The sequence below is a fragment of the Podarcis vaucheri genome, assembly GCF_965113315.1.
Source record: "Podarcis vaucheri genome assembly, chromosome: 13".
NCBI lineage: Eukaryota > Metazoa > Chordata > Lepidosauria > Squamata > Lacertidae > Podarcis > Podarcis vaucheri.
In genome coordinates, this window is record NC_138751.1 from 45,820,466 (window position 1) to 45,881,413 (window position 60,948).

General features: G+C 46.9%; 1 protein-coding gene across 1 annotated transcript; it reads left to right on the top strand.

Annotated features, from left to right (window-relative positions):
- Window positions 1-33,844: 33,844 nt before the first annotated feature.
- Window positions 33,845-56,865, top strand: EREG (epiregulin). Its single transcript, XM_082195126.1, has 5 exons — window positions 33,845-34,115; window positions 48,096-48,182; window positions 48,921-49,044; window positions 50,706-50,855; window positions 56,386-56,865. Exons 1-5 carry the CDS (start codon window positions 33,860-33,862, stop codon window positions 56,477-56,479), a joined length of 711 nt encoding a protein of 236 aa, XP_082051252.1. The 5' UTR covers window positions 33,845-33,859; the 3' UTR covers window positions 56,480-56,865.
- Window positions 56,866-60,948: the final 4,083 nt, after the last annotated feature.

A 60,948-nucleotide genomic window follows, 5' to 3' on the forward strand; every position in this document is an offset into this window, starting at 1 on the left:
CCACTGCCTCCCACAGTTTGGTCAAACTCATGCTGGTAGCTTCGAGAACACTGTCCAACCATCTCGTCCTCTGTCGTCCCCTTCTCCTTGTGCCCTCAGTCTTTCCCAACATCAGGGTCTTTTCCAGGGAGTCTTCTCTTCTCATGAGGTGGCCAAAGTATTGGAGCCTCAGTTTCAGGATCTGTCCTTCCAGTGAGCACTCAGGGCTGATTTCCTTCAGAATGGAGAGGTTTGATCTTCTTGCAGTCCATGGGACTCTCAAGAGTCTCCTCCAGCACCATAATTTTAATTTTGTGACTGCTGTCACCATCTGCAGTGATCATGGAATCGCTGTTAAAGGGACGGAAAGGAATTATCCTGCATTGGCAGGCTTTGCCTTCCCCGTAGCAAAACATCACAACTTTGGCGGTTTCAGGCCTTGGGTGGAATCCATTAGTCTTTCTTCCCTAAAAGGCTGTGTGTGTGAAGTGGTGACCCATGCCCCCCCTGGGGCAGCGTTCCCAGGGTTCCCTGTTAAAGGGGTTGTTTTGAGGGCAGTCATTGGCCATACGCCAAGAGGCTGTCATTGGTCTCCCCAGTGTTGCAGCGAATTGGGGGCGGGCTCTCTGCTTGAACAGATGTTCTCCAGAACCAGTCCAATCCCCACTCAGTCTGGATAACCTTGATGTTCCCCAGATGCCCAGCTGAAGACTGCGAGGAATAAACAGCCACGGCCTAAGCCAAGGTCTCCCTACATCTGAATCTTAAATAAAGTTGTGGCCAATTTTAATCCCATAACACAGTGTCGTGCGTCTTTATTCCACGCGGGAGCCAACCTGGGGTTGGGGGGGGGGTCTCCACCTGTCCATGCAATAATTGCCACACACAGGAAGAACAAGGATATAGTTTGAGTGCCTCACTTGTAGCTTTATAAATCATTGAATGTGTCAACACGAATATTGCAATTGTTGGAATGTAATGGAAATTAGTAAGATTTTGGAACATAGGAATAAAGCAAATAATCAAGCCATCAATTCTAGCATGTGGGGGCCAGCTTTATCTAAATTATATAATTTGGTATTTGAACGATTGGTATTGATAATTGTATTATAAATTGGTATTGTTACAATGAGGCTATTATAGGATTGCAATGGAAACTAATAAAAGTTATTATTATTTTAAAAAAAGAAGAGGATGAAGTGGAAGGAGCAGAAACAGGCAGTCTTTGCCTGCTTGCATGCAACTTGAATAGGGGAGATAGGTAAAGGTAAAGGACCCCTGGACGGTTAAGTCCAGTCAAAGGCAACTATGGGGTTGTGGCCCTCATCTTGCTTTCAGGCCAAGGGAGCCGGCGTTTGTCCACAGACAGCTTTCTGGGTCATGTGGCCAGCACAACTTCTGGCATAACGGGACACCGTGTCAGAAGCCAGAGTGCACAGAAATGCCATTTACCTTCCCACCACAATGGTACCTATTTTTCTACTTGCACTGGCGTGCTTTCGAACTACTAGGTTGGCAGGAGCAGGGACTGAGCAACAGGAGCTCACTCGGTCATGGGGATTCGAACAGCTGACCTTCCGATTGGCAAGCCCAAGAGGCTCAGTGGTTTAGAGCACAGCGCCATCCGCACCCAATATAGGGAAGATACATAAGCGAAGGTCAGGGACGGGGTTTCTCTGTTGCAGCAACTGCTTCATCAAGTACACACCTAGGGGCAACTGAGAGACGTGGAACTGATGGACATGCCTTCCCCTAATTTGTAAGTGCACGTTTGACAATAAAGAGTTAATTCATCCCTCAGAACATCCTGTACTCATCAATCACCCTGTATTGTCTGCTCTGGTTAACAGAGCTTTCCAGGATCTCAGGCTCAACTCTTGCATATCACTTGCTACCTGATCACTTTACTTGGAGATGCCAGGCACCGGATCTAGGATCTGGGATCATTTGCTTGCAAGACATGCACACTACCACTAGGGATGTAGTTTGTTGCCCTATACCTGTTCATCTTTTGAACATATTATCCTAACTCAGATTTGGTCCACTGGTGTTCACATTTTATGTTTGAATGATCTCAGCCTGGTATGGTGATTTTCAAAAATAGCATTATTGTATTCAATTCTCCTGATGGTGGCATGATCGCCTATTACATGACGGATGTCATAATCCTATATTTGTCGCTATTTACAGTGCTGCCATTGCTATTTGTCGCCCATCGTCAAAGCCGTCTGCCCCCAAGTAGTTTTACTTTAAGCCTTATCCGCTTGGGACAGGAAACAAAACAGAAGATGGAGGGATATGCCCAATGCTGGGGAAACCACTGTAACACAACAATGACAAATCCAGCCACCTCCACCCAGTCTTAATTACAATGTCCATCATTGATGGCCATTGGCTGTCTTTGCTAAGGCTGATGGGAGATGTGGTTCAGCAACATCTGCACTTGGCCTAAAGGAACTACATTCCTAGCTGGGACAAATCCTAAGAGAGCCAGTGTGGTGTAGTGGTTAAGAGTGGTAGTCTCGTAATCTGGGGAACCGGGTTCGCGTCTCCGCTCCTCCACATGCAGCTGCTGGGTGACCTTGGGCCAGTCACACTTCTCTGAAGTCTCTCAGCCCCACTCACCTCACAGAGTGTTTGTTGTGGAGGAGGAAGGGAAAGGAGAATGTTAGCCACTTTGAGACTCCTTCGGGTAGTGATAAAGCGGGATTACAAATCCAAACTCTTCTTCTTCTTCTTCTTCTTCTTCTTCTAACTACCTTGTGTGAACATTTGCTGTTTGTACTTCGCTGGTGAAATAAAAAATTTAAGGTCATATATACATAGCACATAGGGACGTACGTGGCACTGTGGGTTAAACCACAGAGCCTAGGACTTGCCGACCAGAAGGTCGGTGGTTCGAATCCCCGTGACGGGGTGAGCTCCCGTTTCTCGGTCCCTGCTCCTGCCCACCTAGCAGTTTGAAAGCACATCAAGGTGCAAGTAGATAAATAGGTACCACTCCGGCGGGAAGGTAAACGGCATTTCCGTGCACTGTTCTGGTTCGCCAGAAGCGGCTTAGTCATGCTGGCCACTTGACCCGGAAGCTGTACGCTGGCTCCCTCGGCCAATAAAGCGAAATGAGCACCACAACCTCAGATTCAGCCACAACTGGACCTAATGGTCAGGGGTCCCTTTACCTTTACCGTTATACATAGCACATACATAGATATATAAACCATATGTCTGAATCCCCACAGAGAAAGTCCTGAAACCATTTTGTCCCTCCCAAATTGACCTCAGATATTTCTCTGCAAGGTCGAAGGAAAATGGGAAAGCCTCCCCATTGTCTTTTCCTTCACAAATCCTGTCTTAAGGGTATGTCTGTGTATGAATAGGGTGAGCCTGTGACCTGGCTCAGGAACTAAGTATTTATCATTTAAAAAAACTGGCCAGGCTCCCCAGGTAATCCAATCAAGTGACCATTAACAGGTAACCTGCCAGACAGGAGATAAACAACGCACTCAGATTTCCGATGTAGACCGCCTTTTCTGTGATGTATGTATGATGTTTCTGGGGGTGGTCTTGGACTGCAGGGTGGGCAATTTAAAATGTCTATATAAGGGCAGGCACACCTTGGTTCTGGGTCCCACTTCTTTCCTGCGTGTGAGGGGAGCACCCTGTTGCAACAGTCAATAAAGATCAGGCTTACTAGCTGCTTTGCTTCTCAATAGTCTCTGCTTGGCCTCTGTTATTTTCTCCAACCAATGGAGAACATACAAAGGGCTCTATAAGGGCTCTTGTGTCCCCCATAAGGGAATAAGGGCAGATTTTTGTTTATTACGCTGGCATCCATTGAACGCATTTCTGAAACTCAGTCCATTTGATCCAGATTACAACCAGGTCTGTGCAGAGATAATGAAGGCGGAAGGGGCAATAGGAGAAGAACAATAGAAAGTGCAAAGGCGAAGAAAGGCTGCTCTCAGTCTCTCTCTCTCTCCTCTTCCCATTCTCTTATCAGGAATATACTTCCCCATCCCCCTCAACTTTCTGAAACCGAGGAGCAGAAAGCATGAAGATTGGCTAGCGTTTTCTGATAGCCAGCCTGTAAATACTTTTGTCGAAGGCAGTGAAAATGGCTCTTCTTTTCTCCAGTTCTGTCCTAACGCCAAAAATACCTCTGATTTTGACTTTAGGCACTGTCAGCATATAAATGATTAGCAATAATTGTAATAACATTAGGTGTGTCCAATTAGTAACGTGGAGAGGGTAATCCACTAACTGGCAAAACCTTTTCATTATCTAACTGCCTGTTACCAGGCAAAACAAACACTGCCTTTGGCTTGGGGCATCACCTGGGACCTACATACCTTGAGTGCCTTTCTCCATGTGATCCTGTCCCGTGAGGAGGCTAGATCACATGCTGGGCTTAGACCAAGTCCAGAATCCACAGTAAGATCCCAAGGGGATCATCCAAGTAACATCAGCCGCAGCAATTTTGTAGGACAAGGAAGGGGAACATGAGGCGTTTCTGAGCACAATTCAAAGTGTTGGTGCTGACCTTTAAAGCCCTAAATGCCCTCCATCCAGTATACCTGAAGGAGCGTCTCCATCCCCATCGTTCTACCTGGACACTGAGGTCCAGCGCCGAGGGGTTCCCTCACTGCGAGAAGCCAAATGACAGGGAACCAGGCAGAGGGCCTTCTTGGTAGTGGCACCCGCCCTGTGGAACACCCTCCCATCAGATGTCAAAGAGAAAAACAACTACCAGACTTTTAGAAGACATCTGAAGGCAGCCCTGTTCAGGGAAGCTTTTAATGTTTGATGCATTACTGTATTTTAATATTGTGTTGGAAGCCGCCCAGAGCGGCTGGGGAAGCCCAGCCAGATGGGTGGGGTATAAATAATAAATTATTATTATTATTATTAGTGCTTCTGGAGTCCCATCAGCTCCAGCCACATGGGCAGTGCTTGGGGCTGATGGGAGTTGTAGTCCAGCAACGTCAAGAAGGTCACAAGTTCCCCATTCCTGGTGTAGGGAGTTGCTAGATTGGCCAGCCTGGGCTGGGATTCTGTCATTGCCTGGTCAACAGGGTACCCAACTGCCCACTGCTCTTCAGGTCTGGGACACTGGGGTGGAGCGGAAAAACATTCCATTTCATATGACTTCTTTTCTGAGCAAAGATGATGAAGATAAAACAAGGATAAACAAACAGAAGTGCAATCACAGCCATATCACTTGTGTGAAGCAAGTACTGAATTTCCCTATGTCACTGCTAGCTTAACTCACAGGGAAATGAGGTCTGGGGGTCAGCTCCAGCTAACTAATGTCATAGAAGCCCAAAGGCCAGCTTGCTTTCCTTCTTTTATGCTTTATTTTCCATACTAGCATCAATACATCGAAGACACATCTTCCTTATTTTACATTTATTTTTTTTCGAAACACACTCCAACAAAAGAATATAGGTCTTCCTGCTATGCATTTGATACATATACTTGACCCCCCGCCCTTTCCCAATTTGTTTTCTACTCTAATAAACCTGTTGCCTCAACTTGACTATATATTGCCAATAAAAATATTTATATATTCCTATTTTCCTCTTTTAGTTTAAATTATTCACAGAGATTAGTCAAAGGCTATTACCGTATTCAGGTTACAACAATTATTCTTTAGGTAATTCATTAAAGGTTCCCGGTTTGAAATGAGCTCCTGCTTTGACTTATCTTTAATCCTTTCCGAGAGACTGTCTAATTCAGTGTATTGCACCAGTTTTCCAAAGGCCAGCTTTCAAGCAGGGTGACCGTACTGTATGTCCTACTTTACAAAGGACACGCTTCTGTTTGAAGAGCTGTCAGAGGACAATTCTCGGTTTGATGAGCTCTCTGGTCCAAACCTTCTAGACCAGTTGTTCTCAACCTGTGGGTCCCCAGATGTTGTTGGACTACAACTCCCATCATCCCTGAGCTCTGGCCTTGCTAGCTAGGGGTGATGGGAGTTGTAGTTCAACAACATCTGGGGACCCACAGGTTGAGAAAGGCTGTTCTAGACAGAGAAGCATAAAGGGAGAGCAGGAGCCAAGAAGTTAACATCTGAACAGCAAACTGAGCAAGCATGAAGTCTACTACAGTGAGATCTATTCTTTCCATTTGTTGTTGTTGTTGTGTTGTTTAGTCGTGTCCGACACTTCGTGACCCCATGGACCAGAGCACGCCAGGCACTCCTGTCTTCCTCTGCCTCCCGCAGTTTGGTCAAACTCATGCTGGTAGCTTCGAGAACACTGTCCAACCATCTCGTCCTCTGTCATCCCCTTCTCCTTGTGCCCTCCATCTTTCCCAACATCAGGGTCTTTTCCAGGGAGTCTTCTCTTCTCATGAGGTGGCCAAAGTATTGGAGCCTCAGCTTCAGGATGTGTCCTTCCAGTGAGCACTCAGGGCTGATTTCCTTAAGAATGGATAGGTTTGATCTCAGAGCAATTATCTTTATATTTGCCTCTAGACCTAGTCATTGTTAGCATGCGCCGGCTTTGAAGCAAATGTGTGTTCTCTTTGTGGGCAATGTTCCCCATTTCTTTGCTTTTTCGGACCACACTTCTTTGAAGAGGACCTGCTCTGCATCGCGAGAAAAGCCAAACAGAGCAAAACCGGAAGGTATTGTGGGACGCCACGGCAAGAGAGTTCTCCCAGTTGTGGCGAAAGCTAGAGCCAACAAACCGGTGAGGCCAGTTCCCAAGGAAAATTACCACTTAGTCATCCCAAATTCCTGACACTTCTTTCTCTTCACCCAGCCTGTCATCATCACTTTTCTGCGGGCAGAGAGGCTCCTTTGCTTCCCTTATATAATACGTATGTTTGTTTGGCATTTTGAAAAGCTCTCGACGATGAGACAAATCTCAACCTGCCTATCCAAGTCCTGCCTGAATGTTTCCAAGGGCCTAAAGGAGGCATCCCCATAGATGAAAGCTCACAGATTGGCCTCACTGTTGCACTCAACAAACTGGAGGGCAAAGGGTTCTGGGCCTCCCTCTAGCTGTAGATCTTGTCCAAGAGCTACCAGCTGTAGAAATGAGAGTCTCCTTCCATCGTAGAATTGTAGAGTTTGAAGGCGTCCTGAGGGTCATCTGGTCCAAACCCCTGCAAGGCAGGAATCTCAACTAAAGCATCTGTGATGGGTGGTCATCTAACCTCTGCTTCAAAACCTCCATGGAAGGAGAGTCCATTGCCTTTCAAGGTGGTCTGTTCCACTGTTGAGCAGCTCTTAGCACCTGAAAGTTCTTCCTGGTGTTTCATCAGAATCTCATTTCTTGGAGATAGGTTCAGTTCCTACCCTCCCGAGCAGGAGAAAACTGTCAGGAGTGTGTGCAGGAGCCAGGCCCTGTGACCAGTAGGACTTTGCAGGACTGGGGCCTTCCTAAGTTTGTTCTGAAGAGGCAAGGCGCGGCCGCACAGATGAGGCCGATTGGTAACTCACAGCACCTGGTGGCAGGAGCCGGGAAGGGATATAAGGTCAGCATTTCCATTCGGCTCTTTGCCACAGCAACATGTTTCCTGCCTTGCTGCATTTGGTTCCTTGACTCCTTGCTTCTTGATCCTCGGACCCTTGACTTTGTGACTCCTTGCTTCCTGACCCTCGGACCCTCAACTTCCTGACTCCTGGCTTCTGGACTCCCATTCCTGCTCCCACCCCGCCATCTTGCCCCCGGTCCCGACGTCCCCAGTGGACTTTGATCGCCTGTGAACCAGACCGTGACAAAAACAAGCTTGCTTCATCATCCATGGGACACCCCTTTAGATCTTTGAAGATGGCTATCATATCTCCGACAGGAAGCAGGGAACAGAGGAAACAGCCCTCTTCAAGTTGTTTGTCCCCAGATTCTGGTATTCAGAGGCATACTGCTGCATGTGGTGTAGAGGTTAAGAGCAGTGGACTCGTAATCTGGTGAACTGGGTTCGCTTCCCTGCTCCTCCACATGCAGCTGCTGGGTGACCTTGGTCTAGTCACACTTCTTTGAAGTCTCTCAGCCCCACTCACCTCACAGAGTGTTTGCTGTGGGGGAGGAAGGGAAAGGAGATTGTTAGCTGCTTTGAGACTCCTTAGGATAGTGATAAAGTGGGACATCAAATCCAAACTACTACTACTACTACTACTACTACTACTACTACTACTACTCTTCCTCCTCTTCTTCTTCTTCTTCTTCTTCTTCTTCTTCTTCTTCTTCTTCTTCCATATAACTATCATGGCTATTGAGAACTTCGTGAGTTTGTCTAAATTCTCTTTAAGTCAGACTTTCCCAATCTTCTGCCCTCCAGATACTATCAGATACCCACTAGCCCCAGCCAAGGAGTGATGATGGGAGCTGTAGTCTAGCAACACCCGGAAGATGATACTAGTTTAGGAAACCTTGCTTTTAACGCCATCCTTATCACAAGAAAGGGCTTGCTGGGGGACATCTGGAAGACAAAGAGTATCTGCATGCTCCATTGATACATCTAGGTATCAACTCATTCAAACATCTGAAAACCAGGACATACTCCTGCACACAGCTGGGCTTCTTAAATCTCATTGAGTTGATGGGATTTACGCTATGCATAGGATTCCAGATCCAGTTACCAACCAAAGCTTGACTTCAGGTCCTTAATAAACCAGACCGGACATCCAGAACAAAACACACCTCATCTTCACTGTTGAGTTTTAAACCTCCATGCAAAAGCAAAAACAACAATTGACTTTTTCTGAGAGAAGTGGCTAACTCCATTCAAAGCCTGTGATATCAGGGTTTTGCAAGGGGGGAAAGTGAAAAATTTCAGTGGGACAACAGCTACATTTGTTTCCTGTGGGATTAATTGAACTGAGCGAGGGTGATTGGTCTCTACGTTCAGTGCGTTGCAGTTGTGTGGAGATTTGAACCCAGATCTCGCAACACATGTCCAGCATGGTTGCTGCTGCATCACACTGACCAGTGTGATGTAGTAGATCTGATTTCAGTTGTTGCAACCAGGTGGTTCAGGATGCATGGTGCTTTTATCAGAAAATCTAATCTCCTCTGTTTCACGAGTTAAGTGAATGTGATGGATTGAGAGAGAGAGAGAGAGAGAGGAGGGTTGTTTGGGATGTCGTTGTGAATAAGTGGGGGTGTGTGGGAAGATGAAAGGGTCAATCAGAGTGATCAAGTGGGTCTGCAGGGGAGGAGATAAGGTCAATGGCTCTCTTCCTCAGGTGCCCTACTCTTCACAGATTGGGCACAGCCTGCTGCCCACATTTGATAGGAAATTTCAAGGCTGTTGGAGAGTCACAGCGCCTGCTGTGGCTGTAGAGACCCATTTGCATCACAGGTCCTTAGCCAGTGCTATTTTTCTAGAGAAAGAGGTGCTGGAATGCACCATGAACGTCTCCCTTGTTCTCTCATAATGGCAATAGCGCCCACCCAAGATGTGCCGGTACTGAGTTCCGGGGAATTCCTGCTGAAAATAATGCCCTGGTCCTTATGCCAATTTTTATGCATAGATGCAGTTATAGAAATAATTTAAACAGAAATACATCTCATTGGGGTTGGGATTGGGAAGACAACAGGGCACCTAGTAAGTGAATCCGTAGACTGAAACAACGTCGGCGTCTCTCCCTGACCCTCTCCACATTCCAAATAAACAAGAAAAATTAAAAAAAAATAATCTCTGAGGTCTGTTTGGTAGCCAAGTGCTTCATTCTACAGGTCGCGAATGGCCGGAACGTTTAGTGCCTTGCCAAAGATTACAGAATCAACCTTTTGGAGTGGGGGAGAACAGTAGACTGAAGTCTTTAAAAAAATTATCATCATTATCTTGAGCATCATTCTCATGTGAGACACTGTGTGGTTATGATTATTCTACCTTTTAGTTTTGGTAAAACCTGGAGTACAGGTTTCCTTCTGCTTCTGCATCTATTGCCTACATCCTTGTGGGGTTCCTGATTCCTGACCCAGGGCTCTTTAAATCCAGAGAAAACTCTCCCTATTCTTTTCATTCATTTTATTTCAATAAATAATCCAGTATCCCATAATCCAGTACCAGACCTGCCAGTGTGGTGTAGTGGTTAAGAGCGGTAGTCTCGTAATCTGGGGAACCGGGTTCGCGTCTCCGCTCCTCCACATGCAGCTGCTGGGTGACCTTGGGCTAGTCACACTTCTTTGAAGTCTCTCAGCCCCACTCACCTCACAGAGTGTTTGTTGTGGGGGAGGAAGGGAAAGGAGAATGTTAGCCGCTTTGAGACTCCTTAAAGGGAGTGAAAGGCGGGATATCAAATCCAAACTCTTCTCTTCTTCTTCTTCTTCTTCTTTGATATCCTTGGGGTCCCTTCCAATTCTACAATTTGATGATTCTCTGACTCTCTCTTTTGATTTGGCACACACCCTCTGTTTTTGTTTGATTAAACTGGAATGCCAAGATTAAGGGGCTTCATGAAACATGAGCTGGGATCTACAGGGTTGAGGTGAGTGATGCCTTCCTCTGTTATCTGGTGATTACCCAAGTATGTGTAAAAATAAACCCAAGGATGAAGATTTACCTCTCTGAATGTCCTGGTAGATCATGAGACAAAGCAGATCACTTGTAATTAATGCGTAGTTACAAGTTAAGCTAGTATTGATCCAGACAAAATGATGGGGTGTTTTAAACTAAAGTATAAAGTACATCTATACTTTTAAAAAAAATCTTTTAGATTTTATTGCTTTAAGATTATACAAGGTGTGACCGGAAAGTTCAGTGAATGGTCACAGAAATTGGACAGCGAGAAATATTCAAACATACATACCTTACAGGCCCTCAAAGTAGACCTCCTCTGATACAATGCACCGTTGACAACATTTGTAGAACAGTTGGAAACTTCTGGAGAAGTCCTCTTTTCGTACTGCTTTCGGTCATAGCTGTCAACTTATAGATTTGAAAATAAGGGACCAGCAGCCTTGAAAATAAGGGACCTGCAGCCTCACCGGTTCCAGGCACTCCAGTCTTCCTGTCCTCCTGCAGTCTGGTCAAACTCATGCTGGTAGCTCCGAGAACACTGTCCAACCAACTTTGTAACCAGAGGTTCAACTGAATAGAATCTGAATCACATGCACCACAAGGCCTATGCAGCCTCAACTTAGGATGGCTCCCCGGCCTGGCTTTGCACTGCAAAGTTTGCAGCAGCACGTGCAACAAAATGGCGTCCAGCATTCCAAAAACCCCTCAGCTTGCATTAACTAGCCACACACAAGGCATGCAAGCTCCACCCCCCCCAGTCGTTCTTAGACTTCTTATGGGGTGAGCAACACAGCCAAGCAACACAGTTGGAGCCTCCCTCCTCCCTGCCCAGCAGGGAGGGAGGGAGAGGAGCTGCTTCCTTTGAAATTTAAGGGACATCATTTAAGGGACATTTAAGGGACATCCATCAATAAGGGACAGCAGCGGGACATGGCGCTGGAATAAGGGACTGTCCCTTTAAATAAGGGACACTTGACAGCTATGCTTTCGGTTCTCTCATCGCAGCAGCTTGGACGTGTGAAATGATGGGAAGTCTGTGCCCTTTCAGGGCAGATTTCAGTTTTGGAAAAAGAAAGAAATCTGGTGGGGCCAGATCGGGAGAATATGGAGGGTGGGACAAGTCAGGAACCTCAGGAACGATTTCACACGGAATATGCAATTCTTCCGCCATCATTCGGACAGGCGGACGCCGATCCTGCATCAATAATTCACAAATTCTTTTGACATTTGCTGCTGTTCTGCCTGTCGACGGTCTGCCAGATGGAGGGTCATCTTCGATGGTTTGCCGCCCTTCACGGAAACGCTTAAACCACTCGTACACTGTCTTTTGAGTTACAGTGTCATCTCCATACACAATTGTGAGCATTTGTGGGTTTCCAATGCCGATTGTATGTTCGAATATTTCTCCCTGACTAATTTCTGTGACCATTCACCAAACTTTCCGGTCACACCTCATACAAACACCATACAACGCAGCTCTGCGGAAGAAGCTTGGTAACTTTTACTTCAGAGGAAGAATATCTTGCCTTTTGTTCTCTAAGGGTGACTAGGACTTTGACAGGGACATTAGCTATAGCTCAGCCAGTAGAGCATGAGACTCTGGATTCCAGGGTCATGGGTTCGAGCCCTGACTTGGGCAAAATAATCCTGCATCTCAGGGGGTTGGACTATATGACCCTCGTGGTCCCTTCCAACTCTTCGATTCAGTGTCAGCTGAGAAAATCCCTCAGAGCAGCAGTTCCAAACCCTCCCCTCCCTGACAAGTTGAGAACTGTTGAAGGTCTTGTTGTAGCAATTGTAGTGCCATGTACCAGATCCTGTATGTTTCATGATTGTATTTCAACAGACACGGAATGGAACTACAGTGGTACCTCAGGTTACATACGCTTCAGGTTACAGACTCCGCTGACCCAGAAACAGTGCTTCAGGTTAAGAACTTTGCTTCAGGATGAGAACAGAAATCGTGCTCCGGCGGTGCGGAGGCAGCAGGAGGCCCCATTAGCTAAAGTGGTGCTTCAGGTTAAGAACAGTTTCAGGTTAAGAACGGACCTCCAGAACGAATTAAGTACTTAACCCGAAGTACCACTGTACCTGAATGAAGCTTGTGGGCCACAGATCTGCCCCAGAGCATTCAGGAACCCCTTGGAATCCACAGGTCTCCAAGATGGACCATCTGAATGAAGGGGAGAACTGTTACCACCAATACAAATGTGACCAGTTCATTGGAGGTATTGAAGCAGAGGTTTTAGTTGAAATTCTCGTACTGCAGGGGGTTGGACAAGATTACCCTCAGGGTCCCTCCCAGTTCTACAATTCTAGGATGCTATGAGTGGTATAGAGGGACACAGGTGGCGCTGTGGGTTAAACCACGGAGCCTAGAACTTGCTGATCAGAAGGTTGGCGGTTCGAATCCCCGCAACTGGGTGAGCTCCCGTTGCTCGGCCCCTGCTCCTGCCAACCTAGCAGTTCGAAAGCATGTCAGAGTGCAAGTAGATAAACAGGTACCGCTCTGGCGGGAAGGTAAACGGCGTTTCCGTGCACTGCTCTGGTTCGTCAGAAGCAACTTAGTCATGCTGGCCACATGACCCGGAAGCTGTACGCCGGCTCCCTTGGCCAATAAACGAGATGAGCACCGCAACCCCAGAGTCGGTCACGACTGGACCTAATGGTCAGGGTCCCTTTACCTTTACCTTATGAGTGGTATAACAACAACAACAACGTCAACTTGAATGGAACATGTCAGCTAAGGGTTTTTAAGGAGGGTGCTTGGTAGGAATTCTCTGTCCCTCCAACTTCCTATGACTGGTACAAATGATCAGTCCAGGGCCCTTTTTTCCAGTCAGAACTCCCCAGAACTCAGTTCTGTCACCTCTCAGGTGAGCACCATCGCCACTGCAAGAGAACAAGGGAGGCGTTCATCGTGAGTTCTGACACCTCTTTTTCTGAAAAAAAGAGCACTGCTAGTAACGATCTGCTTGGGCAGCTCGTTACAAGGGAGTTTTGCCATTGATCGCTTCTGCCTTAGGACCCACTGTGATGGATTATTCATTAACAGAGAACTATAAAATACAGACATTTGTCTTCTTTGATCCAGGTGCCAGCTGGGACACAAGGGAAGCCCCACATAGACCGCCCATGTGCCTTATTTCGTCACAAAACGGGGAGCGGGGCCTCAACTCACAAAGCCTCTCCTCTTCCCCGAGGCAAGGTGTTGTGAGCAGGAATCACTTCCAGTGCTTGTGGTGTGTGTGTGTGTGTGTGTGTGTGTGTGTGACCGGTCGTGGTTCCTGTCTGATGCCCAGCTGGTGACTTGGGCCCTGGCACGAGGGGAAAGCTTCCAGTTGATTTGCATCAATAAGCTCCCCCTACAGGTTGTTAAGCCTTGTGTGACTCCCTGCAGAGCGGGCAGGAGTCAAGTATAAGCTGTTCAGATCCAATGCCTAAGCCAATACCAGTCACATTCTGTAACCCATAAAGTTGTGGCCTTTTTTTAGCCCATTAACCTAAAATGCTTGTGTCCATGTGTCTTATTTCATCACAAAGAGGGGAGCTGGGCCTCGACTCACAATAGAGAACTATAAAATACAGGCATTTGATCGGTCTGGGTGCCAGTTGGGACACAAGGGAAGCCCCACATAGACTGTTTGGAGTAATCTAGTCTTGAAGCAACCAATGCATGATCTGCTGTGGCCAAGCAATTCTGAGCCAGGAATTCTTGTAGCTGTTGTACCTGTAGCAGCTGGGAAAAGGTGCTGCAAGCCACGGAAGCCACCTGGGTTTCCATTGACCAAGTTGGATCCAGCAGCACTGCCAGACTGCTATTTCAGAGGAAGTGCAACTGACCAATTTCTCAGATATTCACCCCTTGTGCCTCCATCTTGCCAGTTTTCCTCCTCCATCTCACCACTGCATCCAGGCTCTAGCCCATGAACTACATGGCCTCTCTCGATTCAGATGGCCCTTTGCCCCAAAACTCCTAATTACTACTCCCAGCAGTTTCATATAGATATTAAATAGCCCTGGAGATAAGATAATGCCCTGTGGTGAGATGGTGATAATGGTTTTCAGTACACCACAATATGAAGGGGGGGGAAAGGATATTCCAATTAATTGTTCCAGTCATGTTAGCTTTAAATGGATACCAGTCTGTAATCAAAGTAAATCAATATTACCAGGCAGCAATCCAATGTTGCCCTAGCAACCATAAACAATAGTAAAGTCTATGAGATAAACTAGTTACAGGGTAAGAGGTCGGTGGAAGTATTTGGGTGAAACCTGCTGCAAGTGTGAAAAATCCCCTCAGGAACAATAGCAGCAATCATTTCATATTTCTCTCTTTTCTTTTACATGATGGGATACCTGACAAAATGTAGGAACCCCTTGCAATTAAGGTAAAGGACCCCTGGACGGTTAAGTCCAGTCAAAGGCGACTATGGGGTTGCGGCGCTCATCTCGCTTTCAGGCCGAGGGAGCCAGCGTTTGTCCACAGACAGTTTTCCAGGTCATGTGGCCAGCAGGACTAAACCACTTTTCTCACAACAGGACATCGTGATGGAAACCAGAGCGCATGGAAACACCGTTTACCTTCCTGCCAGGGCGGCAGCTTTTTATCTACTTGCACTGGCGTGCTTTCGAACTGCTAGGTTGACAGGAGCTGGGACCGAGCAACGGGGAGCTCACCCCATTGTGGGGATTCGAACCACTGACCTTCTGATCGGCAAGCCCAAGAGGCTCAGTGGTTTAGACCACAGCGCCACCCGCATCCTTGCAATTAGCACACAATGAACCCAGGGCAGAGAATTGTGGCGGAATGTCCCCTTTAATGGAAGTAAAGCAAGAATCTGCTCCAACACAGCCCAGAAATGACCCCAGTGTTGTTAAAATGTGGGGACATGGGGGAGAGGGAGAGAATCTCTATGAGAAATGTATGGGCTATTTAATATCCTGCAAACATGAACTGACAAGTATCCCTGCCTGCAGGCACCCGAACCCATCAGCTACAGTGATGATGTTTATCCAGGCAACATCTTCGGTGAATAATGCACAGTTTTGTTATGACTGGAGCATGTAGAAACACACACCACATACGGCCCACCACCGGGCCTCTTGACCTTCCTCAAAATGCAGAGGCGCCAAATGAATCACCAGCTAGTAAACTCCGCTTGGCCATCCTGCGTCAGATTCTTTAGCACGCAGAGTTGCTAGGGCTGCAGCCCACTCCAAAGCAGGCTTGCTCAGGAAGAAAGTCCCGCTGGGTGCTAGTAAGTGAACAGAGAATTGCAGCCCCGATTAATTGGCATAGATTTTGCTGACCTAAGTGGTTGCATTGCTCAACCCTAGAGATGCATCACAGAAACCTCCACGACAACAGCAGGGAATACGCGGCCTTTCAGATGCCTGGGATAGCTCAACAGGCAGAACTTGCGGTTCTTAATTTTAGGGTCATGGATTTGAGTCCCACATTGGGCAAAGGGTTTCTGCATTGTGGAGAGAGGTCACAAACCCAGTTATGGTTTCCCCAGAAGGCATTTCGACGAGCCACCACCGAGGGCTGCGGCGAAAAGTGCCCCTTCAGCTGTTCCATTATTGTTTTGTAAGGAACAGTAGCAACGTCTTCAGGCGCAAGGAGAGCCCGGGCGATTTTGAACGTCTCCTCTCTGCAGACGCTGAAGAATATCGCCCTCTTCTTGGCATCTTCTTTGTTGGTGACCCCTTTGGCTTCTAGGAGGAAGGTGAAAGGGGAGGCGTACACTTCCTAGTCTCCTGATGCTAGGTTGAACGGTGAGAAGCTGCTGTCGGTTGCCATTCTCAGTTCCTTGGGGGCCGGAGCTGAAGCCTGGATACATGGTGTGAGGCAGCGGTGCGGCAGGTGGCAGTGCTGCGGTGCTGTGTGTGGTGGTCAGCTCAGCAGGATCCTATCCTCGTCACCAGTGAAATATACTCAGAGTCGAGAGTAGATTTCATGCTCTTTATTCAGCTCATAGTGGTGAGGAGGAATGGAAGTTCTCCCAGAATGTCTGCCTTATATACATATTTACACAATGGGCCCCACGTGATTGGCTAATTCTGGGATTCTCCTGTAGGCCAATCAGGTTGTGGATTCCCTTCCACCTGGAGCTGGATTGGGTGGCTCCTGTGGACCAATTAGACTGCTGCCTTTTGGATCCTATTCAACTCAGTACATAACAACTAGGAATCCCTTCCAACTTTACAGTTCTGTGATTCTGTGTTTCTGGACCACCACTCCCATCATCCCTAACCATTGGCCTCTCTGGCTGGGACCAACGGGCAATGGAATCTAACAAAATCTGGATGATCCAAGATTCTTCATCCTTGCTCTATGGCCAAATGAGAAATCCTCCTCTCATAGTCCAAAGTGTAACAGTCTAGTTGAATGGTCTGGTTTTTGGTTGTCACACACACACACAGAGAGAGAGAGAGAGAGAGAGAGAGAGAGAGAGAGAGAGAGAGAGTTAGTTCATCCTTCTGTGGGTAGGATGGTTATTTCTACATCGGGTTTTGTTTTGTGCGTGAACATTTTTGTATGTTCGGTCATACCAATGGTTTTCAACACTGCTAAGAGGTTCAGCAGTCACGAAATTAAAATACGCTTGCTTCTTGGGAGAAAAGCGATGACAAATCTAGACAGCATCTTAAAAAGCAGAGACATCACCTCGCCGACAAAGGTCCATATAGTTAAAGCTATGGTTTTGCCAGTAGTGAAGTGTGGAAGTGAGAGCTGGACCATAAAGAAGGCTAATTGCCGAAGAATGGATGCTTTTAAATTCTGGTGCTGGAGGAGACTCTTGAGAGTCCCACGGACTGCAAGAAGATCAAACCTATCCATTCTTAAGAAAATCAGCCCTGAGTGGTCACTGGAAGGACAGATCCTGAAGCTGAGGCTCCAATACTTTGGCCACCTCATGAGAAGAGAAGACTCCCTGGAAAAGACCCTGATGTTGGAAAAGATGGAGGGCACAAGGAGAAGGGGACGACGGAGGACAAGATGGTTGGACAGTGTTCTCGAAGCTACCAGCATGAGTTTGACCAAACTGTGGGCGGCAGTGGAAGACAGGAGTGCCTGGCGTGCTCTGGTCCATGGGGTCACGAAGAGTTGGACACGACTAAACGACTTAACAAAAACAAGAGGTTCAGAAGTGTTAAGAGGGTTGACGCCTCCTGTCCTTCTTCCAATACATCCACCAATACAACCAAAGGATCTTCAGTACCAAATCTGAGTTGGGAATCCAACTAGGCAGAGGTGTACCTAGGCTTGGTTAGGTTGGCCCCCGCCAAGGGCTCGGGGGGGGGCACAAACATGTGTTCCCTGGCCGCCTTCTCCACTGCTCTGGGCAGCTGGGTGAGGTGCGCAGGCTCTTCTGGGTGCCTCAGCGGAGCTCCTTGCCAGGGGCGCAAGGGAGCCTAAGTACATCTCTAAATTGAGATCAGCATCATCCAAAATTCCTCACCCCCAAAGGGAATATTAAGGGATGTGGGTGGCGCTGTGGGTTAAACCACAGAGCCTAGCACTTGCCGATCAGAAGGTTGGCGGTTCGAGTCCCCGCAACGGGGTAGGCTACTGTTGCTCGGTCCCTGCTCCTGCCAACCTAGCAGTTCGAAAGCACATCAAAGTGCAAGTAGATAAATAGGTACCACTCCGGCGGGAAGGTAAACGGCGTTTCCGTGTGCTGCTCTGGTTTGCCAGAAGCGGCTCAGTCATGCTGGCCACATGACCCGGAAGCTGTACGCTGGCTCCCTAGGCCAGTAAAGCGAGATGAGTGCCACCACCCCAGAGTTGGTCACAACTGGACCTAATGGTCAGGGGTCCCTTTACCTGTAAAGGGAATATTTGCAATGGGCCAATAGCAGGAGCAATAGTCCATGTCTAGGGAAGGCTCCTCCTTTAGGAGCGGTTTCTCAAGACTGCTTCCTTCCAGGTGACTGAGATCCCTCTTCCCAATGAGACCGCACTCATCCTCTGAACTTCTTGTTTCTCTCCTTGGGCACTTGGTGCAGATGTGTCAGGGCATCCCTGCGTGGCAGTCTTCTCAGGACCAAGACTAGGAGCAGTTCTGACGCTGTTGTTCAGGGCAATGGGCTATCATGAGTTCTGCTGAGTAGACAGTGAACTAGGACAACTACTCAAATCCCTTGGCTGAGGGGTCTAAATGCCACAGGGTCAAATCCAAATTTAGTCATGCCTAGAGTAGACCCGTTGAAATAAATGGGATCATTGCTTTCAGTGGTTGGACTCAAAGAATGACTAAGTCTGGATCCCAGCAATATAAAGCAAAGTTGTGGAACTCTGCTGAGCTTCCAGAGGATGGTCATCATCTCCTCCCATGTCCTTTTGTCTCCTTGATTTCTTTAACGGCTAATTCGAGTATTAGGTTTGCCTGTGTATTTCATAGAATCATAGAGTTGGAGAGTTGGAAGGAAGCCCAGAGGACATCGCCCCCTGCAATGCAAGACACCAGCTCCACCATCAATAGCCCCCACCAACTGAATGCATCGAATTGAAGGAGAGTCTCCACCTCCATCGTTCTGCCCGGACACTGAGGTCCAGTGCCGAGGGCCTTCTGGCGGTTCCCTCGCTACGAGAAGCCAAGTTACAGGGAACCAGGCAGAGGGCCTTCTTGGTGGTGGCGCCTGCCCTGTGGAACACCCTCCCATCAGATGTCAAAGAGAAAAACAACCACCAGACTTTTAAAAGACATCTGAAGGCAGCCCTGTTTAAGGAAGCTTTTAATGTTTAATAGGTTATTATATTTTAGTGTTCTGTTGGAAGCTGCCCAGAGTGGCTGGGGAAACCATAAATAAATAAATAAATATTATTATTCAAGGTGTAAGATGCAAGGATATGTAATCTACAGCAGATTCCATGATCTATGGTGGTCGGAGACAATTATGAAAAATGCCACAGCTAACGCCCAGAAACAACAGAGTCACATGTTGCAATGTTGATATGGAATGAAGCCAGTATTAAACTTTATCCAGGTCTTTGCCTCGTTGGTCCAGCTCACTTTATTCTGACAGTGCTGAATAGAGTGTTCTTTGCAGTCTTAGAAGGGCTCCCCACCCCCTCAGACTGACAATTTAGCATTAAATGAGAGCTGACAGGGATCGAACCTTCTGTTTTCCATATGCAAAACAAGGACTTGGTCTATAGTCCATTTGATCTGCTCCAGAGCACAAGGCCTTACTGCCCACTTCTCAGCCATGTCAGAGGGACTCGATACTCCCAGAAGAGGTTGCTGGATCAGACCTATGGCCCATCTAACCTGCTGTCCTGTGTTCATAGCTGTCAACCAGATACCTATAGGAGAACACAAGTAGGACAGGAACACAGCAGAACTCTCCCCACATGTGTCCTCCAGCAACTGGTACTAGCAAGGGATGCAGGTGGCGCTGTGATCTAAACAACCGAGCCTCTTGGGCTTGCTGATCAGAAGGTTGGCGGTTCGAATCCCTACAATGGGGTGAGCTCCTGTTGCTCTATCCCAGCTCCTGCTAACCTAGCAGTTCGAAAGTACACCAGTGCAAGTAAATAGGTATCACTATGGCGGGAAGGTAAACAGTGTTTCCGTGCACTCTGGTTTCCATCACGGTGTCCCGTTGCGTCAGAAGTGGTTTAGTCATGCTGGCCACATGACCTGAAAAGCTGTCTGTGGACAAACGGTGGCTCCCTCAGCCTGACATGAGATGAGCGCCGCAAACCCATAATCGCCTTTGACTGGACTTAACCGTCCAGGGGTCCTTTACCTTTTTTACCTTTAGCATACCATCTCCAGAACTGAAGGTAGACTCCTGAACTTGGGATTTCTCTCTCAACAAATGCAAGAATCACACCTGTAGGCCAGCCTTTGCCAACATTACATTTGCTTGTGGTTAGTTTTGTGAATATATTGCAAGCCACGAGGAAGGAAGTATACGCAACTGTCAGGGGTTCAGGAGCAGAGACGCAGAAAAGGGAGGAGACAGAGAGCGAGGGGGAGGAATACGAAGGAAGGATGAGTGGGGATGACGACCCGAGATCCCTGAGCCTGTCCAGCGAGTCAGAGGATTCCCAGAAGGGAGCGCCAGCGGTCAGAGCAAGGGGGGAAAGAAGGGGGACACCCCAGGAAGAAGGGGACAGAGAGGAATCAGAGAGCAGCAGCTGGAAATCGGGACCTATGTGCCCAGCTGGGAGCAGCGGGGAGAAAGGGGACCAGGCATCAGGTTCCGGAGGCTTTCAGCAGGAGGGAGGGCATGAGTCAGGAGTAGTCACGCCCACATCAGGGAGCGAGGAAACGGTTAAGAGGAAAGTAGAAGGTTGGGCGCGCGCGCCAAGTTCAAATGCAGCGGAAGCTGGCGCAGTAAGCAGCCCGGAGAGTGAGCCAGGTCCCAAAGCCCGCCGCAAGGAAGCAGAAGGATCAGGGGGGTCAGCGTCAGAGGAAAGTAGGAGGGAGGAGACCCCGGGGGGCAGGAGGACCCAGAGACGGAAGGAAAGGCGCAGGAGGTGGAGCAAGGCTAGGGTACTAAGCTGGTGTGCAAGAGGCGGAGACTCAGACGGGTCTTCGCCGGTCTAACGCAGAAGACGTAGGGCTGCACATTGCAGTTCGGAAATGGAACCTGTAACCCAATAAAGACTCTTATAACGTGAACGCTGGCTAGCGTGGTCCTATGTGAGCTGGGACTGGGTAGCAGCCCTGACAGCAACAAATTGTGAAGCAAGGATGCTTCCTATACCGGTTCTCAAGAAATTAATTCTGTAGTTCGGGCTCCGCTGACACGATGATCTCCAGACATTGCCAGACTACAATTCACATAATCTCTGACCATTGGCTGCACTGTCTGGGACCAATGGGAGTTGTGTGGCGAGTTCCCGCCTCCCCCAGTAGAAATAAAGACACGTGACACCATTGATTAAGGTTAATAGGCTAAAATTGGCCACAACTTTATTGGTTACAGGTAAGAGCAGTATTGGCTTAGGCATTGGTCCTATTTGACTATCCGGCTTCAGCCTGTTAGCTTGAAGACCGGGAAGGGTTAACACCAGCAGGGGGAGCCCTGCTGATGCACATCAACTAGGGACTCCCCCAGGGTCACCGCTGGGGGGGGGCGCTTTAGGCCCTGGCCTCCATAGGCTTCCGACGAGGCCACGTCCCCCGGAATCCTTTACTGGACTACACTTCAATATTTGGGGGAGGTGATGGCGCTCCTCCCCCCCAACACATCTAAATAACAATACCCCTTTTTGTGACGCGGCAGCTAAAAAAGCCAATGCAATTCTGGGCTGCATCAATAGGAGTATAGCATCTAGATCAAGGGAAGTAATAGTGGCACTGTATTCTGCTCTGGTCAGACCTCACCTGGAGTACTGTGTCCAGTTCTGGGCACCACAATTCAAGAAGGACACTGACAAACTGGAACGTGTCCAGAGGAGGGCAACCAAAATGGTCAAAGGCCTGGAAATGATGCCTTATGAGGAACGGCTAAGGGAGCTGGGCATGTTTAGCCTGGAGAAGAGGAGGTTAAGGGGTGATATGATAGCCATGTTCAAATATATAAAAGGATGTCACATAGAGGAGGGAGAAAGGTTGTTTTCTGCTGCTCCAGAGAAGCGGACACGGAGCAATGGATCCAAACTACAAGAAAGAAGATTCCACCTAAACATTAGGAAGAACTTCCTGAGAGTAAGAGCTGTTCGACAGTGGAATTTGCTGCCAAGGAGTGTGGTGGAGTCTCCTACTTTGGAGGTCTTTAAGCAGAGGCTTGACAACCATATGTCAGGAGTGCTCTGATGGTGTTTCCTGCTTGGCAGGGGGTTGGACTCCATGGCCCTTGTGGTCTCTTCCAACTCTATGATTCTATGATTCTATGATTCTATGATTCTATGATTCTATGATTCTATGATTCTATGATTCTATGATTCTATGATTCTATGCCTAACCGCCAAGGCCAAAGGAGTTGTGACGATTTGCTATGAGGTAGGTGAGAAACCAAATGGCTGGTGCCAATTTGCCAAGTGGAAAAAATTCCTACCAGGCCCCTTAACGCCGACCAACCGAATGTCCATAGCAAGGTCAGATGGAAACCTTAAAGGGCGGGTGGGAAACAATAGCAAAGAGGGAGATCCCGGAGCCACACTTGCCTTAAATGAGGCAACCCATACACCCCAAGCCAGCCGATTGGCTGGCTCAGGGGATGACGCGGCCCAAGGAGTCCCCTGATCACGCGGTGGCTGGAAGCCAGCCTCCGCGCATGTGTTGGGGGCGTGAAGCCCACAAGAACACCACCTCCTCCTGATGTCGGAAGTGGCTTTGTAGTCAACCACAATCTTTGTGTACACAGTGGTACCTCAGGTTACAGACACTTCAGGTTACAGACGCTTCAGGTTACAGACTCCGCTAACTCAGAAATATTACCTCGGGTTAAGAACTTTTCTTCAGGATAAGAACAGAAATCGCATGGCAGAGGCGCGGCGGCAGCATGAGGCCCCATTAGCTAAAGTCTTACTTCAGGTTAAGAACAGTTAAGAAATTGTAATTGAGTAGATTGGAAGTCAAACACAAAGGTGGGGTGAGGGGTGGTGGATGGTGATGGGGAAAGCAATTATTTGTGGGATTGAATGTAAGTATGTTTGAACACTTTTAAGGATTGTATGAAATGTATGTTTGTATGCTTGTATATGTGTATTAATGATGAACTATTTTAACAATAAAAACTTATTTTTTAAAAAAAGAACAGTTTCAGGTTAAGAACGGACCTCTGGAACGAATTAAGTTCTTAACCTGAGGTACCACTGTATTTACTTTTCATATATATGGTATATACATTTCACTGATTTTACAGTCATTTTGACATTTTAAAATTTGACTTCCTTCCCCCTCTTTCTGCGGTTCCTTAAATTTACTTTTAATATCTCCTCCATATCCAAATTAACTTAACTTACTCATTTATTTATCTTCTTTAAATATATACAGTACTCTTACGTAGCTGCAGGTTATTACAGTAATCCTCCCAGTGTTTTTATCTGTTTACAATTTGTCTGTAAATATTCAATAAACCATTTCCGTTCTTTTATAAGTTTCTGCATACATTATTTTAAACATCCTTTTCATTTCATTGTATATCATTTTTCTAATTATTGCTTTTTTCTATGTTCTTAGCTGTTGTTGTTTTTATCTGTAAGCCACTTTGAGTCCCTGTCAGAAAAAAGGGCAGTGTATGTATGTATGTATGTATGTATGTATGTATGTACAGTGGTACCTTGGTTCTCAAACGTACAGTGGTACCTCGGGTTACATACGCTTCAGGTTACACATTCCACTAACCCAGAAATAGTGCTTCAGGTTAAGAACTTTGCTTCAGGATGAGAACAGAAATCGTGCTGCAGCGGCGCGGCGCCAGCAGGAGGCCCCATTAGCTAAAGTGGTGCTTCAGGTTAAGAACATTTTCACGAATTAAGTACTTAACCCGAGGTACCACTGTAATCCATTCCGGATGTCCGTTCAACTTCCGAAACGTTTGAAAACCAAGGTGCGGCTTCTGATTGGTGCAGGCACCCCAGAAACAATAGCTGACAACCGCATCAGACATTCAGCTTCTGAAAAACATTCAAAAACCGGAACACTTACTTCCGGGTTTTTAGTGTTCGGGAGCCGAAATGTTCGAGTACCAAGGCGTTTGAGAACCAAGTTGCCACTGAATGTATCTATGTAGGGCTGGGTTGAGGTTTGATGAGGCCCTAAGCTCCTGAAGGTAATGGGGCCCTTTATATGTCCAGCTGCCCTTTGTCAACAACAAATTGCCGCTGTTTTTGTGTTGAATATATGCTATATGGTAATTTATGGACCCAGCAGGTATCTAAAGCCATTTGCACATAACAAAATATGTATTTTATCAAAGGTATTGTTGAACTGAAATACAATAAAGAAGAAGTACGGTATATTAATGTTGTTGTTGTTGTTGTTTAGTCGTTTAGTTGTGTCCGACTCTTTGTGACCCCATGGACCAGAGCACACCAGGCACTCCTGTCTTCCACTGCCTCCCCCAGTTTAGTCAATCTCATGCTGGTAGCTTCCAGAACACTATCCAACTATCTCGTCCTCTGTCGTCCCCTTCTCCTTGCGCCCTCCATCTGTCCCAACATCAGGGTCTTTCCCAAGAAATCTTCTCTTCTCATGAAGGTGGCCAAAGTATTGGAGCCTCAGCTTCTATTTAATAGTGAAATACAATTAAGAAGAAGCATATTTGGGAGGCAGGCCAAGAGAGTAGGGCCCTAAGCTACAGCTTGTTTAGCTTATACGTAAATCCAGCACTGTACATACATACATACATACAGTGGTACCTCGGGTTAAGTACTTAATTCGTTCTGGAGGTCCGTTCTTAACCTGAAACTGTTCTTAACCTGAAGCACCACTTTAGCTAATGGGGCCTCCTGCTGCTGCTGGAGCATGATTTCTGTTCTCATCCTGAAGCAAAGTTCTTAACCCGAGGTACTATTTCTGGGTTAGCGGAGTCTGTAACCTGAAGCGTATGTAACCTGAAGCGTATGTAACCTGAGGTACCACTGTACATACATACATAAAGGTAAAGGGACCCCTGACCATTAGGTCCAGTCGTGGCCAACTCTGGGGTTGCGGCGCTCATCTCGCTTTATTGGCCAAGGGAGCTGGCGTCCAGCTTCCGGGTCATGTGGCCAGCATGACTAAGCCGCTTCTGGCGAACCAGAGCAGCGCACGGAAACGCCGTTTACCTTCCCACTGGAGCGGTACCTATTTATCTACTTTCACTTTGATGTGCTTTCGAACTGCTAGGTTGGCAGGAGCTGGGACCGAGCAACAGGAGCTCACCCTGTCACGGGGATTCAAACCGCCGAACTTCTGATCGGCAAGTCCTAGGCTCTGTGGTTTAACCCACACCACTACCCGCATCCCACATACATACATACAGTACATACATACAACAAGTCCTCTCTCAGGGTCCAATAAATACTCCTATCTCAACCAAACTACGGTTTGAGCACCCTTGCAGCTGTGGAATGTATTGCCTCCCATTCTGTTGATGCTGCTTAGATAAGAACGGTAGACCTGTCCTTGTGACCTCAGCACAATGCCTGCCGTGAGATACGACCCATTTGGCAACAAACTTGGCATTCTTTTCCGTACATGCAAGGTATTTCGCAGAAGGGTTTTGGCAAGGTACCCGTGTAATGCCACCTCCTACGCCCGGCTCCACGATAGGCCCTTTTAGCTGGGACAGGTGCTCGTGCCGTTCATTTCACAGCGGGTAAATTTAGCACAAATAAAAAGGGAGCCCTTTGCCCAGCCTGCAGTCACCCATCGAGATCTGCGGTTGGCGGAACAGCCCAAAGGCTGTGGCCAAATTCCTTCCAACGGATGGCTGGTTTTGTGACCGAGAACAATGTTTGAAATTACTCTTGCCAGAAACTCCTGGCTTTGGGCAGCAGACCAGCCACTACTAAGGGCAGCCGAGCCACACACAGTGTAGCAAGAAATCTGGCTTCACTGCTGATTTCTAAGGATAAGATGGAAGGATTGCAGCTCCTGAAGATACTATTGATAGTAATTTTATTATTTAAACCCCACCCATCTGGCTGGCTTGCCCCAGCCACTCTGGGCGGCTTCCAACACATATAGAAACAGTGCTTTTTTCTTTTAAAAAAATTGTTTGGGGTACAGTGGTACCTCAGGTTAAGTACTTAATTCGTTCCGGAGATCCGTACTTAACCTGAAACTGTTCTTAACCTGAAGCACCACTTTAGCCCGAATTCTGTTCTCATCCTGAAGCAAAGTTCTTAACCTGAAGCACTATTTCTGGGTTAGCGGAGTCTGTAACCTGAAGCGTTTGTAACCTGAATCGTATGTAACCTGAGGTACCACTGTACTCTCATTTTCCTACTGCTATTGAAATACTGCCCCTGAATGAGGCCAAACTTAGATTCACTAAATGTTTAGGGCAGCGATTCTCAACCTGTGGGTCCCCAGATGTTGTTGGACTACAACTCCCATCACCACTAGCTAGCAAGGCCAGAGCTCAGGGATGATGGGAGTTGTAGTCCAACAACATCTGGGCTCCCAAAGGTTGAGAACCGCTGGTTTAGGGGTATGCGTACCCCTGCGTCCCCCCCAGAAAAAAAACCCTGTATAGAAACATAATCAAACTTTTAAAACTTCCCTGAACAGGACTGTCTTCAGATATCTTCTAAAAGTCAGATAGTTGTTTATTTCTTTGACATCTGATGGGTTCCACAGGGCGGGTGCCACTACCGAGAAGGCCCTTTGCCTGGTTCCCTGTTACCTCACTTCTCGCAGTAAGGGAACCGCTAGAAGGTCCTCAGAGCTGGACCTCAGGGCTGAACGATGGGGGTGGAGACGCTCCTTCAGGTCGTTTCGGGATTTAAAGGTCAGCCCCAACACTTTGAATTCATAGAATCATAGAATCATAGAGTTGGAAGAGACCACAAGGGCCATCGAGTCCAACTCCCTTGCAAGCAGGAAACACCATCAGAGCACTCCTGACATATGGTTGTCAAGCCTCTGCTTAAAGACCTCCAAAGGAGGAGACTCCACCACACTCCTTGGCAGCAAATTCCACTGTCGAACAGCTCTTACTGTCAGGAAGTTCTTCCTAATGTTTAGGTGGAATCTTCTTTCTTGTAGTTTGGATCCATTGCTCCGTGTCCGCTTCTCTGGAGCAGCAGAAAACCACCTTTCTCCCTCCTCTGTGTGACATCCTTTTATATATTTGAACATGGCTATCATATCACCCCTTAACCTCCTCTTCTCCAGGCTAAACTGTTGGCTCGGAAACGTACTGGGATGCAGCGTAGATCTTTCAGGACCGGTGCGATATGGTGTTGAATACTCACAGTCACGCTGTGTGCCTCTGGCAGAGCTTGAACTTTAGAGCTTTTCTTCTAGAAAGCAAATGCATTTGCCTGAGCTACAAGCTCTTGGAAAGGGTCAAAGGGCAGTCTCCTGGAAGGGGAGGTCGTCAAGATCTTCTGCACCTGAAATAGAAGACCAACCAGCAGTGAACGGAATATTCCATGACTGCCTTGTTTCCACTTTACACTACCTGCGAAGCGTCCAGGAAAGGCTCAAAGCTATATGGACCATTCATTGCCTTGACCCAGAAGCATGGCTTTTTTAAGGCACATGACAAAGAGACAGAGCCTTTTTTCCAATTTTTAAAATTAACAAACAAAACAAACAAAAATCATAACCTTATTAAAAATTACACTTATTAACATTGTTAAGTGACTTCCTCGCTTCCCCTTGGTTGAATTTCAATGTATATCCTTTGAACGGTTTTCCAAATCACAGTTCTTATAAAATTTAACTTGAACATTAACATCCTTAAGTCTTTTCGTTTTGGAATTAAACATATTAATTCACCACTTAACTTATATATAATCCTTTGCCAATTAAGTATCTGCAAGCTGTTTCCAATTAATTTAACTTAACATGTTTAACTAGATAGCCATTAATTTTTTTTCCATTCTTCCTGATACTCCTCCTTCTTCTAGTCGCGGACTCTTCCGGTTTGGTCAGCTAGCTCCGTAAAATCCATCATCTTCATCTGCCATTCTTCCACCGTTGGTAATTCTTGCGTTTTCCACTTTTTAGCTAACAAAATACGAGCAGCAGTTGTGGCATACAAAAATAATTTAACATCTTTCTTGGGCAATTCCAAACCTGTTATTCCAAGAAGAAAGGCCTCTGGTTTCTTTATAAATGTATATTTCAACATTTTTTTCAGTTCATTATAAATCTTTTCCCAGAAGTCTTTCACCTTGGGCAGGTCCACCACATGTGGTAAAAAGTTCCTCCCTTTTCTTTGCATTTCCAGCATAGATTAACACTATTATTATATATCTTTGCTAATTTAACAGGAGTTAAATACCATCTGTACATCATTTTCCTTATATTTTCCTTTAACACAGTACATGCAGTGAACTTTACCCCTTTCTTCCACAGTCTTTCACAACCCTCAAACATTATATTATGTCCTACATCTCTTGCCCAATCTATCATCACAGATTTAACTTGTTCATCATTTAACTTGTTCACTGCCATTTTTTGCCATCTGATTATTAGGAGACTGCTCTTTCCCCCCAATATACTTTTTATTAGTTTTTCATTCCATATGTACAAACAAAATACAATGATATTTCATATCCGTCCGCTACTATCTTTCATTCCGCTCTTTCTTCATCAGGTTTTCTTATTTCAGTCTCCATTCCACAGTTCCTTGATAATATCTAGTCCTAAGATTTAGTTCAACCCTGCTAACATCTTCAAACTTCTACAGTTATCACTTATATAGTCCATAAATTTACTCCATTCTCTTTGGAACTTTGTTTCCTCTTGATTACAGATCCCGTAAGTCAGTTTTGCTAGTTCCGCATAGTCAACCATCTTTGTTTGCCACTCCTCCACGGTTGGTAGTTGCTTGTTGAGGTCCCCAAGCCACCACACCCCCCCCAAATAACTCACAACAGACACATAATTTTTGTTTAAGGTTTTTGGCCACAACTTTATTGAAATACATAAACGTGAGTGGTTGTTTAGGCATTGGTTAAGGCTATCTGTCCCCCCGCCTGGGGACAGAACTGACTTCCGAGCACCACCAAAAGCCAGTAAGGGAAAACAATATCAGGGAGAAATGGAGCTGAGTCACAGGCCCTCACCACTCCCCACGTACTCCCCGAAGGCTTGCCGGCCCTAGGCCCATTCCAAGGATTCAGACGAAAAGATGGCAAGCCCCTGGATTCCTTTAACGGAATTCCCTTTCCGCAGCAACCATGGAGGGGCAGACCCAGCCTATCCTAACCCCTCCTCCAACCAATTTATAACCAATGCCTAACCGCAACCTTACAAGTTGTGACGATTTGCTACGCAGTAGGCAAAAACCAAATGGCCCAGCCAATCAGCCAGATGGACAAAATTCCTACCAGGCCCCTGCCCCAATGGCAGACGACCCCATGGCACGCATAGCAAGGTCAGCGCAAAAAAAACCCTTAATTTAGGGCGGGTGGGCGGGTGATCCATTGCACGCAGCAAAGAGAAAGCTCCAGGCTGCGTGCAGAGTATTTAAAACATTTTACCCCTCCCACCCAAATTGCAACATAACTTTTACTCCAGCGACCCAGCCATCCAATCGTTGCCCTAGGCCCTCTTTAGAAACCCTGCCTGGCAACAGAGGGGTGGCTCGGCAGACCCCACCGCAACACGCACTCTCCATGAGGGAGAACACGCTTTCCTGTATTTTCCATTTTGGGGGCTATCCAAATTCTGGCAGCAGTCATAGCATACATGAATAATCTTTGGTCTGCTTTCTCAATTTCTTCTCCCATCAAGCCTAGCAAAAAAGCGTCTGGCTTTTTCTGAAAAAGTATATTTGAATAGAAGACTGCTCTTTTAAAAGGATGCCCACACGAAAGATGTGGGACATAACATACTAATGACGGATTGGGAAAGGCTTTGGAAGTCAGATATGAAATTTACTGCATGGACTTTGTTGAAAGAGAATTACATGAAAATGATGTATCGGTGGTATTTAACCCCTGTTAAATTAGAAAAATGTATAGAACAAGTTCTAATAAGTGTTGGATATGTAAAGAAACACTTCCGGGTTAGCGCGATCGACTAATGGCAGATTTCCTCTGAGCTCCGGAGGGAATCGGCTCCGCAGGATTGGGTCTTGCCGCTGCGGGGACGTGGGGACCCTCAAAAATCATAGGCGGTGAAGCCTGTGAGCATGGTGACTCGGCGGGCACCATTTGCGCCCCCCCCCGAGCTGCGAATGAGCCTTTTTAAAGGCTTTGGAACGGGGACGGGGTGAGCGGTGCTGTGCTGAGAGTCGACTGCTTCTCCTGCGGAGTGAAGCCGCACTGCCGTTGTCTGAGAGCGCTGACTTCTTCTTGTGAGCAATTGGACTTTAAAGTAACAACCCGTGAGTAGTACGGAAATTGGAATTGTAAAGAAAAGATTTTTGAATTAGGCACGATCGGGGAAACAGGAAGTCCGCCTCCCCTCCTTGTAAATAATTTAAAGCAAGGGCCTGCTAACTAAGGTCGAGTGAACCCTTCCCCCCCCCTTTTTGGTAAAAGATTTTAATTTCACGGTTTGGCAGTTTAAGAAATTTTACTGGAGGATAAAGAGCTAATTTTGGGAGCTGATGTGCCACCCCCCCCCCCCGGAGTGCTCCGTGATAAAGCCTATTGATGAGGTACTGAAGAGTTTGACAGCTGTCAAATTGGCTGTCAAGATGGAAAAAGAGAACTTTGTTTCTGTTGCTTCTGCTGGTTATAATTGTTACAATTTTCTTACAATTTGTTGAAAACAAGGAAGAGCTGATACAAACTAACTTGATTTTTGGATTTTTGGTTTGTAAGGCTACAAACGTTACAACTCTGGACTTAACAGTAAATAACATTATTGAATTTGATAAGGATTTGAATAAGGAAGTCTATTCAACAGGACAAAAAGAGAAACTTGAGGGCTTTGAGAATTTGGAGGAGATATATGTTGTCCCTGAAGAAAAGGATGGAGGAGCTGTAATTTTGCAGATGACAAAGGAGAGCTTGAGGCCACACATGATGGCAACAAAGGAAAATAAAAACTTGATGTGGAAAATCTGGCCTGAACTGGAGATTGAAAAATGGAGAGATCTCCTTATGTGGAGATCCGAAGACCTAAGGATTACAAACTTGCTTAAGGTGGAAGTTGGAGCTTTGGGGAAATTCGTGGAAGGGAATTTGGATCGACTTTAGAAAAAATGTTTTAAGAATGAGTATTGATGTATAAGTATTGATGTTTAAGTTTGGATAAGGTAATATTGGTTTTTTAAAAGGAACTAAATTAAATGAAAATAAGGTTAGCAAAAATAAATTGAGGAAATGGATGAAAGAGATAAAGTAAAATAATAATATGTTAAATTAAATTATTAAGTTAAAGTTGAGAAATAAGTAATAAGGATTTGCTGAGCTAATAATTTGAATTGGAATACAAGAAGGGAAGGTGTGAGGAGGTCTGAGAAATAAGTTAAAAGAAATAAGCAATTGAAACTTTATGTGTTTTTAATTGTTTTTAAGTTTTACATTTTTGTATGTTTGTTATATTTTTTCTTTTTCTTTTTGTGGTTGTGTATTTTTGTTTTTGTTTCATTATAGAAAATGCTAATAAATATATATTGAAAAAAGGAAATGTAAAGAAACAGAGGGTACTTTTTCATATGTGGTGGGAATGTAGGAAGGTTAAAAACTTTTGGGAAATGATTTATAATGAAATGAAAAAAATGTTTAGAGTAACCTTTGTTAAAAAACCAGAAGCCTAATAAAAAGGCTTCTGGTTTTTTAACAAAGGTTACTCTAAACATTTTTTTCATTTCATTATAAATCATTTCCTGAAAGGAGTGGAAATTCCAAAAGACCAGGAAAAAATTGTTTATGTATGCTTCGAAGGCCTCCCGGATACTATCAGCCCAAAGATGGAAAGAGGAAGCAGTCGCGACCAAAGAAGATTGGCAACTGGCAACTGGAAACAGAGCCTAGGACTTGCCAATCAGAAAGTCGGCAGTTCGAATCCCCGCAACGGGGTGAGCTCCCATTGCTCAGTCCCTGCTCCTGCCAACCTAGCAGTTCGAAAGCACAGCAAAGTGCAAGTAGATAAATAGGTACCGCTCCGGCAGGAAGGTAAACGGGTTTCTGTGTGCTGGTCTGGTTCGTGGCTTAGTCATGCTGGCCACATGACCCGGAAGCTGTACGCCGGCTCCTTTGGCCAATAAAGCGAGATGAGTGCCACAACCCCAGAGTCAGTCATGACTGGACCTAATGGACAGGGGTCCCTTTACCTTTAAATTAGCAAAAATGTATAAAACAAGTACAAATACCTGCTGGAAATGTAAAGGAAAAGAAGGTACTTTTTATCATATGTGGTGGTCAGGTAAGGTAAAAAAGGCTTTCTGGGAAATGATATATAATGAACTGGGAAATTAAAAAAAAAATGTTTAGAAATTTAAAAATGTTTTAAAATGTTTGTACACCCACTCATCTTTCCCCCCTCCACCTCTTTCCTCCTTTTCTTCCCAATGTCTCAACAAATGAAACTGACTTGTAAAAATGTTACATTGGGGGGGGGGGGATATACAAGAGAGAGACGTTGCACACACTTTTGTAAATCAAGAAAATCTTTATTTTTAAAAAAAAATAAATTTTGTAAAAAAAACACACCAGAAGCCTTTCTATTGGGAATTATAGGTACCGACATCCCAAAGGAACAGAAAAGACTCTTCATGTATGCGACAACAGCAGCAAGGATGCTACTAGCCCAGAGATGGAAAGAATAAAGAGTTCCTACCAGAGAGAGGAATGGCAAACTAAGCTGTTAGACAATGCTGAAATGGCAAAACTGACTAGAAAACTCAAGAGACCAAGAAGACAAGAAATTCAAGAAAGAATGGGAAAAGTTTATAATTTATTTAGAAGGCCACTGTAAGCAGATGAGAACATTTGTTGTTGTTTAGTCGTTTAGTGGTGTCCGACTCTTCGTGACCCCCTGGACCAGAGCGCGCCAAGCACTTCTGTCTTCCACTGCCTCCCGCAGTTTGGTCAAACTCATGCTGGTAGCTTCGAGAACACTGTCCAACCATCTCGTCCTCTCGTCCCCTTCTCCTTGTGCCCTCCATCTTTCCCAACATCAGGGTCTTTTCCAGGGAGTCTTCTCTTCGCATGAGGTGGCCAAAGTATTGGAGCCTCAGCTTCAGGATCTGTCCTTCCAGTGAACACTCAGGGCTGATTTCCTTCAGAATGGATGGGTTTGATCTTCTTGCAGTCCATGGGACTCTCAAGAGTCTCCTCCAGCACCATAATTCAAAAGCATCCATTCTTCGGCGATCAGCCTTCTTTGTGGTCCAATGAGAACATTAGCAGGATTTTAATCTCACTTGCAATGTAACAAATACTATGGACAATATGGAGAGCCATAAAATATAGATTACGAAATAATATGCAGTTGGAAATGTTGACAACAGGACCCATGGAGGAGATGGGAGGAAGTCCCGAGATTCAGAGTAATCTCTCTACATGGATATAATTGGTATGTTTATTAATTCATATTTGTAAAATCAAATTTCTGAGGGGGGAAAAGAAGGGTAGTTCTGCGGAACGCGAGCGACTTCCGTCCAGCAAGCTTTACCGCAGAGGTTCTTGCTTCCTTCTCGCGGTTCCCCGCGCGCCTAAGAACCTCCCTCTGGAAGCAAACGCGCCCTGCGCCGCGCGTAATTCTCTGTCCGCTGCGCCCTGGCAGGTGGCGAGAAAGACGCGGCAGGCAGGTAGGCGACGGAGGCTCCCCCACCTCCGGCCTCCGATTTCATCACCGGGGAAATTTCAGAGGCAATGAGCCTGGGGCCAGCTTCCGCTGCGCGTCCGCACCCACTGCGGAAAGGTATAAAAACCCGAGGGAACGCCTGCCGGGAAGAAAGGAGGCGAGGTCTCTCTTCGGACGGTCGCAGCAGCTCCGCGCCACCTGCCCGTACGACCCAGCCGCCCGCGCATCCTTCACCTTCCGACGGCAACCCGCTACCCACAGACTCCGGCAGAATGGCAAGCAGCTGCAGCTCCCAAACCGTCGAAGGCGCCCTTCTGCTTTTGGGTAAGTCTGTGCGCTCCCGACCTGGTTTGGCTCCAAAGCTGCGCCGTTTAGCAGGCAGAGGGAGAATGCGGGGTGGTGGCTTCTCCCTTCCCAAAGGGGCGCGCCGTCGAAGGAGATCTGGCTCTGCCGTCGGGCCGTCCGGTTTTCTCCCAGTTTCCCCGACGGGCTCGGCGTGGAAGGGAGCTCAGTCGGAGAGCTGCGCGTCTCTGCTGGCTTTCTCGACGGCTTGCAGGAGGAAGCCCTCGCTTTTCCGCGTCGGGTGGGGTGGGGTGAAAGGAGTCATTCCGCAGGTGAAGCTTCCCTTCTCTCATCACGGCGAAAGAGCGCAGTGGAGGGCGGGCGGGATGGGAGTTGGAGAGAGAGAAAGACGTTTTTGCTGATGAATTTCTACCCGCGGTCCTTTTTTTTCTCGACATGGCTCACAAGTCCCGACAAAAGAAAATTGGCAGGTTGCGTCTGACAGGTTGCATATCTTACAAATCCAAGAGTGGTTGGCTAAAGGAAAATGCAGATACTTCTCAATGGAAATCTGTCTGGCGGCTGTGAAAGCAGGATGCGCCCCCGGCCTAATCCTGCAAGGCTCATGTTTTAATTCTGTAGCAGGTAGCATGGGAAACTCACAGCTTGGCATGGGAGCCAACTCCTGGGGGCCAAGGCATAGCTGTCAACGTTTCCCCTTTTTTAAGGGAAATTCCCTTATTCCGAATAGGATTCCTCGCAAGAAAAGGGAAAAGTTGACAGCTATGGGCCAAGGTCCCTTCACACACACCCCTAAAATATTTGAGGGAGTCCCTGCCCTTCCCCTCAGTTGATGGGCATTGCCATTCAAATGGTGTGTGTGTGTGTGTGTGCTGTGTCTTGTGATCAATTATGTGGGGTGGAGCTTACCTGGGCGCCTTGAATATTTTATTCAAGTTGGTATCCCTGCAGCCCCAACAGAACGATTGCAATCCGCTGTAGGACTCCCCCCTCCCCCATGGGAATAAAGGGTGAGGTGGATGAGGACACAGTAGAATCTGACAGGTCAGAATTACAAGACAGAATTAACACGGCCCTCAGTGCCTTTCTGTTTGGCCCTTGAAACTCTACCCAGGTCCCACACACCCCCTCACTGGCCTCAGCTTCACACCTCCAAACATTTTTGCCTGACTGGAATATGTCCTTGAACTTTGGTGGTGCCTCTAGCTCATCCCGAGAACAGAGAGGATTGTGTGTGTGTCGAAGTTTGCCTACAATTCCCAAGGGGAAACTTACCGTGATTGCTCAACTCGCTTTTGCCCGCCACAGGCGAGTGGCCCTTGGGAGATTATTCTGAAGGGATTGCGGCCCTCCAGACAGAAAAGGTCCCCCCCCTTGTGCTTTATCACGACAGTGGCGTAGCGTGGGGGTGCAGGGGAGCAGGCCGCACCAGGCGCAACATCGGGGGGGGCACTTGCACTCGCAGCTCTCTGCCCCTACCTGGCTCACTCACTCTCTCTCACTGCAGTCCTGGCTGTGGGAATCCGATCCAAGCCGCTGGGTCACCGCCCACTGTGGAGGGGGTGGGTGCCAGGCGTGCGGTGCGGAGAGAGAGCGAGGGAGTATCTGGCGGAGGGACAGTGCAGCGGCCGCCCAGCGCAGCGCTGAGCGCGGGAGAGAACCACACCAGACCAGACCAGGCAGCAGCAAGAAGAAGCTGGCAGCGGCGGCAGGTTAGGGGGCGCAAATTACTTGCCTTGCCCCGGGTTAGGGGGCGCAAATTACTTGCCTTGCCCCGGGTGCTGACAACCCACGCTACGCCGCTGTATCACGATGACTGTTGTGTTATGGCGCAGCGACATTCTCCTGCAGCTGCCCTCCGTTTCCATGGGGGGTTTTGAGGGGACTGTTTTCGAAGGCAGCCCCACATACAATGCGCGGCAGGAATGCAACCTGGAGATGGCAGGTTGTGTCAGCCACAGCTCCAAGTGGCAATATGCTTGGGCCAAAGAGCACCTGCTAGCTGCAAACCTCATCCTTGAGTTGTGACACCATCCAAGGTGGGGTGAACATGGCTTAACTGGACAAACAACCCACTCGCTAACAGTACTGAAGACTGTTAAGAGAAATCCCTAATGCTCTAAGTGTGCTTACTCCAAAATCCCACTGCCTTCAACAAGACTAATCTCCCAAAGTGTGGACAGGGATTTCAGCCTGTTGCTAGAATATTCCCAGTGGGTCTGCCCCAGAGGTGAGGAAGAGGTAGCTGGTTTAAAGAGGACGGCGAGGACAGAACCTTGCTGCCAGGCCACCCAGGAGAGAGAAATCCAGGGTGCCAATTGATCAGGGGTCAAGTCACTGGTTCCTTACAGTTGGACAAAGGTGACATTCCTGTTCCAACAAATGTTCTTTGCTGCACGGCTTCTACTCTAAATATCTCACTTGCTGAGATCACACCGATTTCATAGGCTCGATCATTTTGGTCCAAAGGTAGAAGACCTTTGGTTGCTTTGTCACGATTGCTGTGGTGTTAATCTTTGACAGCGGCATTAATCTTTGTGAGCGGAAAGACACAGGTTAGCATGTTTAATTGGTTAGATTTAGTTACAGGTAGGTAGCCGTGTTGGTCTGCCGTAGTCGAAACAAAACAAAACAAAACAAATAAAATAAAATAATTCCTTCCAGTAGCACCTTAGAGACCAACTAAGTTAGTTATTGGTATGAGCTTTCGTGTGCATGCACACTTTAGGGAAATAGGAGTTCATAGAGCGTTAAAACGTACTTTGAAAGCCACGCATTTGCAAAAAGAAGAAAAGAAAACCCAAAAGTTCATTTGACAGCAACGTTTTTTCGGTTTGGTTTTTATTATGTATTTTGGTTTGTGTTTATCTCTTGTATTTTTTAATGCTATGAACAGCCCTGAGATCTTTGGGTGAAGGGCTGCATACGCATTTAATAGATAAAATAAGAAATAAAACAAAAACCGACTCCACAGATGCAGGGAAAAAAGGCTAAATAACTATGCAAAAGAAAATCAAACTCAAGCACTAATATGCATACACACAGACAACTCCTGTTTTACGGGCGAGCGATATGTGCGCACATGCGCACAGTGAACGCAGAACATGTAAGTGACCTGGAAACAACATAAAGATGTCACTGAAACATCACTACAAGGGCAGAACGATGGCTGGGGGTGGACAGCGGTGTCTGCAGGTTTTTTCAATGGGTTTCTGATTTCACGCAAGCCTGCAATGACCCAGATCGCAACCCCTGCGCAAACGGGGAGCTGCCTGCATATATGACCCAGTCTTAAATTACACCCAGCAAGTTGTGAGGCTGAACTGACTCCCGAACTTTATTATTCCAGTAATAAATAAAGCAAAGGGGGGGAGCAAAGGGGTGGGGGTTTGGAGTCCGCCTCATATATCTGAATTCTGCAATGCAATTCACGTTCTCTGAAAGTTTGGTGTTCTGCTCTTGGGGAAGTTTGACGGAGTGTAGAAGATCGAATTCTCTCTCGGCTGAATGTTCATGCATTCCAATTCCCAGATCTGTCTATACTTGCAGGAACCGCTGTATGGCCTACCAGTTTGGCGAAACAGTGATGCACGTGAATTCCTATTAAATACATGCGATTCCTTGGTCGGTGCCCATTCATTTCAAAGGGGTGTGTGCAAGAGAACTTTCTGCCGGATCGTGCCCATAGTCGTTAGCTCTGATTAGCAATGTGCCTGTACTTATGAGGGGTTGTGCAAGCCGGAAGGTGGGACTTCTCTGTAGTAAGGACTCATGGGAGATGCAGAAACTGCCTGTGCTCTTGGTTTCCGGACAGGTACCCCTGCCTTAGGGAGATTTCTCTAAGTGGGGACCAGTAAGACACATTGCGACCTGCTTATGGCGCAAGGCGGGTTTTCCATCACCGTGGCAAATGGCACTGATCCTCCCTCGCTCCCCTTTTCTCCATAGGGGTGAATGTCAACCATTACAGTGGTACCTCGGGTTAAGTACTTAATTCGTTCCTGAGGTCCGTTCTTAACCTGAAACTGTTCTTAACCTGAAGCACCACTTTAGCTAATGGGGCCTCCTGCTGCTGCCACATCGCCGGAGCATGGTTCCTGTTCTCATCCTGAAGCAAAGTTCTTAACCCGAGGTAATATTTCAGGGTTAGCGGAGTCTGTAACCTGAAGCATATGTAACCCGAGGTACCACTGTATCTCATATGGGAGAAAAGGAAGTGATGCGTTCAGGGTTCCCGTCGCGACGTGGTTCAAACCTGCCTGCTCCCTGCCCTTTAACGTCCATCGATAACAAAGCCAGCGTCAGGAAGACCAAAATGTTAATAAGGAATGGGGAAAATTTATAACTCAGCTTAAAGACCATTGTAAACAGTGAAAACGGTGAGTTGGATTGGAATATCGCTTTAAGAGTGAATTCTGGGCACAATGGAGATGTAAAAGATTTGGACTATCATAAAAGATGCAGAAGGAAATGATAAATAACAGGACCCACAAAGGGGAAGATGGAAATCCAGGAGATTCCTTGGAACCTTGTTTTAACGATTTATGTTTGATATCTCTCTGTAAAATTGCAATTTGAAAAACCCAATAAAGACATGAAAAATAAATAAATAACAGAGCCAGCCTCTCCTTGAATAGCCAGCTCTTGGCCGTGCTAGAATGCTGCGAACAAGCCGTGGCATGAAGGTGTTTCTGACATTTGCCGGGAGCACCTGCAAAGCTAACAGATTTATCATGCCCTGGGATTGCGCGGTCCGTCACTAGAGAAGCTCAGAGCCAATTTTGCAACCTGGCTGCAGTTCGGTGTCACCTCAGCCGGGGAAGTTGCAGTTCTGCTGGATGTTGTGGTGATGTGTCAGGAACAGAAATTTCATAGGTAGGCCTACACCTCTTCCCTCTTTGGTTTTTTTGTTGTCGTTTTGTTTTTGGCAGGGGATTTGTTAATTGAGTTGTTTGGTGGCTCAGGTGTTGCCCAGAGTTGCACTGCCAGCCACCCTCTGTCTAGTGATTCTGAGCTTTTCTCAAGGAAACTCAGCCACTCGGTTGCACCTCCTAATTACAGGGCAAGTGTTTCTTCATCTGCCAAGTCCATTTCAACAGGAGCTGCTCAGTTTTTGTTTTTTTTTCTTCCCCCTTTTTTTTAAAATGCCTGGCCAGTTAATTCTCAGCTGCCTTGTGTTTCAGCCATTGTGCAGCAAATCTCTGAGCCGAAATATATACAGGAAGGAGGGAAATACAAGGGTGTCTCCACTCGGCCATTAAACTTCCCGGGTGACCTCACTGGGCCAGTCAAGGCCTCTCAGCCTAACATACATCACAGGGTTGTTGTGAAGAGAAAATGGGGAGAGGGAGAACCAAGTATGCCATCTCGAGCTCCCTGAAGGAAAGCCAGGATATAACCAAGTACTGTATTTTTTGCTCTATAAGACTCACTTTTTCCCTCCTAAAAAGTAAGGGGAAATGTGTGTGCGTCTTATGGAGCGAAGGCAGGCTGCGCAGCTATCCCAGAAGCCAGAACAGCAAGAGGGATTGCTGCTTTCACTGCGCAGCGATCCCTCTTGCTGTTCTGGCTTCTGGGATTCAGAATATTTTTTTTCTTGTTTTCCTCCTCCAAAACCGAGGTGCGTCTTATGTCTGGTGCATCTTATATAGTGGAAAATACTGTAAATAAATAAAATGTGGGCTGCCACGCTTGGTGTATCATTCTCCTCATGCAACAAGCTCTCTTGGCAAAGAGTGGGTGAGCCTCTGGCCTATTAAATCCTATTTCCTGGCTTCTGTTGCCAAACAACTTCAGCTGCCATGCTTTTTCTTAACCCATTCAGAAGCTTCAGCCAAGGAGAGAAACGCGAGGGTCGCCAACCTTTGCAAACTAGAGAAACTTGCTAACACACCCCACAATCACGCACCACAGTCTATTCGATTGGTTATGAGAGAATGCTTTCTTCAAGCCTAAAACCTAAAGAAGTGGTGGGGATGTGGATCCAGTGGAAGTCCTCTGTGGGCACCTGTGTGCCCATGGGCACCACATTGGCCAACCCTGGATCAATTCTTTGCAAGTGTAAACATGACGGCGGGCGTCAGTTGTTGGAGCCATAGCTGTCAGCTTACAGATTTGAAAATAAGGGACCAGCAGCCTTGAAAATAAGGGATCAGCAGCCAAAATAAGGGATTTTCCAAGCACAGGTATGTTCAACTTCTGAGCCCCTCCGAGCCAAAGGCAGAAAGCCCAGCCAGCAGCCAAACGAAGGCTCAGGCGGTGGTTCCCACAGCGCAGCAACCCGGCAAAGGGGATGCAGCAAGGAAAACCACCATCACCTCTCCGCTGGGAAGTGCTGAGCAAAGGCGAGTCCCCAGACAACACAGCCAATTTGATCAGCACAAGGCATGCAAGCTCCACCCCCCAGTCATTCTTAGACTCCTTATTGGGTGAGCAGCACAGCCAAGCAACACAGCTGGAGCCTCTCTCTTCCCTGACCAGCAGGGAGGGGGGGAGAGGAGCTGCTTCCTTTGAAACTTGGGAAATTTAAGGGACATCATCAGTAAGGGACAGCAGCGGGACACGACGCTGGGATAAGGGACTTTCCCACCAAATAAGGGACGGTTGACAGCTATGTTGGGAGCAGAAAGGAAAGAAGGAGCAATGCACCCGCTTACGTTCTTTTCTAAGGCTATGTACACATTTGTGGGTTGAAATGCGGCAAGGTCCGTTTCCCCTGCTATGCATCGTCACACCACAGAAGGCCACAGGTGTCTTCGCCCAATGCACGTTCCCCTGCGTCAAACTCAAATTCAACAAGGCTGCCATGCGTGCAATGGCTTTCTGAAATGGCCACACTTCAGCTTCCATTTTCGAATTGGATGGAAATTGGTTTCGGCGTGGATACGCATCAAACAGCAGTATTTCTCAAGATGTTATAGGCTACCTAAGGATCATGGCTAATGTCCTGCGTGCTCAGCCTCAAGCGCAGTCTCCGTTGTTTGAAGAACATCCTCTTTCAACAAGCCTTTTGGGTAGATAATCTTTCCCAGTCTGCACCCCTATTGGAACTGTTTTTCAGGTGGTTTTTTACTGTTTTATTGCTTCCTGAACTGGGCTGCTTTAGGAGGTGGGGAAGGACGTGGATGGAACAAATAAATGGAACGATTATGTGATAGCAGCTATAGTTCGACAGCCACTTGCTCCAGAGTAGTTTTACTGACTTGGTTCAAATGTTTATGAGTAAAATTTGCATCACAAATATTGCTCGTGCACACATGACTAAATGGTAATAAGCAGTGCTTTTCTCTGGGGGGGACGCAGGGGTACGCATACCCCTAAGCATTTTGTGAATCTTTGTACTTTTGTCCATTTACTACATTTATTTCCCCCGATTTGAACTATAAAATGGTGATTTTCTTGAGTCAAAATGAAAGTACCCCTAAACTTCTCCAATTCACCTGTCCCCAGTGGTAGGTAATCAGACTTGGTAATCGCCCCTTGTAAACCGCCGAAAAGGTTTTCTTACAATCAAGCAGTATATAAATGTTGTTAAAATGAAACCGGTCACGGGTCCAACCCATTATGGGCTTCTGTGGTCACAATTACTACTTGAAAACGTACCTGGTGCTTAGTCACAAGGGAACGCTCTCTCACGCTGTCCAAAGAAAGTTGTGTATGGGAGGCTGTTAGCATAAGAGTCTCTGTTCTTTCATTAGCCTTGTGACACACTGCAGCCTCGTTTGCTGAGTATTTGAGCTGGTGTGCTGCCCGCAAACACCCCAACTTCTCAACGAACAAAAGCGATTGGAGAGCCGTCGTCTTCGTGCAACTGAGGGAAGGAAAAGTCATTCGTTGAGATTAAAACCTAACCCAGGTCCCTCAGAAGGAGGAACTTTTTGTGGCAAGTTAAGGAGAGAAATCTGGTTGAGAAGGAGCTCTCAAAAGCTATAATAATTATTATTATTATTATTATTATTATTATTATTATTATTATTATTTATTTATTTATTTATTATTTATACCCCACCCATCTGGCTGGGCTTCCTCAGCCACTCTGGACGGCTTCCAACAAAATATTAAAATACCGCAATACATCTAAAAGCTTCCCTAAACAGGGCTGCTTTCAGATGTCTTCTAAAAATCTGGTAGTTGTTTTTCTCTTTGACATCTGGTGGGAGGGCGTTCCACAGGGAGGGCGCCACTACCGAGAAGGCCCTCTGCCTGGTTCCCTGTAACTTGGCTTCTCGCAGTGAGGGAAGCGCCAGAAGGCCCTCGGCGCTGGACCTCAGTGTCCGGGTAGAACGATGGGGGTGGAGACGCTCCTTCAGGTGTAAAGGAATAAAAAACGGAGAGATGAGGGCTGAACAAAAGGGAGGGAGAAAGCAATGGGGTAAGATGAAGCAGACGAAGAGATAGAGTCCCAAGAAAAAAATGGGGGGGGCTATGAACAAAGGCAACAGAGTGACATTGCACGCCAGGTCTAGATATTGTGAAAGCTCCAGTTTATTTAGGACAGGGGGAGAGAACCAATGTTGCTGGGCTCCCATGATCCCTGACTATTGGGGACGCTGGCTAGGGCTGATGGGAATTCAAGAGTCCAACAACAAATGGAGAGCCATATGGAGTAGGGTAGAGAGGTGATTGCTGTCATCTAGCGATCCTGAAGAGAGCGGGCAGTGTGATGGGATGAGGCCCAATTTCACACCATAGCTGTCAACCGTCCCTTATTTGGCGGGAAAGTCCCTTATCCCAGCGCTGTGTCCCGCTGCTGTCCCTTAAATTTCCTGGGTATCAAAGGAAGCAGTTCCTCTCCCTCCCTCCCTGCCGGCCAGGGAGGAGGGAGGCTCCAACTGTGTTGCTTGGCTGCGTTGCTCACCCAATAAGGAGTCTAAGAACGACTGGGGGTGGAGCTTGCATGCCTTATGCCGATCAAATCAGCCGCATTGCCTGGGGACTCGCCTTTGCTCAGCGCTTCCCAGCGGAGAGGTGACGGTGGTTTTCCTTGCTGCATCCCCTTTGCCGGGTTGCTGTGCTGTGGGAACCACCGCTTGAGGCTTAGTTTGGCTGCTGGTTGACTAAAATCCCTTATTTTGGCTGCTGATCCCTTATTTTCGAGGCTGCTGGTCCCTTATTTTCAAATCTGTAAGTTGACAGCTATGTCTCACACTGGTTTGAACTAAGCCAGCCAGCGCATAGGCCCTTTCCGTGCAACCTCTGTCCAAAGACTTGGCTTTGAGTGTCACCGGATCTTGACAAGAGTGGAAAATCCATCCCTTTTGAGGTGCATATTTTCCCTTCATCAGGCCACCTGTGAGGAACCGGGCTTGCATTCTGGGGCAGGCGGCTTGCGACGCAGAGCAATGCTAACTTTCCTGTAAAGCAGGAATGTGCATTGCGCACTAACATTCCACCAGCCCGGCAATGACAATAACCATAGCATTCCAGTAAGGCAATATGAACTAGGCAGCATCTCGCCTGTGAAGGAGAAGATAACAGTATTTGTTTAATGACCCAGGCAGCCGTATTAATGCAAACATTGCCCCACCTTCTTCGGTTCTTGGGCTAATCTGTTTGAGAGGCCCTCGAGAGCATGTGAAACTCCCCAATGGGTAATTGATTAAAGGAACAGCTTGTCTGCTCTGCAATGAATATAACTTTATCTGTACAGGGGAAGGAGTTGGCAATTAGGAAGATGGCTCTGTTATGGAGGGTACGGCAAAGTCTTGGAGTTGGGCGTTTTTATTTACTGCTTGCTTGCTTGGTTGCAATTGCCCAAGGAAGGAACTTGTCATTCGAGCAGGATGAGCTTCAGTTTCTGTGGCCACATTTGCACCATGCTGTGCGTTTAAAGCACTATGACACCACTTTAGGCCGTCATGGCTTCCCCCCAAAGAATTGTGGGAGTTCTAGTTTGTCAAGGATGCTGAGAATTGTTAGGAGGCCCCTATTCCTCTCTGAAAGCTACAATTCCCAGAGTTCCCCATGGAGAGGAATTGATTGTTAAATTACTCTGAGAATTGTAGCAATGTGAGGGAAATAGGAACCCTTGAAATTTAAGCACTCTTAAATGTATGAATGTGTGACTCCTTGGCCTGGTTTCTCTCAGAAGCATTATTAGGCCTCGATTCTTTCTTTCTTTCTTTCTTTCTTTTCTTTCTTTCTTTCTTTCTTTCTTTCTTTCTTTCTTTTCTCCGAGGCACTACAAGCTGTGGTATTGGTGATACTCCAGCCACCTACCCTGAGGCAATTATGAAAATGTATGGTTTTATCCTATACATTAGGAGAGCTCCGAGGCAGATTAAGGCCTAAGAACAAATTTAAGCCCTGACAGCAAGAACCAGAATTTGTTTTCCCACCTCTGAAAATCAGCCTAAAAAAAAAACTTGCATTTTTTTTTAAAAAAATAGAAATTAATGTTTATTACAAGTATTTATCATATTTGTTAGTTGCTTTTCTCACAGAGTAACCCAAAGCTTGAGGGGAGAGGAAAAGGTCTTTATTTATTAATTTATTATTTTGAAATTAGCATATGCAAATCTGCCCCAGGGGCCTGTCTTCCACATATAGTACCTAGCAGTGCCCTGGATTTCCACTCAACCCTAAAACATTTCACATTGCACATCTGCCTGCAACACCAGCGTCCCTGAACGTCCCTTATGTCCCCTAAGGATTACTCTATGCAACGCTCATTTGTAACCCTGTAATGAATTGCCTCCCACACAAGCCACTGTTGGTATTGTGTGGTGTCTGTATCTCATTCAATTGCAGGGTGGCGGCTCACATTGAGTCAGCAAAAAAGCATTCCAGCTGCTGAGTCACTGTTTCCAGCGATTACACGGATTCCCTCGGAAGATCCCTGTCCATTTAACAGCTGCCTCTGCTTCGCTTTTCAGCCTCCGTGTAATCTCCCTGCTACGTCTTGCATGGTTTTTGAACCATGCCAGCTTTGACTCACAGTTTAAAATAATAATTACTGTGCAGCTCATATAATCTTTAAGAATGCAAACAAAACTTTTCTTTCATAAAAGTAAACTTGCAGGTCTTCTTTCACATGGCTAAAGTATCCTGTAGGACATCTATCTATCTATCTATCTATCTATCTATCTATCTATCATCTATCATCTATCTATCTATCTATCTATCTATCTATATCTATCTATCATCAATCTAGGTCCCTAAGTACCTAGGTCCCTCGTACCTATGGGACCGCCTCTCCCGGTATGCCCCACGGAGAGCCTCAAGGTCTATAAATAGCAACACCCTAGTGGTCCCGGGCCCTAAGGAAGTCAGATTAGCCTCAACCAGAGCCAGGGCCTTTTCAACACTGGTGGAACGCTCTGTCTCATGAGACCAGGGCCCTGCAGAATCTGATTTCTTTCCGCAGGGCCTGTAAGACAGAGTTGTTCCTCCTAGCCTTTGGCTTGGAGCCAATTTGATTCCCTCCCCCTCCCCCTCTTTCTTTTTTCTTTTTCCTTTCTCCTCCTGTGATGAGGCTGCATTTTAATATTTAAATTTTTCAATATTTTAATGTACTTTAATCTTGTTTCTAAGTTGTATTCATTTAATTTGTTTTTATTATTTTTTGTTAGCCGCCCTGAGCCCGGCCTTGGCTGGGGAGGGCGGGGTATAAATAATTATTATTACTGTTGTTGTTGTTGTTGTTGTTTGTTGTTATTATTATTTATATCATCTATCTATCTATCCGTCCATCCACCATCTATATCTATCTATCTATCTATCTATCTATCCATCATCTATCCATCTATCCATCCATCCATCCATCCAGTTATCAATATACAGTGGTGCCTCGCAAGACGAAATTAATCCGTTCCGCGAGTCTCTTTGTCTTGCGGTTTTTTCGTCTTGTGAAGCACGGCTATTAGCGGCTTATCGGCTATTAGCGGCTTAGTGGCTTTAAGAAAAAGGAAACAAACTCGCAAGAACTTGCAAGATGTTTCGTCTTGCGAAGCAAGCCCATAGGGAAATTCGTCTTGCGGAATGACTCAAAAAACGGAAAACTCTTTCGTCTTGCGCGTTTTTCGTCTTGCGAGGTACCACTGTAAATTATGTGAAAAACAAGAAGTGTATTCCCAACCTAGGAGTGATGGTGATCAAAAATATTCTGCTACACAAAGTCCCATTATATAATCAGCATTAATGATGATACATGTCAAGTATGTTTTTCAATGGCGGGTCCCACTTTACGGGACAGGGATGCCCAAGCAACTTGGGTGCAGCAAACAAGTCTGAAATGGAAATGCATGTTTGCAAGCCGCTGGGGAGGTGTAACGGACACACGCCAGGTAATCCTGATGGCAGGGTGATAGCTCGGTAATAGCACTTCCACCTTTCACACAGAAGGTCCCAGGCATCTTCAGGTTGGGCTGGAAATGGTCCCCTGCCCATAGCTGTCAACCGTCCCTTACTTGGCGGGAAACTCCCTTATCCCAGCGCCGTTTCCCGCTGCTGTCCCAGATTGATGATGTCCCTTAAATTTCCCAGGTATCAAAGGAAGCAGCTCCTCTCCCTCCCTCCCTGCCGGCCAGGGAGGAGGGAGGAGGCTCCAACTGTGTTGCTTGGCTGTGTTGCTCACCCAATAAGGAGTCTAAGAACGACTGGCGGGTGGAGCTTGCATGCCTTGTGCCGATCAAATCGGCCGCGTTGCCTGGGGACTCGCCTTTGCTCAGCGCTTCCCAGCGGAGAGGTGACGGTGGTTTTCCTTGCTGCATCCCCTTTGCCGGGTTGCTGTGCTGTGGGAACCACCGCTCGAGGCTTCGTTTGGCTGCTGGTTGACTGAAATCCCTTATTTTGGCTGCTGATCCCTTATTTTCGAGGCTGCTGGTCCCTTATTTTCAAATCTGTAAGTTGACAACTATGCCCCTGCCTAAAACGTTGGAGGGATGTTGTCAGTCAGTAGGGACGATAATGAACTAGATCAGGCATGTCCAAAGTCCATTTCGGGGGCCTAATCTGGCCTGCCAGGTGGTTTAATCCGGTGCCTCTGTCAGTTTATTTCCTGAGGTAAAATCCTAAAAAACACCCTCAACAACTTCAACCCTGAAAAAAGTTAGCAACTTTGGTCGGCCCTTTGGTCGGCCCTCACGGGCCTTCTTCACTTCATCAAATCTGGCTCCCTTTGAAAAAAGTTTGATAGCCAGTGTGGTATAGTGGTTAAGAGCGATAGACTCGTAATCTGGTGAACCGGGTTCACGTCTCCGCTCCTCCACATGCAGCTGCTGGGTGACCTTGGGCCAGTCACACTTCTTTGAAGTCTCTCAGCCCTACTCACCTCACAGAGTGTTTGTTGTGGGGGAGGAAGGGAAAGGAGAATGTTAGCAACTTTGAGACTCCTTTGGGTAGTGATAAAGCGGGATATCAAATCCAAGCTCCTCCTCCTCCTCCTCCTCCTCCTCTTCTTCTTCTTCTTCTTCTTCTTCTTCTTCTTCACCACCACTGAGCTAGATGGACCAATAGCTTTCTGGGTTCCTGAGTGCTGACTCAAAAAAGATGGAGCCGACCCTACCATTAGGCTGAAACAGTCACCTCGGGCAGCTGATTGGACAGCAAATAGCTACTTTTGAATTTAGTTTAATGCTATTTTTACTCTTATCTTTAAGCGCTTGTGGCATTTTAACTGGGCCAGCCGTGGGTATTTTGCACTGTGGGTGGTGGAGAGCATTTGCTGTGCTGCCCCTGGCAGCAAAATGTTTTCAGCCGGACTTGGAACGGGCTGGGGGGATGTTTCTGTTTTGCACTTCCACTACACGCATGCCCTGCAAGCAACACAAGGAGTGAATCGGCTCTCAGTCAGGGTTGGGTATAGCGGTGGTATTTTAAAGGCAGGTTGAAGGAAGATCTAGTTACCGTATGCCACCTTTCTCGGCTGAAGCCAGATGGCATAAGCACTTGCAAGGTAAAATGATGGCTGTTGTTGTTCTTGTTTTAATACGGGGGGGGGGGAATTCAAGAAACCCCTCTCCTGGTGTCTTTGTTTCAACCCGACACATTCTTTCTCTTCAGGCTTCCACCTATTTCAAGCCGTTCTTGGGACAACTGTGACACCGTTATGCGGGAGGAATGAAACAGGCAACTGCACGACAGTTCTGAGTGAGTTGGATTCTTTGACACTTAATGAAATATCAAACTTTTTCAGAATGCCTGCAGGTTTCTGTCTCCACTGGGTTGGCTAAAATGAATGTTTGGAATAGGGACGTCCTATTCCGTACCTTCCAACATTTTCCTGATGGAAATAGGAACGTCCTAGGGAAAGCGAGGGACGCGGGTGGCGCTGTGGTCTAATCCACAGATTCTAGGGCTTGCTGATCAGACGGTCGGCGGTTTGAATCCCCACAACAGGGTGAGCTCCCTTTGCTCGGTCCCTGCTCCTGCCAACCTAGCAGTTCAAAAGCACCTCAAAGTGCAAGTAGATACATATGTACCGTTACGGCGGGAAGGTAAACGACATTTCCGTGCGCTGCTCTGGTTCGCCAGAAGCGGCTTAGTCATGCTGGCCACATGACCCAGAAGCTGTACGCTGGTTCCGTCAGCCAATAAAGCGAGATGAGCACCGCAACCCCAGAGTCGCCCACAACTGGACCTAATGGTCAGGGTCCCTTTATCTTTACCTTTTAAGGAAAAGCGGGACATTCTGGAATCAAATCAAGAATCGGGATGGCTTCTGTAAATCTGGGACTGTCCCTGGAAAATAGGGACACTTGGAGGGTCTTTGCAATGCAGATGTGTTACCACTGACGCCCCTTCATCAAATAAAATGACACCTTTCTTTCTCTTTCTCTTTCTTTCTTTCTTTCTTTCTTTCTTTCTTTCTTTCTTTCTTTCTTATAGTTCGAACAGTACACAGTCCCCGTGTTGCTGAAGTGAAGACCACAGATTGCGGCTCTGACTTGAAAAACTACTGCATTAATGGGCACTGCAAGTACCTCGTGGCTTTGAGTACACCATCGTGCACGTAAGTGGAATGCTGCAGGATAAGACAATAAAACAACACATGATTTTTGCATAGCGCTTGATCCAGAGCAGGGCTGAGAAAGCTGTGACCCTCTAGGTGGTGGGACTATAATTCCCATCATCCCTGACCGACTGGCCATGCTTGGGAGTTGTAGTTCTATGGTATCTGGAAAGCCACAGGTTCCCCGTCCCTGAAATAGTGTGGTTTTTCTTTCTTTCCTTCCTTCTGGCCCCACTCTTGCATCCATAGCAGCAGCTTGGCTCTCAGAAACGAATGAGACAATGTTTTGCTCATCTCATCCCAAGGGAAAGTTTCACCTGCTTAAGTTTCACGGATCAGGTTGCTGTTCGAAGCACAGGTTGGGTGGGGCCTATGAGTTCTGTGCTGGCATTGGCCCTCCTTTTCGTTGGCTGAAGGCAGACGAACTTCCTATGGGGGGAATATGCCCATTTCACTGATGCAGCAGGACAGATGACTGAAGCTGGCACTGAACTATTTCATGGTTGCCATCACTCCACCTCAAGTTGCTGACCAGATCTAACTAGATGACTCCTATGTTCTACCTCCACTGTCAGAAGCAAAATCCAGAAGACTCTTCTCGCATTATTATGTTATTAATCCTGCACACATTATTTCAGTGTTTGAGCGCTACTCTCCCCACCTTCATTTAGATCAGTGTTTCCCAAACCTAGATCTCCAGCTGTTTTTGGACTACAGCTCCTATCATCCCTAGCTAGTAAGACCAGTGGTCAGGGATGATAGGAACTGTATTCCAAAAGCAGCTAGACACCCAAGTTTGGGAAACACTGATTTTGAGGGTCAATCTGTTCTAATTTCTGGCTTTTAAAAGAACAAGATTGTGCTTGTTTTAACCTGTGAAGTTCTATCTTGATTTGTAGGGTGTAAAGCAAACATTACGTTAGATTTTCTTCTAATCTTAGCTTTTCACATGCACGCATCACAGTGACAAAGCATTTAAGACAGGGGGAAATGTCCACCTCGTATTGTGGTACAGAGATAACCACAACCAGGGCTTTTTTTCAAGTTTGAAATCAGTTCTGGCACCTCTCAGGTGAGCACCATTGCCATTACAGTAGTACCTCGGGTTACAGACACTTCAGGTTACAGATGCTTCAGGTTACAGACTCCGCTAACCCAGAAATAGTACCTCGGGTTAAGAACTTTGCTTCAGGATGAGAACAGAAATTGCGTGGCGGCAACGGGAGGCCCCATTAGCTAAAGTGGTACCTCAGGTTAAGAACAGACCTCCAGAATGAATTAAGTTCTTAACCCGAGGTACCACTGTATAAGAGAACAAGGCGAGTTCCAGCGAGTTCTGGCACCTCTCTTTCCAGAAAAATAGCACTGACCACAACGTCCCAGTTAGGACTACCATTTCTTGTGAAACAAAACGAAACATGCTCCAAGGCACATCAGTTTCCCTAACACCCTTTCACCCACAAACCAGCTTCAACTGGGTTTGGTGCAAGCAGGTGTAAACATGCACCTGGGTGACAATTTAAGGAACCGGAGTTCCGGGGGAGCAACCAGGGTAGCGTCTCCTGTTCTGGGGCTTCTCCAGCTTGCAACCTGTGTTTGAGAACCCAAATACACAACAGGTCTGATATGGTCTCTCTCCTTCTCTTCCTTGCGCCCCACAGCTGTGAAGATGGTTATTACGGCGACCGGTGTGGTCATTCCACTTTGACAAGCCAGCAGCCCCTGAGCAATGAATACCTGGCGCTCACTATTCTTCTGGTTCTGTTTTTCGTCATCACCGCTGCAGTGGTTATCTACTACTTCTACAGATGGTAAGCCTCCCCCTGCTTCGCCTGCTCTGTTTTTTCTCGGTTGTAGGTAGGCATTCCGGAGCTGTGAGTACAAACGTACTCGGAGCTAGGCTGTGTTGCAATTGCTAGGCCTTTGGGACATTTGGCAGGAGATCTTTCGAGGATACAATTGCGGTTGTACTTCCCATCATTCCTGACCATTGGCTGTGCTGGGGAGAGGCTGCCAAGACTTGTGGTTCACACTACAGTGGCACCTCAGTTTTTGAACGTAATCTGTTCCGGAAGAACATTCGACTTCCGAAACATTCGAAAACCGAGGCACAAAGGGCGGTCCGCAAATAGAGGAAATTGTGAAAAACAACAGATACACGCAGCGGAAGCCGTTTGACTTCTGAGGCGCGTTTGAAAACGGAAGTATTTACTTCTGGGTTTCCGGCGTTCGAAAACCGAAACGTTCAGCAACAGAGACGTCCGAAAACCCGAGGTACCACTGTATCAGGGGAACACTACATTGGTAAACACATAATAATAATAATAATAATAATAATAATAATAATAATAATAATAATTTATTTATACCCCGCCCATCTGGCTGGGTTTCCCCAGCCACTCTGGGCAGCTTCCAACACAATATTAATATACAGCAATGCATCAAACATTAAAAGCTTCCCTAAACAGGGCTGCCTTCAGATGTCTTCTAAAAGTCTGGTAGTAGTTTTTCTCTTTGACATCTGGTGGGAGGGCGTTCCACAGGGCGGGTGCCACTACCAAGAAGGCCCTCTGCCTGGTTCCCTGTAACTTGGCTTCTCGCAGTGAAGGAACCGCCAGAAGGCCCTCGGCCCTGGACTTCAGGGTCCGGGCAGAATGATGGGGGCAGAGACGCTCCTTCAGGTATACAGGACCGAGGCCGTTTAGGGCTTTAAAGGTCAGCACCAACACTTTGAATTGTATATCTTTAACGTGAAGGCAGCAAACATGTATATTGTAATAGGCACACTTGATAGGAGGGGCAGATGAGGCTGGGAAGGCAGCCCATCTAGGAGAAGGAAAACTCTGATCCTAAACCTCCACTGCCTTGTGGGATATCTTCGGGAGAAGAAAAGGCAATTCCTGCAGCCAAGCCGGTGCCAAACGTATTGCTCTGCTTTCCTTTGGAGCACATTGGTGAGGCTGAGAGGGGAGGTCTTGTTGTCTGGGCAGGCCAGGACCTCCATACCACACTGCCCAGGCTTACACCTTGGGGAGATAACTTTGCTGCTGCCAACACAGCGGTTTGACTTGAGCCCCGAAGCCACCCTCTCTCAAGACAGACAGATGCCGACAATACTTGTTTGGGAGCCGGGAGTTAACAGTAGCTTTGTGTGGAGTGTACAAATCACGGCAAAGCTGGGTTCGTTGCTCTGTAATATGTGCCGTTACCCTTAGTCAGTGTGGTGTAGTGGTTAAGAGCGGTGGACTCGTAATCTGGTGAACCAGGTTCACTTCCCCGCTCCTCCACATGCAGCTGCTGGGTGACCTTGGGCCAGTCACACTTCTCTGAAGTCTCTCAGCCTCACTCACCTCACAGAGTGTTTGTTGTGGGGGAGGAAGGGAAAGGAGAATGTTAGCCACTTTGATACTCCTTTGGGTAGTGATAAAGCAGGTTATCAAATCCAAATCCTTCTTCTTCTTCTTCTTCTTAGTGGGAAAACAACCGATAGACATGCGCCCATCTCTGCACTTTTGAAACATAACCAGCTGAGCACTTGAACTGATGTTTTCGTCTCAGTCCTGACAGTCAGTCCTGCCTCTTTAACAGCAGGGCAACCTGCAGAAACTAAGGAGGCGAAACCTTTCCTGTTATGTAGATAAGATTATGGGGGAAAGTTCAGCTGCTCAGTCTCTGCATGTCAAGAGGCCCTTAAAGGCACTGGAGCAAAGTCAGTTTAAATAACAAGGGGGGGCGGGGAACCAATTACAAGTTGGCACTTCGATACCTAGTGTTTCAACAGCACTCGGCCGTAGTAAAAATTCCCCTGAGGATGTTTGTGACATTTCCTCCATTTGAATTCCCCACCCGATTTTGGGAGTCCAAATGATCTTATCTCGCAAGCTGAATGGTGCTCTTAGGTTTGTGGCTGCCCATTACTTAATAGATGACTTCTGGATTTTGTGTGTGTGTGTTATGTGGGCTGCTGGTTTCCGGCACCTCTCTATTTTTGAAAGGTGCCATTAAGAAGAATGCATATATATATATATATATATATATATATATATATATATATATTTGCTTTCATAGATTTTCACGGGTACAGGAATGCAGGTTTTGGTGTCTTCGGGTGTCTTCCCGTGTAAGAGTCGGGGTGTCTGTGCGACGTTTCGACGAGGTCTCACTCGTCATCTTCAGGCTGGTGCTTTCGGCTTCTTGTTACTGGAACAGAGCAGAGTCTGGTGTTTGAGTTCCTATAAATACTGTTGAGGGGTGTGGTGTATAGCCTCCAACGTTCTGGGCAAAGAGGAAGTTCCTAGATTAGTGTGCCTTTTCTTCTTTTGTTCCTTAATTACTTGAGGGATATCTTGGGTGATTTCATGAGTGATATTCAGAATATCACTGGGTGGGTCATTAAGTGTAGATTAGTTGCTAAAGCTTTCGTGTCTTGACCTCTTGAGCTTGTGAAGAGTTTTTCTGAGAAGATGGCTGTGCTGCATTTAGTTGTGCTCTGGCTTGGCTTCGTGTATAGGGGCGAGCTATGGTTTTGTGCCTTGTGCCAGCCAGATCTGTGTAGGGATTGCAGGGGGGTGCAGCATCCGGAGGTGCCACTATAGTTTGGCTACTGGATGGAGTCTGTAATATGTCTGTGGAGAGGGTCTGGGTTTGGGTCTGGTGTGGTTGATTGGTGACGGCGTTCTGTGTGCCTCTGGTTCTGGTGTCGGTTTTTGTGGGGAGGGCTAATTTCCAGATGTCTGGCAGGCGGGACGTGTCGTCACGCTTGTTCATGTTGTGAGGGTGTTTCTCTATCTCGATGGCTTCCATGATTATTCACACTATCTACCGGAAAAAAACACACACCAACCGCTACTTACATGCACAATCACACCACCACCCTGCACAAATAAACTCCGTAGCCAAGACTCTCATCTCCAGAACCAAACGCCTGGCTGACAAAGACCACTTGACAACTGAGTTACAGAATCTCTCAAATGTGTTAATCGCCAATGGATACCAGAAAAACAGGGTTACGAAGCTAATCCAAAAAGAAACACCCCCCAAAAACCAAGACACAGAAGAAAACAATGGCATGGCCCTCCTTCCTTATATCAAGGGCACTACAGACAAAATCAGCAAAATCCTCCATAAACACAATATCAAAACAGCCTTCTGCACCAACCAAAAAATAGCCAATATCCTCAGAAACCCAAAAGACAAAATCCAGCTGGAAAACCAAGGGGTCTATGAAATACCCTGCAAAGTCTGCCCAGCCACGTACATTGGACAAACAAACAGACGAATAAATGCACGTATCGCAGAACACAAGAATGCCGTCAAAAAAGAAGAAAAAACTTCCTCTCTTTTCCAACACATGAAAGAAACAGGACATGAAATTAATTTTGCAGATTCCAAATTGCTCTTTAACATGGAACATCACCACAAGAGAATAATCATGGAAGCCATCGAGATAGAGAAACACCCTCACAACATGAACAAGCGTGACGACACGTCCCGCCTGCCAGACATCTGGAAATTAGCCCTCCCCACAAAAACCGACACCAGAACCAGAGGCACACAGAACGCCGTCACCAATCAACCACACCAGACCCAAACCCAGACCCTCTCCACAGACATATTACAGACTCCATCCAGTAGCCAAACTATAGTGGCACCTCCGGATGCTGCACCCCCCTGCAATCCCTACACAGATCTGGCTGGCACAAGGCACAAAACCATAGCTCGCCCCTATACACGAAGCCAAGCCAGAGCACAACTAAATGCAGCACAGCCATCTTCTCAGAAAAACTCTTCACAAGCTCAAGAGGTCAAGACACGAAAGCTTTAGCAACTAATCTACACTTAATGACCCACCCAGTGATATTCTGAATATCACTCATGAAATCACCCAAGATATCCCTCAAGTAATTAAGGAACAAAAGAAGAAAAGGCACACTAATCTAGGAACTTCCTCTTTGCCCAGAACGTTGGAGGCTATACACCACACCCCTCAACAGTATTTATAGGAACTCAAACACCAGACTCTGCTCTGTTCCAGTAACAAGAAGCCGAAAGCACCAGCCTGAAGATGACGAGTGAGACCTCGTCGAAACGTCGCACAGACACCCCGACTCTTACACGGGAAGACACCAAAACCTGCATATATATATATATATATATATATATATATATATATATATATATATTCAGTTAAAGCATTGCACCCAAGGAAACCTTGCACACTGGCAGTGCACCTTCATAACCATGGGCAGAAGGGGGGAGCACTGGCGGAGGAAGGGGGTCCTGTAAGTGCGGCCTGCCCTGGGTGTCATCCCTGAGGAGGGATGACATCGCTGCCCCCCTGGGACGCTCTTCCTGCTCCCGTGGGTGGCTAGCCCCACCCCCAGGCACGCCACTCTGCCCTGGGTTGTTGTTTAGTCATTTAGTCGTGTCCGACTCTTCGAGACCCCATGGACCAGAGCACGCCAGGCACTCCTGTCTTCCACTGCCTCCCGCAGTTTGGTCAAACTCATGCTGGTAGCTTCGAGAACACTGTCCAACCATCTCGTCCTCTGTTGTCCCCTTCTCCTTGTGCCCTCAATCTTTCCCAACATCAGGGTCTTTTCCAGGGAGTCTTCTCTTCTCATGAGGTGGCCAAAGTATTGGAGCCTTAGATTCAGGATCTGTCCTTCTAGTGAGCACTCAGGGCTGATTTCCTTAAGAATGGATAGGTTTGATCTTCTTGCAGTCCATGGGACTCTCAAGAGTCTCCTCCAGCACTAGAATTCAAAAGCATCCATTCTTCAGCAATCAGCCTTCTTTATGATCCAGCTCTCACTTCCATACATCACTACTGGGAAATCTGCCACAGGGGGAGGGCACTAATATACACTTTCTGCCACTTTCCCTCAGGATAACCCTCTGTTTTCTGGATCAGAACAAAGTCAATCAGTTGTTCCAATTCAGCAGTAAGCAGGGGGTTTTCCCTGGGGAAAGTGGTAGGGCAAACAAAATAACTCTCAACCCCATGCCTCAGAAGCATGAGACAAACAAAAAACCTCTCTGACACTTCCTTTCCAAGCACAGAACAAGCAGAGGTGTGAACAAGCCTGTGTGTGTGTGTGTGTGTGTGTGTGTGTGTGTGTGTGTTTGTGTGTATTTGTGTCAACAATGGCAGCAAATATTGCGTGCTCCAGTGTCTCCAAATTAAGTCAGAAGGCCTGTGGACTGGGACACTGGGCAGATGCGCCTTGAAGGAAGATGCCTTGGAAGAACAATAATTTCAGTGGACTTCATGGTGGAGCCGGTTGCCTGTAGTGTATTTTGACTTTCTAAAGATGTTCCTTTCTCCGTTAATCTTCGCAGGTACCAGAACAAAAGCAGGAGACTTGCTGCAAGCAGTAACTATAAAGAAGTTTCTACAGAGACCGAAAAAGACAATAAGCTGCTTCATGTCTGAATCCAGGGAATCCCAGAAGGCATTTATTTAATATTATTATTAAATATTTTATTAATAATATTTATGTTCCAAAGCAAAATTTCAAAATGATGCGGATCAAAATACACGTGCAGGTCAAAAACTCCGTTTTTTTATATATATGAATAATGTTTTTATTGGTATTGTATTTTTTTATCTTATTTCTGTGCAATGTTTGATAATGTAACGCCATGATGTCTTGCGCTCCTTTGTGTGTAAATACTTATATATAATATATTAAAGAATGTAATCTTCTCACTGCTTGTATGTGACCCACTTTGGAAAGACATAATTTTTTTCATGTCTATCCTGTTCGCTTGAAGAAACTCTACACTCGTTTGAGGATTAAATCTTTCCATTCATTCTAACTGACTCGTGCCGTGGTTCTTACACTCTGGTTCAGGCAAATCTGGGCTTCCTTGAAAGCAGGCCTGGTTTTCTCAACCAATAATGGCAGAGAGGTTTCCTTGGAAGACATCTTGCTCCCCGCCAAGCTTCCTCTTCAATGCACTACTGCAAGAAGGAGGAGGAAGGCCCAGCCCTCGATGTTAGAGCATGCGTTCACATTCCCAGGCGCATGATGCTCGCAGCCTGGTGAGGGGCCAGTCAGGAATAAGACTCAGGACATTGGTATAGGGTTGAGATAGGCCACAACTTATATTTATATTTAGGGCTTTAAAGGTCAGCACCAGCACTTTGAATTGTGCTCGGAAACGTACTGGGAGCCAATGTAGGTCTTTCAAGACCGGTGTTATGTGGTCTTGGTGGTCGCTCCCAGTCACCAGTCTAGCTGCCGCATTCTGGATTAGTTGTAGTTTCCGGGTCACCTTAAAAGGTAGCCCCAGGTAGAGCACATTGCAGTAGTTCAAGCGGGAGATAACTAGAGCATGCACCACTCTGGCGAGACAGTCTGTGGGCAGGTAGGGTCTCAGCCTGTGTACCAGATGGAGCTGATAAACAGCTGCCCTGGACACAGAATTGACCTGCGCCTCCATGGACAGCTGTGAGTCCAGAATGACTCCCAGGCTGCGCACCTGGTCCTTCAGTGGCACAGTTACCCCATTCAGGACCAGGGAGTCCTCCATACCCGCCCGCCTCCTGTCCCCCCAAAACAGTACTTCTGTCTTGTCAGGATTCAACCTCAATCTGTTAGCCGCCATCCAAGCAGAAGGACCAGAGGGAGGGAGTTCTGGGGCAAAGAGGTCAGACTGCATGTGCATATTGCTGGTGCTGAAAGTCATGGGAATTGAAGAGGCTACGTGGGGAGAGTGGAGAGAGATGATACGGTAGAAAAGTTTTTCCTCCCTATGGAAACACTGAAACAGTGACTGGGTGGGTAGGAAGAGAACCAAATTATGGAGGCCCAGGCATTAAGGGAGTCAAACAAGAGAGACTGTTCCCTATCATCCGGCCCCTTATATTCTTATACGTGACACACCTTGCAATCCTTTGCCCTGTGCATCTGAGATAAGCCCCATTGAATTGAATCAGGCATAAATCTGCAAATCCTAAACCCAGTTAACCTGGGAATAAGCAGCTCTTCACTCAATAGGACTGAGCAGGCAGGGTTGCGTGGCGAGTTCCCGCCTCCCACCAGTAGAAATAAAGACACGAGACACGATAATTAAGGTTAATGGGCTCAAATTGGCCACAACTTTATTGGTTATTGGTGATGAGCGGTATTGGCTTAGGCATTGGTCCTAATCAACTATCCGGCTTCAGGCTGTCTGCCTGAGAGGATGGGAAGGGTTAACATGAGCAGGGGGAGCCCTGCTGATGCACATCAACTAAGCACTCCCCCGGGGGTCACCACTCGGGGGCGTGCCTTGGGCCCTGGCCTCCATAGGCTTCGGACGGGGGCCCGTCCCCTGGAGTCTTTTACCGGACTACCCTTCGCAACTGGGGAAGGTAATTGCGCTCCTCCCCCCCATTCATCTACATAACAATACCCCAACCAATGCCTAACCGCCAAACAGTGGAAGTTGTGATGATTTGCTATGATGTAGGCAAAAAACCCAAATGGCTGGTGCCAATTTGCCAAGTGGGAAAATTCCTACCAGGCCCCTTAACGGCGACCAACCGAAGTCCATAGCAAGGTCAAAGGAGAAACCTTAAAGGGTGGGTAGGAAATTCCCCAGCTGATCGGCGGGAAAGAGGAAGATCCTCTGCCGCGCTTGCCTTAAATGCGGCAAGCCACACCCCCTGAGCCAGCCGATTGGCTGGCCAGGGGATGACGCGGCAGAGGATTCCCCTGTTCGTGCGGGGCTGGGAGCTAGCCTCTGCATGAGTGTTGGGGGCGTGAAGCCCGCAACACCACTTCCTCCCGAGGTCAGAAGTGGCTTTAGGCTCACACTCTTACTTCTGTTCTGAGCAGGCATGTAAAGGATTGTGTCGAGTGATTTCCTGCCAGAGGAATGCATACAGCACATAGCTAAGTACTTATCGTCAAAGGTAACACTTGGTCGCTTCTGCTGGTGTTTGTTCTGGAGTTCTGGAGACCTACGCGCACCAATCTAGCATCTAGGCAGCTAGTCCCAGGTCTGAGCTCTATGGAGCAGTTGCAGCAACAGGGGACCACTCCCCCTGCAGTAGTTTATGTAGCTTCTGCGACCGGACTGGGTGCATGCAGCCAGAGACTATGCCTGTGTGGCGACGTCCTCTGCTCCTCCCTTTTCACTCCACTCCTGGTACTGTGAGACACTGGTGCAGGAGAGAGTGGGGAAGCACCTGGCCTTTCCCTTGCCTGACCTACCTTTTCCTCCATCCTCCAGCTCTGCAGCTTCCCTTGCCTCAAACTCTTGTCTCCTGGCCAAAACAGCGCCCCACAAATCTCTGACCCTCTCTCCCAAGTCAAACTCCAGACCTACTTCCCCCAGTGCACACTGTCAGCGCCCTGCCCGTCCCCGGCAGATTGCGCTGACATTTAATTTGTGTTGTAGGGGAATTCCTAAGGAAATGTTATATAGAACTCCAACTTACATCTATGCAAGTTATTCTCGACAACCGATGGCTCTTAATACAGTCGTACCTTGGAAGTCGAACAGAATCCGTTTCGACTTCCAAAATGTTCGGAAACCAAAGAGTGGCTTCTGATTGGGTGCAGGAAGCTCCTGCAGCCAATCAGAAGCCACGGAAGCCCCGTCGGACGTTCGGGTTCCAAGGAACGTTTGCAAACCGGAACACTCATTTCTGGGTTTGCGGCATTTGGGAGCCAAAGCATCTGAGTACCAAGGCATTTGGGAGCCAAGGTAGACTGTACAAACATGTGCGAATTAAGGACAGTTCTGGGAAATGGTGCTATATCTTGGCAGCTCAAGACATTTCCCGTTATCAGATCATACCAGAAAAGAGACTGGAAAGAGAAACCAGCCCTCAGTCCTTCCACTAGAGGCTGCTGTGACATCAGAGCAAGAACAGAGGAAACGAACATGAGCTGGAGCAATCTAGCACAGTTTGAATGAAAGAATTGAATGAAAGAATTCAAGCGCTCTCTCGTACAGATCAAAATGCATCATCTGGTTTGCAACCTAACCAGACAACGAATATTTCATCACGCTTCCCCCTTCGACATTCCCATTCTGTGAATCATCATATTTAGTAAGAAGAAATCTATAACCTTGGCTTTGTTTGCATTGAAACAGCATGCATATTTCAGCTCTCAAAGGAATGTATCTCAGGTACAAAATAGAAGTGTGTGCAGGGGGGGGTTAAATATTTTAAAGAAAGTGAATACAATAGGTTTTGTTCTGGGCAGAAACTCAAAAGGGACAAGGAACCCCCACTGGGGAACAATTCCTAGCGCCGCAGCAAAATTCTTTCGAGCTTGCTGACATCATCAGAGCAACAGCAATATCAGGTGTTCCCAGCAAAGAATAGGATTTCCAAGGAAGCAGAGCAAACATGCCAACGACAGTGGCAAGACCAAACAAAAAATTATTAACGGGTTTCTTTGCTGATGCAGTGCTTGCAGGAGGGAAGGGAAGGAACCACCTCTAGGATTTGTGCGGTCATTATGTGTGTCTTCAAGCTTTGTTCCAGTGCGGTTTACAGATTTCAAGAACTGGTACAAAAATCTAGTTCTGGCAAACGGCAGGGCAGAAAGGAATTTGCGTTTGTTCAAGGCTTCCTTAAGTGACAGATGGTTTCTAAGCATGTTAAATTCAGAAGATTAAGTTTATTTAGATATTACTTTTTAAAAATAAAAATAAAAAAGGCGCCTTAACATCTTGCAAGCCTATAATCCAGGTGGCGATAAAATGGTTCTGCAGGACTAAACCTCCTTTGACTCTCTCACACATAGCGGTGTGATTTCGTTAGAGTAATTTCCCTGAAGTGGGAGAACAAACTGTACTTGCACAACTGGCGCAAATCAGTTTCTCAATGCAAAGCTGTTCTTATTTGTCCCTCAGTGAGCTTAGCAGACTGGTTTGCATGGGTTGGTGCCTTGGCCT

Excerpts from the sequence above, each read along its gene's own strand:
- EREG (XM_082195126.1), top strand. The coding sequence starts at position 33,860 with ATGAGCCTGGGGCCAGCTTCCGCTGCGCGTCCGCACCCACTGCGGAAA. Across the intron at positions 34,116-48,095 it reads AGGCGCCCTTCTGCTTTTGG|GCTTCCACCTATTTCAAGCC; the intron begins GTAAGTCTGTGC and ends CTTTCTCTTCAG. Across the intron at positions 49,045-50,705 it reads TTGAGTACACCATCGTGCAC|CTGTGAAGATGGTTATTACG; the intron begins GTAAGTGGAATG and ends TGCGCCCCACAG.